Source organism: Adiantum capillus-veneris, chromosome 19 (assembly GCF_014529385.1).
Source record: "Adiantum capillus-veneris isolate H3 chromosome 19, ASM1452938v2, whole genome shotgun sequence".
NCBI lineage: Eukaryota > Viridiplantae > Streptophyta > Polypodiopsida > Polypodiales > Pteridaceae > Adiantum > Adiantum capillus-veneris.
Window position 1 is genome coordinate 140,938,805 of NC_140949.1, and position 72,089 is coordinate 141,010,893.

General features: G+C 40.5%; 3 pseudogenes; 1 reads left to right on the forward strand and 2 right to left on the reverse strand.

Moving 5' to 3' along the window:
• Positions 1–30,795: 30,795 nt before the first annotated feature.
• LOC147434976 (uncharacterized) lies at positions 30,796–31,394 on the reverse strand (annotated as a pseudogene).
• A 1,568-nt stretch (positions 31,395–32,962) lies between these two features.
• On the forward strand, positions 32,963–33,263 carry LOC147434977 (large ribosomal subunit protein P2-like; annotated as a pseudogene).
• Positions 33,264–39,731: 6,468 nt separating this feature from the next.
• Positions 39,732–58,490, reverse strand: LOC147434978 (uncharacterized; annotated as a pseudogene).
• Between the last annotated feature and the right edge of the window lie 13,599 nt (positions 58,491–72,089).

Here is a 72,089-nt window from a genome sequence, read left to right on the forward strand (position 1 = left end):
CGACACGATGGTCAGCAGCAACCAGAGATGAGGAATCTATTGAATCCAATCTCCTTGGAGTGCGACACGATGGTCAGCAGAAACCAAGGATGATGGATTTAAAAACTCGAAACCTCTCCCTGCAGTGTGACACGGTGGTCAGCAACAACCAAAGACGAGGAAGTTATTGAATCCGATCTCCTTGTAGTGCGATGCGATGGTCAGCAACAACCAAGAATGATGGATATAAAAATCCTAAACCTCTCCCTGGAGTGCGACACGATGGTCAGCAACAACCAGAGACGAGGAATCTATTGAATCCAATTTCCTTGGAGTGCGACACGATGGTCACCACCAACCAAGGACAATGCATATAAAAATCCTAAACCTCTCCCTGCAGTGCAACACGATGATCAGCAACAACCAGAGACGAGGAATCTATTGAATCCAATTTCCTTGGAGTGCGACACGATGGTCAGCAGCAACCAAGGATAATGGATTTGACAACCCTAAACCTCTCCCTGCAGTGCAACACGGTGGTCAGCAACAACCAAAGACGAGGAATCTATTTTTTTTAAATCCAATCTTCCAATAGTGCGACGCAATGGTCAGTAATAACTAGGAAGAAAAGATGCATAATAGCTAACTCCTCCCTGTAGTGCGACTTGGTGGTTAGCAACAACAACCAGGGACGGAAAGTCTAATTGTACAACCTAGGCCACTCCTTGAAGTGTGACACGTAAGTCAGCAACAGTCAAGGACGAAGCGTCTAAAGTCTAACCCCTCTTGCAGTGTGTCCTGAGGATCAACACAACCAAGGACGGGTGTCTAAACCTGCAAACTAACACTGAGGTGTGAGCAAAGCTCTACAGCAACAGCGCTAGCAAAAAACAAAATACAAATTAACACTGAGGTGCAAGCAAAGCTCCACAACAACAGTGTTAACAAATTAACTGCAAAAAAAAAACATAAAAAACATTGAAAGAAAATTTACCTGCTCTATGGCTCGCTCTGGATGTGTTGGGCTCGCTATCTATTGCTCTCTAAAGCTCTACCAACTGTCTCTATCTCTAGCAATCACTATCATAGCAGTAAATATACTTCGATCGAACTCTTTTTTATTCGGATATGCGCGTATAATACGGATATACAATATATAAATCCGTATTATACGTACATTTATAACATACGGGCATATAAATGCAACTTAGTGCATGAGCCTTCACATCCTTTACATCCCAACGAGCTTGTTCTACCATAGGCAAAACAACTCTAATAGCAGCAATCCTTGCAGCAAGACTTGCAACATTCTCAATGTCACCTACATCCTCAAAACTAGGACGTACATCAATGCCCTGCACAATATTCCAGAGGCCCTTTGACACAATAACGTGTTGCATCATATAAGCCCACATAGGGTAATTGTCCCTATCCAACCTGTCCTCAGCAGCAAACATCTTGAAGACATATGTGTTGTTGTCAGCCATGGTAAATGTTGCACTTGATGTGAAAACTGTTCAAAAATAAGAGAAACGGAGCAGGAACAACACGTGCTATATAGCACAAACCGTAGAAGACTATAAGGCACCTGTTATGCAAAAAACGGCACTGACAAAAATTCTGCACAAAATGACAAAATTGCCTGTGCAGACCTGCCTATAGTGGAAACGGAGGCCGAAATGAGCCCAAATCAGAAATCTGAGCTCTCTCAAAATATTTGTCGACCTGCGAATGCTTGTCGAACCTCACTGTGATGGAAGAAAGTGAGCAAGCGTGTGCTGGAGCAAGTGGCGACTAAGCCCAGGAGGACGTAACCTGCTCTGATACCAATTGTTGGAATTTGGGTTGCAGAGAAGCACACACAGCTTGGAGAAGACAAAGGAAGCTCAAGGCACACAATAGACAGTGTGTTACTTAGTGTGCAATGGAAAGATAGATACCCCTAGAGTGATGGGCGTATATACAATGCTCGGGGGGAAAAACCTCCTAAAGAGGGGAAAAATGCCCCGACGGTCCTAGTGTGTTCACACACATCACTACCACATGTATATGGTAACAGCTCTAAACTTACGTGAAACTTAAGTTGTGCCACAAAAAGAAGCTCTATTAAGTCAACCAAAATTTCTAGAGAAATACATTCTCCAAACTGCAAACTGATTTCTTCAGTTAACTTACATGGAGGATAGGGTGAGCTTGAGAATCTCTACTAGTACCTCAAGCTTATATGCTACGTCCCCAATCTTTTCAAGAAATTCAAAGGGACCATAGTATCCAAGACAAATTTTGTCACACTTTCCCATTTCATGGTTTTTGACTTTGTGGGAACCTTTAGGAATATGAATTCACCTTCTACAAAGGTACTTTTCTTTGTCCTTTATCAACATACATTTTAGCATGCGCATGTGCATTACAAATGCTTTTACTTTTTCTTTCAGCATGTCATTCATATCTTCAAGGAAATCCTTGACATATTGAATCTTCTCCTTCTCTAGGTCTATATCCATAGGAGGTATTAGCTGGAAACCATACATCAACATGAATGGTGTAATTCTTGTTGCTAAATGTTTGGAACTATTATAAGAAAATTCCAAAATGGGTAAGTATTCTTTCCAATTAGATTGCTTTTTAACTACACAAAAATACAGCATATACTCTAAGATTTTGTTAACCCTCTTGTTTTGACCATCAACTTGTGGATGATCCATCGTACTCATGCTCAAAGTAGTATATAGCTTTTTGAAGACTTCCCTCCAAAAATGAGGCAATCCATAAACCGAGCGAAAAAACGAGCGTGTCATTTTTTTGAGAGAAAGTAAAGAGAATGCCTTCTTACTTAAGTCACAAAAGCTAACACAATGAAGAAAGTATCAAAGGCAAACTTAATTGACACACTCAAAAAATGTATATGTTGATATGCTTAATCATTTGAACAGTTTAATCAATTAAAAAACCAAGTGACTGGGTGGAGTCATATTTCCGCATCTGCAAGCAATCCAAGATCTGTACATAAAATTTCAATGTATTTGCATTTGTAGAACTGCTGATTAAGTTGCATCAAAAAGTTTTCTATTAGACACACACTGATTGATTTCTTAAAAATCTGGTTTCCAAGTCTTCCATCATTGGTTTCGCCCATGTTTGTAATCTGCATTTCTATTCTCAACCCGTAATTATTGGCACGTATGTAACCTACTCAACAAGCGGTGCGAGTTGTGAAGATTGGTAGAAAACGGCATGGCTCCAAAGCATCATCCATCGACAAGGTAAGAGCTTTGACCATTCACGCATACGTCCACACACATTTTGTTTTTGCAAGCACGTGCAGGCAAGGTGGTTAGTGCTCCCCTATCATGCCGAGCAAGACACGGGTTCAAATCCAGAGCATAGGCATGCCACGTGATTAATCTTTTGATATGCTTAATCGTTTAGCAAGTTTAATCAATTTGAAAACTGGATGACCGAGTGAAGTTTTACCACCACGTCTGCAGGCAGTCCAAGATCTATCTCAGCCCTTTTGTTCTTTGTTGAAAACCCAGGAGGAGTCCTTTGATTAGGCTTTTCACATCATAATTTCCATCGGGACATGGCCATAATCTATATCGCATCGGCATGAGATCGTTTAAGACAGAGACCTTTGATGTCTTTGCCCCACTGTTGGAAAACGTAGAGGCTAGATTTCCTCCTTAGCAAGATGCAAACCGGGAACACTAGTCGATTTTTTAATTTTGCAAGATTTCAAAACTTTTATCTTGTATGTTTTACAAAATTTTCTTCCCTGTATCATGATTTGCAATCGGCTAATCTTTATTTTCAAGCGGCTCATGAAGGCTAAGGGCGCCTTCCCATAGATGCCCTTTGGATGCCTTTTGCCAAGATGGCCTTGCAAATAAGAATCCACTCCAATTTGCAAGCATCAGTCCCATAGGCTCCAGCGAAATTGGGTGCCTATGGTAGACGAGTACAGGTTGTTTTAGCTGTTGCGTCTCTCTCTCTCTCTCTCTCTCTCTCTCTCTCTCTCTCTCTCTCTCTCTCTCTCTCTCTCTCTCTCTCTCTCTCTCTCTCTCTCTCTCTCTCTCTCTCTAAAAAAAATTGACAGCATACATCCATTCAAAATTGAAAAAAACTTTCAATGGATGGCACACACATCATGTTATTAGCTGGCAAGCAAACACAATTTTAAACCAAAGTCTATTGACTACAAAACACTCTTGGCTAATAATTTGCATGAAACCAAATAACAAGCATATGTAAACCCTAGAAGAGACACCCAACATGATTTCCTTGCATAGCCTGATAAGATTGAGCTTAGGCATGACTACCTTCTCTCTCTCTCTCTCTCTCTCTCTCTCTCTCTCTCTCTCTCTCTCTCTCTCTCTCTCTCTCTCTCTCTCTCTCTCTCTCTCTCTCTCTCTCTCTCTCTTTCTCTCTCTCTCTTTGAAGCACAAATGGTGTCTCTTATTTAGTGTGGATGTACAATGATCTTTCTTTCTTATCTTATTGCAGTTTGCATCGTACAAAGAATGGGCATTGGGGCTTGCAGCTTGTATTGCACAAATTTGTGTGTTGTTTGTGGGAGGAAGGGGGGACGGAAAGATTTCCTTTAAAAACTCTAGAGCTTGGTTTACTTTTGGATAACCTTCTGGCTGGCGTCAATCCAACAAACATAGCCATTGTTGGGGAGGATATGCCGCTGAAAGTACTTAGTGGCGGTGCCACAGGTGGCAGCAATGAAGGTGACGAGGGTGGTAGTGTTGGTGTTGTCATCAGTGCACTGAGCGGTGCAGCTGATGCATGCAGAAGGATGTTGGGAGTCCCATCGTTGCAATAGCTCTAATGACCAACAAAATTATCAATCTGGAGGGATGAGCTACCCGGCTAGGGCATGGAAACACTCACACGATTAGTGAGCTAATCATGGCAACACGAATGGTTAACTGTATGAGGTGAGCTTCTTGGCCTATGGAGGAGCTAAGCCACAATGAAGGGCACTCTCCACATCCACTTTTCTTCACCTCTAATCAACCCAATCACACACACTAACGATGGAAAAATGCACTTAACACTAATCCTATCATGCAACACACTAATTGCAAGCACACACATATAGATCTATCGAGCACCACAAGCACACAAGCAAAAGAGGGCAATCACACAAGATTAGAGAGAGATTAACCAATAATTAGTTACGATCTATCTAATCCAAGCATCATAAGAAATCATAAGAAGCATGAGTGAGGCATAGTGAAAGAGAGTTAAGCATTGATTAGTGTTAACCAAGTCACATGAGCAAGGAGAAGCTCAAGGACTCCATAGCCACACACCTCAAGAGCTCTCACCAAAGAGTGCTCTTAACAAATGAGCTTGAGAACCCTAATTTCTTTTACACACTGCCTTATATACCTAGGGTAAAAATATGCAATGTCCGTACACCCAAGGCCTTTAGGGCTCCACCACTTACTGAATCTGCTACCTAGGCACACTAACTGACCTGTTCTTTACAGCTTGGAACTCCATCGAGCCCGTAACACATTAAAATATTACAATGGCTTGAAATAAATCATGAATTTACAATACATGACCATTTTGGGAAAATGTGGAAAGTGTGTAACTCCAATCTTCACTACTTCTTTGTATTCATCCTTGATGTGCATTCGTGCGTCTTCGGTCTTTAGCAGCTTCTGTTAACTGACGTTGACTCGGTTAACATTCCCCCCTTTCGATTTTAGTGCCCATCCTCGGGAACTGTTAAAAAGTGTCTGTGGAGGCTGGGGAAGGTTTTGATTGGTTTTTGATGGACTGATCGTCTTCATTTGCTCGTTGAATTTTTTGATGAGGTTCAATCTGTTGCAGCATCTTCATTGGTCCGAATATGTCCGATGTGAGAGATGATATTGCATTTGTCCGTTGTAATAGCATGATGAGGAGGCTTCTGTTTTTTTATGAAAAGTATATACAAAGGAAGTAGAACGATGCGGTTCGAAATTAGAGTTTAATACCTAGATGACCAAAGGGAAAAAACCTAGTGGGAAAAAAGTGCCTTTGGGATACGTGCATTATTGGAGTACTTATTAGCATGAAATATTGATAAAGTACTCAAAGAATTATTTGCTGATAGAAATAGAATTAAACAATGTGATATCCGTGGAAGTGTACTGGGCCGATGCCAATCTTCCAAGGTCAGCACCAAGCGATGTGGAGCGTTGGGCAGTCACCAAGCCTCCTATTTGCTCGGTGTTGGCTCCACTGTCGCATGTAATGATTTTAATCCCAAGGTCAGCACCAAGCGATGGGGAGAGTTGGGCAGTCCTCAAGATTTCTATTCGCCCAGTATTGACTCAACTGCTTTTTTGTAATCATATCACCATGGTCTTTATTGTCGGTTATATCAAGGTCAACACCAAGCGATAGGGAGTGTTGGATAGTCCCCAAGCTTCCTATTTGCCCCATATTGACTTCACTGTATGACATGTCTTTCCGTTATTTTTTATCATGCCCCAAGGTCTTTGCAATCGCTTGTAACGGATTTAACACCAAGGTCAACACCAAGTGATGGGGAGTGTTGGGCACTCCACAAGCTTCCCATTTGCTCAGTATCGACTTATTGAATGACTTGTCTTTCTGTTGTTGATTATCATGACATTGGTTTGCCTGTTGTAGTCCACTCAAGGTGCATAGGTGGAAGCAAAAAAGAGTGTCTAATGCATATGTCCAATAATGGGACATCTTATTTATGCATACACAGAAATGCATGGGAAACAATATGTTGTGCAAGAAAGATTTTGAGGGCTTCTTCAAAAAGATGGTGTAGCTATAAAAGCATATGTCATGGCTTTGCAAGCTGGCACCCCTTTAAGAATGGTTTTTGTTTTCGAGGATATGTGCTCTCATCTTACTGTGCACTGTGCATGAGTGTTGGACTCTACGACACTCCACCATTTGTAAGTTAATAGACTTTGACTCTTATGCTCATCTCATCCAGCATGAGCGACATGACTTAGATATGCTCAACTCTTCCAGCTTGAGCGTAAGCCTAATAACTATGACTCTTAGGATAGAGTTTAATATGACTTGAAGCTTTGGGACGAATGCTTTTCTCATTTCATGGCTCAGCAGCCCAACTCTGACTATGCCAATGAATGTTTTTTGCACCCTGGTGACTTGACTTTTTACATTCTTGTGCTTACTACAAACATTTCTTCAGGTAAAAGTAAGCTTTAATCCTTAAAAAGAGAATTAGTGAAGGACCAAGTTGGCATTGAAGGTTTCTTTTCCCATACCTGTTGTATCATCTTTGAATCTGCATTTGCATTGGTTGGGTTGTCCTTCTTTGACGATGAAGACTCCATTATCTGTTTGATTCTCCAATTAGTCATGTTGATAGGAGTCTTTGATGTTGTTGTAAGCCTCTGTTAGCTGTTGGCATCTGGCTTTTGACTAGGATCATTGGAAGAATTAGGAATCCAAATCTCTTGATGACCTTTGTATCTCCTTTGTTGACTTTGCTTCGCTCTAGGTCTTGTTGATTTCTTGAGATCTTCATGCAAGTCTGATGTAGTTGCGATTGGCTTGTGGTTGACTGGTAGCCAAATCCTTTTCCAAGAGGAACATTTTTTGAGATCCGTCTTTGTTCCGACTTTAGTATCTTTCAATGTTGTTATGTTGTATACCTACTTCTCAGGTATCATAGGATACTTTCGAGGTTGATAGCTTGTGGGTCTTCTTTCTTGGGAAGGTCTTGATATTACTTCATATGCTCTAACCTGCGGTTTTGGTACCCATATATGTCGGTTACCTCCATAGTACCCATGTTCTTTTAAGCTCCGTTGTGATGCTATCCATCCTATGTGTTTGTCTTTCTGTGTAGATTTCTTGTCTTTAATCCAAACCGGATCATTGACTTTGACTAAATTGCTCTGAACAAACACTTGCTTTACTTTCTTTTGATTTCTTGAATACTTTGGCTGCTATATATTTGCTTTTCTGGGTGTCTTCTTAGAGGTGTCAGTTGGGTCAACCATTGACTTGAAGTTTTGAAAGCCTGACTTGCTTGAAAAGCTGACCCATGAGGGTTTTTTGATGTAGAGGCATATGATATCACATCTTTTGTGCTAATCGGTGGAAGTTCCAGTTTAGCTTTACCTTTGTCTGCAAGATTTGTCTTCGATTCTTGTGACTTATGCAACTCTAAATCTAGGATTAACAGTACCTGTAAATGTTGTTGTATACCTCTTGGAAAAGAGAGTATTAGCATTGTATCTTCTTTGTAGACCTTGTGTTGATCTAACCATCAATGTCCAAGGATTACATCTGCAAGCATTCCTTTTGAAGGCTTCAGTGGAAACATTACCTGCTCTTCATGATTTTGGATGCTAAGGGTAGCAACCATTTCTTCTTGACTTGTAGCCTTACCCATGATTTCCCTGTTACCTGGCTTGCTTTGAGTAATCTCTAGAATACTCTGGATGTTGTTTGCAACCATATTGCACTTTGCTTCTTTATCCAGTAGAGCATTGCATCTGACACTTGCTCCTTTTGTACTGCTAAGAACTATATCTATTCTCATTGCTGGTTCTATTGAAAATCTTTGTTCTGCTTTTGCCATGGTTGCATCTTGATTTAACTGTTTCTCTATGGAGGGTGGTTTGAGATGTTGTTTTCCAATCTGACTTACATGATTAATTCACTTGGCAATGAGTGATTAATCTTTGGACTTCCTATTGCTTTCTTATTTTTTGCAACCTCGTTCTTCTTAACTTCTGGTTTTGGTGGCATTCTTTGCTCAATAGCTTCTGTGGTTGCTCTTTGTCATGTTTGATCTGCACTTGCTATTGCCTAATTTGCTTTAATCTCATCTAAAGTTATGTTCAATGGAGATGAATCATCTTCAATAAGCTTTGCTTGGCATTAGTCTCCACTTTAATTGTGTTTGAGGACTTTATGCTGTCGTCCGCAAGTGTCTTCATTCTTTGTTGTCTGTGATGACTCCTTCATGTTTGAATTCTATACCTCTAACATCTTCTAGGACATTGGCATTCCCATTATGATGTTGTTTGGCATATCCTTTACTGTGATCACATGGAATTAAGCTATGATGATCTGTGAACTTACTTCAATGGTAGTGGAGATGATTCCCCAGCATTCTACTCATTTGTCTCCAAATATGCTCACAAATTCAGGAGCATCTTTCAGCTGTGGTTGGCCACATCTTTTCCAAGTGCAAAAGGACATGAGGTTCTTGTCTAGCTAAAAATCTAACTTTACTTCACTTGACAACTTTTCTTCGTTTTCACCAACAATGTTACACTTGATCGTCTCATGATTTGTGTCTGAATCGACAGCTTTTGATGTGGTAGTGTCCTTTGGGTGAGCTTTATCTGCATTTTCTTTGCTTTGACCACCTCCTTCAATCGATGTTGGCTCCATTGGCTGTAATTTTGCACTTTTTGCTTGCTTATTGAGCATTGCCTTCTTGCATTTGGTAACCCTTGATCTTAATAGATCCACTGTACTTTCTGGCAGAATCTATCTCTTCGGAGGAAATTTTGGTGGTGACCTTTGTGTAGCTTTCTGGACTTTAGCTCCCATTGACTTTGACTTTTTTATCACCTGTTCTGGTAGCTTGAGACTTTGCATCATCTTCAGATAGTCTTTGACTTCAGTCTTACCATCCATAAGGGTTTGTATAAGGTCGTGATCTTGTTGATATTCATTGCCATGTACATCTTGATATGCATATGTGAGCTTGATCACATGTAATTTTTTAAACATTATTGGATTTGTCGGTTTTTGACTCTGACTTTTGGAGATCAGCTGAAACTTTTGTCCCTGATGATCTTCATAGAAGCATTTGTCTGTAGAATCTGATGGACTCTGGGTCAATTGGAAACTTCCAACAACCATATGATATTTCAATGGTTTTTGCCTTGAAGGGGTCTGTTGACTAGAGGCTCTAGGGCTTCTAACTGGTGTAGCATTTCCTGGTACAGAAGCTGAGCTTGATGGATTTACAGCTCCCCCCTTCCTAGGGTGATCACTACAGCCTGCTTCATTGTAAGAGTTCAAAATTGTTTGGCTCTAGTTTAGTCTCACCTTTTGGGACTGTGATGATACACTTTGGGTAGCACTATTGACAATTGGCATTTGTAAACCTCCTGCATAGTTTTCTATGTATCTCCTTGAAACATGACAAATTATTCCCCAGTCAAGCTGTAGATAGCATTATATTTGCCCTGATATTGTTTATCCCACGGATCACCTATGTTATGAGGTTCTGTGGTTTCAGGACCCAAGGCGTCATAGATGTTAGACTCTCTTCTATATCTACAACTGTTTTGATCAAAGTATGTGCTCATTTGGTCACAACAGCGAAGCTTGAGTTTTGATGGAGGAGAGTTTGGCTTTGAACAGATTTTTGGGTTCACTCGACTAATATCCTTCAACTCTAGAGAGGATTGTGAGGTCCCCACCCCGTCGTCTCAAACGACAGATCTGATAGTAAACCTGGTGGCCACTAGATCTACAGCGGAAGCAAACAAAGTGGTTTATGGTTCATCTAGCGAACGATCTCTCATCACAAAGTGAGTCGAGTTCGAGCCTACTAGCATCGAGATCTAGTTCCACCCCGTAGGGGAAGCGTGATTAACTTATCTAGCGATCCTAAGACCCACCTTCCAAGAGGATAGAAGTCCCGAGTACCTTTTCCCCCATGTTTCAAAGGCACGTACACTTGAGGCTTTGCCACTCTTGGGGCAATGAGTAATACTAGCGTCGATTTATAATACTATGGGGACGGAGAGTTCACGACCAATCGGGACCACCCTTCTCATAGGAATTGGCAACCCGAGCCAAGCCCCCACTTTCCACCCCATACTCACACTTCCTTCGTTACCTAATTATTACCACAATGGTTGTTCAACATATAAGTTCTTTGTTTATTTTTCCGATTCACAAGTTCTTTAATACAGCTCTTCAACCAGTATTGCAAAGCGGCACCAAGACAGTAATTCTAGTAAAAATTCACTCAAAAACTCATTCATTTAAAGTTCCAATGTTCTGGGGGTACAACATCCCTCCCCCACCGAGAGTTTACTCCTCCCGTTGTCGCCTAGTTGCCCATACAACTAGGTTGTGCACTGCTTAACCAGCAGTCATGGATATCCACTGCTTAACCAGCAGTCGTGGATTCAAGAGCCATTAACCAGGAACTCTAGCTCTTGCGAATAACTTCGCAAGCTGCCCCTTGTGATCAAGAGGGGGTTCGGACTAGATCAACATTGGAATTGGAAATGAATTAGCTGAGCTAAATTTTCCCTAGCAAACATTCTTTCCTAGCTCAAACAGTATATCCAACAATCATTCTTTCCTACTTGGAAATTAATATACATTTCAATTCAAATGTTGTGATCTCAGTTGGATTTCTCCTACATTTTTAAGGATATGTTCTTTCCTAACTTATCGGATACAATGTTAACTTAAACAAAACCTAAATTAAAAATGTGACCTACCTCCACAATTTCCTCGTCATTGCTCCGTGAGTTGGCCAGTACTTGGTCGACCATGGGAGCCTTTCCCTTCCCATTCGTGTTGCTTGTCCCATCCTCGCGGTCATGGGAGCCACCGAAACGAGTTCTCTTTACCGGGGCCATTTTATACTCACTACTTAAATTGACAACTTGGAAAAAAAAAGAGCTAATATTCGAGAGCAGAATACGACCAAAATGAAAAATTAGTTTCAATAAGCAAATCCCTTTATACGAGAGGTTTTATTACTTCAAGACATAGAGATTTCTGATAGCACCTTACTTGTTCTATGGGAATTGGCCCTAAGGTTAATTATTTGGCCTAGATAGTTAAGAATTTCAGGTTTGGCATGCTTAATCACTTCCTAATGCAAGTAGAGGTTTGCAATTTTACCGTATGCATAGGTGAGAGGGTTTTTCCCTTCCTAGTGATTAATGATGGATTAATTTCACTAATTACATCCTAATATATCAGCTAATTGATTCTAATTTAGTTTTTTAAACATTGTGTGGCAATAGAAAGCAGTTGACCATCTCTACCTCAATGCCGACTTGTTCTTAATTACAATGGTGACTAGCGGTTGATTCCTTAATCATGCATTAATCTATGATTAAGAGAGACTAACTGCTTGCATAATTACTAATTAGATTAATATTTATGCAATAGATCAATGATACGGAGAATTAGAGAGTATCCATTGAGTAATTTAGCTAGGGTTATGCACAATAGACGCGGGATTAAGAGAATATTGGAGAGAATTGCAACAAGCATGAATTGAATTGGATATTACCGAGATTAGGTTGAATTTCTCTCAAAATTCTCATGCAATGGACTCCTCGAGATGAGAAATGGGGAGCACTTTCCTCCTTAGCTCCCCAAGGTATGTGTATGTAGGAGTGTGTGTGTGTGTGTGTGTGTGTACTTAGTGTATGTGTGAGCATACATGTGTGTGTGTGTGTGTGAGAGAGAGCACACTCTTATATAGGCTCTCCCAAGCTGAAAATCGAACCATGCTACTAAATACATCTGAGGGAGTACTCACCTCATGCAAGGTAACTTAGTTACATGCTTACCAAGTGTCCAGTTAACTTAGTCTAACTAACTCTCACACTCTCTCTCAAGCATGGCAAGTCTCCCACAAGCCCCTAGAGGTGTGAGGGTGCCCCCTAGCTGCTAAAGCAAGCTCCCAGTGGCCTGGGACCTGTTCCCACACAGCCCCCGAGCCCCTGTGCTCCCCGCACAGCCTTAGGAAATTTTGACTTTAGGCTAAAACGGGCGATACGAATACTAATTTAATGTCATAAATTGCTATTCTAAGCTCTAACTAAGGTGTACATGTCCGAGTACCTCCTGCCATATTTAGCAACCCCTGGTGTTTGAAAATGCATTTTTTTCAAATTTGGGGTACGGGTGCAGTTTTTCGAGACGGTCAAAACTGACGGGTCGGGTGATCAAAAACTTACTATTTTTGAAAATTTCCACAAAAATTATTTTAATTCACTTTTGGAAGCTTTATGAGATTCTAAACATCGTGGCATCGAGAGCTTTTGAAAAACTGCTGAAAATAGTAACTTTTTCCATTATGATTGTTTCATGGTACAATGGTGTTCTTTTAGCTCGGGGTTGGAGATCTTACAAGGATGGGCTATAATAGATTCTTTCTTCTGAAATGAACCATCCTTTCGGATCTATCACTGGGCGCACTTCTATGAGTTGGTATGTGGGCCGTTCAAACATTGGTGGATCCTTTTTGTACAGTTTCCCTTTTTGGTCTACATAGTGTGCACATGAATTATGTGTAGTATACAAAGCTAACATCGTTCTGTTTGATGTGTCCCTTAGACTCGTGAATGATTGCACACTTGTGGTACTGAATGAAAAATCAGTTGCAAACCTAATAGTCTTTTCAACATTTTGTGTTCTATGGACATCTTGATCAAATTTATGCAGGAATTTGTTGTTCAAAGAATCAATTTTAAGCTTTTCAGGTGGCAGTGCATCTTTATGCTGATTTTGAATTTGCAGTGATTTTACTTTTGCCTCTAACGGTAATGTAGAACCATCTGATTGCATTAAAATCGACGAGTTAAATGCACTTACATCAAGATTCGTATTTCCAATTTGCTATGTACCTTGCTTGGCAGTTGATGTATCCCTGTTGTCTAGATTTCTTTGACAATCTTCAGAAAAATGTCCACCTTTTCATCCACAATCTGACCAATACGCCATGACAGGTGTTATTTCAACTGGCTCTGTCATGTCAAGATCTAGCTAAGAAGTTTCAGCTTCTATGCTGGCCAAGTTGTCGGCATCTTCTTTTAAAACACTAAGCATCAAGCTGTAGATTGCTCCATCTTGACCTTTGTAACGTCTTTGGCTTGGTTCTCTAATTAGACTGCTCCTATTGGTTGATCTGTTGGATCTTGCTGTAACATTTAATGGCCTAAAAACTTGTGTGTAGCGGAAATTAGCATGAACATAGTGGGCATTTCATTAGAATAGATTCCTAATGAGAATTACAAGAGTGCTTGGGTGGAGAGAGCAACAAAAAGCATAACACCTAGTTAGATAGCATGAACAATACTTTCAAAAGAGAGAGAAATTAAGCTATTGACAACAGTTGAGGACCGGATTTGCATGGAGCCGGTCCCCCCTCCAAAAGGCTATGTATTATGGTTTCTCCCATCAAGAGAGACATTGTACAATACAATTCTTTGTGTTCCTTCAAGACTAGCTAGTGCAATGAAGATGAAAGCTTCATGCACTAAGCAAAACACTTAGCAAACACAACATTAATTATCCCCGTTCTCAGACCCAAGACATCACACACCTTCAAAGATGGTGAGAGCTAGCAGGGTATGAGAGTAGATTGAGAGGAAGAAGGAGTATCTTACTAGAAAGATGTACATCTCCTCACATAATCACTCATATTAGCATAGCTTAGCTTAGTAATTAGCATGGTAGAGGAGATGAGCATGCATTGAAGCTTGGCTCTTGGTTGGATTTTCATCACAAAGCCAAGAGTTGTTGGTATATGCCTCCCTTCTCACAAGCTTGGAGTAGGTGGTAAGCTTTCCATTAAAGCTTGAGAAGGAGAGAGAGTCTTCTTTACTTCACACATGAGATTGTGTGAGTGTGTGTGTGATAATACCTTGAAAAAATCAGCCCCCTCTCTCTCTCTTGGGCGAGCCCTCTTGCTAATTGCTCTTGCTATCCTCCCATTGGACCTCCCTAGGGCTAGCCAATGACTCTTAAGCAGCATAAGTGATAGCCTTCTGACATGTGTCCCCCTTTACCCTTTTGTGAGAGCTTTAGGTAGTTTAATAATTCAACTAAACTCTCATTGGACCCCTTTGCCTCCTGGCCAATAGGAATCAGGCAAGCCATTGGGCTGCTGAATGCTCATTGGACCCCTTGGGAGACTATCCAATAGTCTTCCAGGAGACTTAATTTTCATTGGTTCTTTTTATTAAGTGTTTTTAAATTAATTAAACTAGATTTACTCTAGCCTAATTCTCATTGGTCCACCTCCAAGGCCATCCAATAGGAATTGGGTACACCTTGTGGGCATCTGGGCTACGGAGCTGACATGTGTCCCTCATTCCCTTTGTGTAAAGGGAGCTTGTGTGTGTGTGTGTGTGTGTGTGTGTGTGTGTGTGTGTGTGTGTGTGTGTGTGTGTGTGTGTGTGTGTGTGTGTGTGTGTGTGTGTGTGTGTGTGGCTTTCTCTCTCATCCCCTACATGCTAGGCTCGCCCCCTCCTATGTAGGGATGTGCAAAGACTTTTTTGGACACACACAAAGCATCCAATTCCCCTATGGTTGACCTTTGGACACAACCTTTGAATTTTGGAACCTTAGCATTTTGGAAGTCTTAATGGGCTAAACCTTAGGGTCTTTTTAGCCCATTGTTGCACATGGCTCTTTTGCAGATGGCCCCCCCTTTGGATCCCTATTTTCCCTCCTTTGGATCCCTACTGTGGCCGGTCTGCTAGCTTAACAAATATTCTAGCTTTTTCTCCCCTGGCACTTCCCCATATTAAATGATCAGTTTAACATGATAAAATCATTTAGGAGAATTAGATATTGATTATTATGAAATTACCTCTCTCTTGAAATCATAGTTGTCCTCGACTATGGTGTAGAGAAGATAAAGCATATTCATGAGTCCTTTTCTTAGCGGGTAGAGGATCCCTATGTTACCCTACGACATCATTCCACAATGGATGACTAGTCCATTTGGTGCTTGAGAGCCTGAGGCTGCCGCAAGCATGTCTTCACATTAGTCCTATCAATCTTCCATAGTAGACTGACAAGCTCTACTTGGTGTTTGGGAGACATCGTCTCCGCAAACTTGATCTAAGCATGCATACTACTTCATCTTTGTGCACAATAAAGAAAAGAGAGTCTTATAAGACAAAAACTTTGTTCATTTTTAACATTTTGTACATTTGCTTACTCTTGGGAAGCATTGTAAGCATTGACAAGATTTAAGTTATCCTTTAATTGTATGCCTTGCATCCACCTAGCATCTTCAAAAGGATAATTCTTATAAAAGAGTAGTATAAGACAAAAACTTGGTTCATTTTTAACATTTTGTACATTTGCTTACTCTTGGGAAGCATTGTAAGCATTAACAAGGTTTAGGTTATCCTTTAATTGTACGCCTTGCATCCACCTAGCATCTTCAAAAGGATAATTCTTAAACTTAATAAGATATCGTCGGATAGTCTTACCGCCTCTTAGTACCTTGTCTTCATGTCGGAGAATGGACTCGGGTTGCAGCACCTCCTCTTCGTCCTCGATCTCCAGTGGGTCTTCAATAGTTGGTTCTTGAGGTGGCTCTCCTTTGTAAGGCTTTAATAGGCTCACATGGAAAGCATTGTGTATGAGCCAATGATTGGGCAACTTGAGTTGATAGGCCATCTCATTGATTTCCCTAAGAATCTCGAAGGGACCATAGTACCTTTTGCTAGTTTAGCATAGTACTTTTGGTGTCCCGTAGGATTCTTGCCCGTCGTGTATCTTAATCGAGCCTTGGGAAACTTTAATAAGACCCAATCATTTTCTTTAAAAGCTTGGCTCTTTTGTGCTTGTCAGCAGCAGCCTTTTGGCTTTGCTGTGAGATAGAGATAGCATCCTTAATCTTTTGAAAAGATTCTTGTAGGTCTCGGCTATACTCATTTGCAGCGAAGATCTTCCCATGTACCTTAAGTAGCAAGGGACTTTTTGATCTTCCCTCAATTACCTCGAAAGGTGCTTTTCCCGTGGAAGTATGTATAGTGTTATTGTAAGCATACTCCACTAAGGGTAAGTACTTCTCCCATTGGGATCTTTGATCTACTTTCGTTACATAGGCTTTTAGTAGATCGAGAATGGTTAGGTTAGCTATTTCACTTTGGCCATCCATTTGTGGATCATAGGCCGAAGAGAAGTTTAGCCTTGTCCCTAAATTCTCAAAGAGACCCTTCCAGAAATTACCGGTCATTCTAGGATCTCTATCCGACACTATGGACATTGGCAAGCCATGGTACTTGAAAATTTGTGAAATGAAGAGGGTTGCCATTTGATGGGCTTTGATAGTCTTTTTGACAGGTATAAAATGAGCTTGTTTACTAAACCTGTCTACTATCGTCCATATTCCCGTATTCCCATGGATAGACTTAGGCAATCCAAAGATAAAATCCATGGATACGCTCTCCCCCATGGTGAATTAGGGATTGGCAAGGGTTGAAGGAATCCAAGTTGCTTCTCTCTATCAAATTTTGTCTTTTGGCATACCACACATTCAGAAACATACTCTTGTATGTTCACTTTCATGGTAGGCCAATAGAAATATGTTTCAATTCCCTTTAAGGTAGACTGAATCCCTCTATGCCCCGCATAGGGTGGAGCATGAGATTCATACATTACTTTCTCACGTAGTGAGTTAGTAACGCATAGTCTATTGCCATAGAGAAGATAACCATCTTGTAAAGTAAATGGTTCTTGTTTCTTCCCTAATGCAAGGGCTGAAATCACATCTCTAAAATCGGGATCAATAGCGTACTCATCTATCATTGAAGATAGATCATTGTGAGTTTCTATGGAAACCGCATTCAATCTCGGTCATCTTGAGAGTGCATCAGCTACTTGATTATGCTTGCCAGCAATGTGAGCAATATGAAAATGAAATTGCGAAAGGAAATTTGCCCACTCATTTGTTTGTCGGAGAGCTTGGTCTGCGTCATGAAGTACTTAAGACTTTGGTGATCCGTTCGCAGAATGAAAGGAGTCCCCAATAAATACTGCTTCCATGAGTCTAAGGCATGTAGAACTGTAAGGAGTTCCTTTTCATATATTCCTAGAGCTTGCTCAACAGGGTCGAGCCTTCGACTCTCATAGACTATGGCATGCCCTTCTTGGAGCAAAACAGCTCCAAGGCAATCACCACAAGCATCACATTGGACCTCAAATGGTTTTAAGAGATCCGGTAGTGTAAGCACAGGTTGAGAGATAAGCTTTTCTATAAGCTTTTCGAAAGCATTGTTCTCCTTAGCAGACCATGTATACCTAATGCTTTTCTTTGTTAGGTCATGTAATGGTCCCACAATTTGTGAGAACTTTTCTATGAAGCGTCTATAGTATGCACACATACCTATAAAGATTCTTAGTTCATGAAGATTCCTTGGTTTAGGCCATCCTTTTATTACCTCCAACTTTGATGGATCCATTTGGATGCCATCTTGAGAGATAATGTGACCTAAATACTGAATCTCTTGCAAGAAAAATTTGCTTTTCTTTCGATTAACATAAAGTTTATTCTCTCTTAAAACTTGAAATATTACCTGGAGGTGTTGCTTGTGTTCGTCTAATGAATTAGAGTAGATGATAATATCATCAAAGAACACTCCAGTGAAGGTTCGATGAGGCCTGAACAGCTTCTCCATCAAGCGGTTGAATGTGGCTGGTGCATTGTTCAAGCCAAAAGGCATGACAATGTATTCGTAAAGACCAAATGTGGTGCGAAATGTGGTCTTTACAATGTCTTGATCAACTATCCTTATTTGATGATAGCCACTTTTTAGGTCAATCCTACTGAAGTAGGTCTATCCTTGTGGATTATCAAATAGGTCTTCTACCCGTGGAACGGGAAACCTATATTTGATAGTGATCCTATGTAGTGCTCTATAGTCGACACACATACGATATGTGTCGTCTTTCTTTTGCACTAATAGCACAGGCGAGCAAAATGGAGATGAGCTAGGCCTAACCATGCCCTTCTCAACTAACTCATGCACTTGCCGCATAATCTCCTCTTGTTGAGCTTGAGAAACACTATAAGGAGGTTTGTTAGGCGGTGAACTTCCTGGAAGAAAATCAATTGCATGGTCATCACTACCTCGTTTAGGAAGTAGCTCACAAGGGATGTCGTCAATAAAACCATCTTGAAACCGCTTGAGAAAATTGGATAACTCTAATTCATTTTGGTTGCTTTTATTTTCTTTTGCTAAAGCATTAGGTTCGTTTTGAGAATCTTTAACAAAAATCATGTACACGGAAATAGAGCTCTTTATTGACTTGTTGAAAGCTAGTGTATGTACAATGGGGATAGTGTTACCCATTTCCTTAGCATCTATATACATGTCTTTTTCCCTAAACTTAAAGGAGATTCTCCTTTCAGGGAATTTAACATTGGCAGCCAGGCGGTCAAACCATGGTGCCCCTAGGATTACATCCTCATGCTTGAGAGGAGAGATAAAGAAGTCCTCTTTGTCCACATAGCCTTGGACATGAAGCCTCAATTTCCCAATTAAGGGAGTGACTAAAGCTTCTTGCCCCTTGAAGGCATTGTCTATGGGAAGGACATCTCCCATCTCGTGAGCTTGTATGCCTAGCTTGGTGGCCAACTCTATAGATATAAAATTGTGAGTAGAACCAGGGTCAAAGAGAATAAAAGCATCATGTTCTCTTACCTTTCCCCAAGCATGGCATAGAGGAGATCCTTTGTGGTGAGTTTGGTAAGTCTCCTCCTCTTGGATTTCAACCAACGAAGCTCTAGGAGGATCTTGGCAGTTGTTCTTTTCGGGACAAGCGTGGTACGCATGACCTTGTTTGCCGCACTTAAAACACCGGTTATCCTCACGATAACGCTCAAGCTCTTCAGGAGAGAGTTTGTTTTTACCTTTGTAAACTCCCTTCTCTTTAGCTTTGTTGGAGTTGCCCTTAGGAGACTTTTGGACATTGTCCTTCCCCTTAGGCTCGTTGGAACCCTTGTTTTCCGTGGGCTTATTATTTCTTTTAGCCCCCGTTTGGAAATTGATTCGAGAGGCCACCATAGTATGGTGTATTACCGCCGATATGGTACGTGGCCTTTGGGAGTTGACATATTCCGCCATTTCTTCGGTTAAGCCCGCACAAAATTGTTGCTTTTGCTCTACAAAATCCAACTTTTTGAAGACAGTGGCTTTGAGTTGTAGGTCCCAAAACTTGTCTACATATTTGTGGATGGATTTGTAGGGAGAGAGCTTTAAGCTTCGCCATTCGGTGAGTACTTTGTCTTTGGCATCGGTGGCCAAAAACTGCTTCATAATGGAAGCTCTTAAAGCTTTCCATGTTCGTGGAGCTTCACCGTTGGCTCGTAGGCTAGACCACCATTGCCTGGTGGACTTTTGAAAGTGCATAGCTACATGGTGTAGCTTAGAGGACTCCGTGAAGCCCTCATCTCCAAACGCCGCATCAAATTGTTGGATAAAGGCCAGGACTTTGGCCGTAGCACCAAAGGTGCCATCATAGGTAAGGAAAGAGATGCTCTTCCCTCCCTCTTTGAACTTCTTCAGCTTGGATGACCTCTTCCATGCGGCATCGGATTTCCTATGGCCTCTTTTTTTTTATGGTTCAAAGGTTGCACCATCACTTTCTTCAGAAGGTGAATAATTTGAAGAAGGTGGAGAAGAGGGTGACCTCTTTCTCACCTTTTTCTTGTCTTGATCTTCGTCGTCTTCACCATCACTTTCATAAGAGGAAGAGGATGAAGAAGATGGAGAAGAGGGTGTCCTCTTTCTCGCCTTTTTCTTCTCTTGCTTTTTATCATCCCTCTTTGAATTATGGTGTGGAGAAGGGTGCGATGGTCTTCTCCGCTTTGGTGGTGATGGAGAGCGTTTAGCCCGCCGTCTTCGTGGAGCCATCTCCACCGAGGTGGCGGGAGACTCACTTCTTTCTCGTTCCTTCAGTGGAGGCTCTTGAGTTCTCCTTTGGGAAGGAGATGCATCATCAAGAAGTAAATTCTTGAGCCCTTCATATGGATTCTCTTCTTCTTCCCGAATCGGAGAGAGACCTCTTTTGGAAGTCTCACAAGGAGGCTTCCTAGGTGTTCTCTCGTCATGGTGATGAGCTTGGAGAATCCCGTGAGCACAGAGCTGTCGTTGCACTTCACTTTGGAGAGATGGGTTGCCCATGGCTTGTTGAAGCCTAGAAACAAGATAGTTAACAAGCATCGGAGCATCATTAGTAGCTTGCTGATTAGCAACATCAAAGTTATCAACATTAATTTCACTCTCTTTACTATTGTCAGCCATTCTAACAACTTTTAGGTGTAAAATTTTTAGGTGTACTTTGGCACTTCAAGCCCTAGTTGCTACTCCTCTTTACACCTTTATAAAAAGCACTCAAGCTACTGTACACGTGGCTCACATACCATTAATTGCAAGGAATAGAAGAGAGGGTCTTTCAACACCAAAACAGCACCGGCTCCTGTCAAGCTTCTAATAGCTCAATAGTGGTTAAGCCGTAGCAAGCTCCGTAGGACTCCACTATTAAGACCATAACTCTCGACGGTGATGCCCCATTAACTTCACGAAGGCAGGCGCACTGCAAGGCTGAAAAATCCCTATTCTACTTACTCACAGGCAATTAATAATACCAACCATTTATAGCTAGCTTGAGGACCTCCCTTCTTGAGCAAGAAAAGAGAAACCTTGTGCTCTGATACCAATGTAACATTTAATGGCCTAAAAACTTGTGTGTAGCGGATATTAGCATGAACATAGTGGGCATTTCATTAGAATAGATTCCTAATGAGAATTACAAGAGTGCTTGGGTGGAGAGAGCAACAAAAAGCATAACACCTAGTTAGATAGCATGAACAATACTTTCAAAAGAGAGAGAAATTAAGCTATCGACAACAGTTGAGGACCGGATTTGCATGGAGCCGATCCCCCCTCCAAAAATCTTTATATTATGGTTTCTCCCATCAAGAGAGACATTGTACAATACAATTCTTTGTGTTCCTTCAAGACTAGCTAGTGCAATGAAGATGAAAGCTTCATGCACTAAGCAAAACACTTAGTTCCCGCAGGTTCGAAATAGTCGTCCATAGTCTCCATCCATACTTCTGCATCTCTTTCCACATTTGCCCCCTCGCCCTTAAAGAGTGGAGGTTGGGCTTGCTTAAGAAGGAGCTTCTTTTCCTGTGCCATTGAGTAGAAAGCAGCAGGCGGTGCCTACATGGGTTACACGAGATTCTTGATACGATTACTTGGATTTCAAATAGACACGAGACTTAAATAAAATTCAAGATCCCACTTTATCAAGAGACAAAGACTCAGAGACAAAAACACTTTATTGATGAAGATTTATTACAATCGAAACCCCTCAAGGTTTAGGATAACTCATGATCACTTTATTACATGGCTTTTGGAATGCTTATAAGATACGCCTAGCAGGTTGTGTTGTCAGGTTCACATGCTACTCTACTTCATTCGTGAAGTAGTTTCTATACTCATCTTTGAGTGGATAGTAAACTGTGGTGTCGAGTTGGGATAATTCTTTTGGTACTCCAAAAGTTCTAACTCTGTTTGCTGGGATTACATTAGTGACCTTCTCCAAAAGCCACTTGTTGAGGGTTTGATTGGTGCCGTCAAAGACAGTCATGTCTATACGTGCAGGCAGCAAGTAGAATATCTGCACCACCCTCAATTCCTCTCCCCAACGTATTTTCTTCAAATCGGCAGCCAGGCATCCTAGCTTCTGAGTGTTGATGTAGAAAATCCCTCCTTCATGTGTCCAATAGAGCCCCCATCCTCTATCGATGCGAGTGGAGTGCGGTGTATGAACCTTCAGCAGCATCTCCATGACATCTCGCCTAAATTGGAAAACTGGGGATCGTCGAGCTTGTTCATAAATAAGCTCAAACACTTGGAACATCTGATATTCTAGCACGGGGTCTTCCTACAACACCAATGCAAGGAATTCAGATCAGCTACCTATATACCCTTAATTCCTTTTAAATATTTAAACAATACGACTTTATTTCCGAGTCTAACCTAAGCTTAGCTCTGATACCAGGTGTGAGGTCCCCACCCCGTCGTCTCAAATGACGGATCTGATGGTAAACCTGATGGCCACTAGATCTACAACGGAAACAAACAACGTGGTTTTGGGTTCAACTAGCAGACAATCTCTCATCACCAAGTGGATCGATTTCGAGACTACTAGCATCGAGATCTAGTTCCACCTCGCAAGGGAAGCGTGTCTAATCAATTATCGGTCCTAAAACCCACCATCCAAGAGGAGAGAAGTCTCGAGTTCCTTTTTCCCCATAGCTTTCAGAGGCACGTACACTTGAGACTTCGCCGCTCTTGGGGCAATGAGTAATACTAGCATCAATTTAGAGTAGTATGGGGATGGAGAGTTCCCGACCAATCGGGACCACCCTTCTCATAGGCATTGGCAACCTGAGCCAAGCCCCCACTTTCCACCCCATACTCACACTTCCTTCGTTACCTAATTACTACCACGATGGTTGTTCAACATATAAGTTCTTTGTTTATTTTTCCGATTCACAAGTTCTTTAATACAGCCCTTCAACCAGTATTGCAAAGCAGCACCAAGACAGTAATTCTAGTAAAAATTCACTCAAAAACTCATTCATTTATAGTTCCAATGCTCTAGAGGCACAAAATCCCCCAGCCAGTGTTTACTCCACCCGTTGTCACCTACTTGCCCATACAACTAGGTTGTCCACAGCTTAACCAGCAGTCGTGGACTTCCAGCACTTAACCAGCAGTCGTGGATATCGACCACTTAACCAGCAGTCGTGGATTCAAGAGCCCTTAACCAAGAACTCTAGCTCCTGCGAATAACTTCGCGAGATGCCCCCTGTGATCAAGAGGGGGTTCGGACTAGATCAACATTGGAATTGAAAATGAACTAGCTGAGCTAAATTTTCCCTAGCAACCAATCTTTCCTACTTCAGACAGTATATTCCAAAATCATTCTTTCCTACTTGAATATAAAATATAATTAATTTAAATGCCGCGGTTTCCGTTGATTTCCAACGTGTTGGGAAATGTGTTTTTCATCCTACCTTATCGAATGCAATGTTGCTTTAACAAACTTGACCTACCTCCACAATTTCCTTGTCATTGCTCCGTGAGATGGCCGGTACTTGGTTGACCATGGAAGCTTTTCCCTTTCCATTGGTGTTGCTTGTCCTCGCCTCGCGGTCGTGGGAACCACCAAAACGAGTTCTCTTTACCGGGGCCATTTTATACTCACTACTTAATTGACAACTTGGAAAAAGAGAGCTAACATTCGAGAGTAACATACAACCATGATGACGGATTAGTTTCAATAAGCAGATCCCCTTATAGGAGAGGTTAGACTTACTTCAAGACATAGAGAATCCCGATAACACCATACTTGTTCTATGGGAATAGGCCCTAAGGTTAATTACTTGACCTAAATAATTATGAAATTCATATTTTTACTTAATCAGTTCTACTAGAGATGAAATAGACGTTCTTAATCACTTCTTAATGCAAGTAGAGAATTGCAGATTTATTGTATGCATAGATGAGAGGATTTCTCCCTTCCTAATGATTAATGATGGATTAATTTCCCCTAGTTAAATCCTAATCCATGAGCAATTGATTCTAATTTAAATATTTACACATTATGGAGTAATAGAATGCAATGGGCCTTTCCCACCCAAAGCTGACTTGATTTTTAATCACAACGGTGACTAGTGGATGATTCCTTAAACATACATTAAACTATGATTAAGAGTGACTAATTGCTTGCATGATTACTAATTAGATTAAGATTTATGCAATAGATCATGGATACGGAGAATTAGAGAGTATCTAATGAGTATTTTGACTATGATTATGCATACTAGATGCGGAATTAAGAGGATATTAGAGAGGGAATTACAACAAGCATGAATTAAATCAAAAATTACAGAGGTTACGGTTGAATTCCTCTCAAAATTCAGATGCAAGGGCCTCCTTGAAACGAGAAATGGGCAACACCTTCCCTCCTAGCTCCTCTTCCAAAGACTATGTCTGCTGCAGCACCTCCTCAAGGTGTGTGTGTGTGTGTGTGTGTGTGTGTGTGTGTGTGTGTGTGTGTGTGTGTGTGTGTGTGTGTGTGTGTGTGTGTGTGTGTAGGAGTGTGTGTGTGTGTGTGTGTGTACTTAGTGTGTGTGAGAGCATATATGTATGCTTGTGTGTGTGTGAGCATGCTCTTATATAGGCCCACAAGCTAAAAATTTTGAACTTGCCTGCTATATGCATCTGGAGGAGTACTCACTTCATGCATAGCAGCTCTAGTTGCATACTTACCAAGTGTCCCAACCTACTCAAGAGCTCACTTAGTCTCTCTCTCTCTTGCATGGAAAGTAGCCCACGAGCCCTGTGAGTGTGTGAGGGCTCCCTCTTACTGCCAAACTCAGTCTGCAGTGGCCTCGATACAGTTCCCACACAGCCCCTGAGTCCCGATGCCTCCTCGCACAACTTTAGGAAAATTTAATTTTAACCTAAGACAGGCAATACGAATCAGAATTTAATGCCAGAACTTGCTATACTAAGCTCTAATTAAGGTGTATTAACCTGGGTACCTGCCATATTTATCAGCCCTCGACGTCCGAAAATGCATTTTTTTCAAATTTAGGGTACGGGTGCAGTTTTTCGAGAAGGTCAAAACTAACGGGTGAGGTGACCAAAAACTTACTCTTTTTGGAAAATTTCCACAAAAATTATTTAAATTCACTTTTGGAAGCTTTATGACATTCTAAACATCATGGCATCGACAGATTTTGGAAAACTTCTAAAAATAGTAACTTTTTCCATTATGATTGTTTCATGGTACAATGGTGTCTTTTAGCTCGGGGTCGGAGACCTTACATTAGGCACCACACCTCATCGATGCCCAGCAGCGGGTGTTTAGGCAAAGCCAAGGCAAAATCCCCGATGCGTTAGCCATGTAGGTCATTCAACCCACGATGCACTAATCGTGTAGATGAGTCTAGCAAAAAGAAGAAGACCTAGGAAAGATCCCCGATCCAGTAAAGCCCCAAATCAACAACCCTTTAGTCTATGGCTAAGCGATGTAGGTGATCCTAGTCTTGTAGCGATGCTATCATGAGAAACATAACATGTGAGTCCAAACACAATAGCACTTTCCATATGCACAAAACAATCTTTTCCAAGCAGTTAGACTGTGCACGGTCTCTACCCTTACATATCCACCATAAACCATGTAGATCACTTCATGATCCAATCCCAAAACCATAAATCATAATCCAATCATATCACACAGGTGAGCATTGCACCCAACTGGGTGAGGCACAACCAATCCTGCATAACCACTTTAGAACATAACATGGCTGCAAAAATTTTGACAGCATAACCATATCTAGAAAAAAAACCATGAGCCACACCGGCTTCCACTATAAAATCACAACCATAATCCATAAGGAAAAATCTCAGCCTTAAACCACAAATCATAATCACATTGAACCAACTTTCACACTTGGAGTTTGACATATCTCCTGCAGTCAATCGGAGTCCATACACATATGACCCTTAATACATGAGTCTTCCATGCATAAAAAGAGTCCGATCAGCAACTAATCATGATATAAAAATCCAATTTTCACAACATCCAACCATTCAAAGTTGATGCATCACATATGCACTTCACCTCTCTAGCACATAGAGCTACTTTTGACCTAGAAAGGTGGAAAGCAATCATAACCATGCACATGAGGCATCCACATCAATCCATAAGTTTCCATACATCATATGATAACACTTCATCACCGTAAACATGATGCAAAACATCTCCGACCTTTACGTCAAACATAAACCATAGCTTCGCACGTATGCAAAACATAAATTTTGGATATTTTTGGGAGCATGCATAACATGAAAATGAAAGTATTTGACCTCAAACCAATGCATCAATCTCAGCTCCATAATATAGACTAGCACTCTATCACAGCACTTTACCCATAAGGTACTTATACAACAAACGGTCACCCAAAAACAAAGCCACTTTAATCATATCTGCATATGCGGTCCGGGTTGCCTAACTAAGAGATACCCCTCCCCAGGGGTCTATGCACAAAAATATATAATTTACACTTTTATACAATTTTCAATATACATCACAGTTACAGAAGCATTTGCAGAGGGGAGGAGTTCTTAGCGCCTGACCAAGCACGGAGTTTAGGCCATGAGCCGGACTGCATCCAGAGGTACCTAGCGACTAATGCTACTCCTGAATGTGTGTTATCAATGAAAGCATACTCAAGAAAAATATAACATTGTCGAGGGTGAATATATGTGTACACCGCATGGAGGGAAGAGAGAGAGAGAGAGAGAGAATATAGTGAGGGTGAAATAGAGTGCCTAGAGACATGAGAAGATGATAACAAAGAATCTTTAAATGCCCATCTAAATGGAACAGGTAACCATGTATTAATGTAATGACAAAATTTGGGTATACCATAACATCAAAAAGTTTACGACAAAACAACTAGCAGAGCATCGAGCCCCGTGTAGGGATCGCCCATCCAATTCCGCTCTACTATGGATAGAGAGAATTTCACTTCATCGGGAGCGAGCCAGAACACCTCCAACCTACCTGAGTCAGACATAGGCTCAGGCCGCTTCACCTCCTTCCATGAACCCGAGCTCTGAAAGGATCCCAAATACCAATAGGTGGTAGGGTATCGACACCAACCATACCAATTTAGGCACCATGACTCTTTGATGCCCAGCACCGGGTGTTTAGGCAAAGCCAAGGCAAATTCCCGGACGTGTTAGCTGTGTAGGTCATTCAACCCCCAAAGCACTAACCATGTAGATGAGCCTAACAAAAAGAAGAAGATCTAGGCAATACCCCCAATCCAGTCAATTTAGCCTAAGGCTAAGTGATGTAGGTGATCCTAGTCGTGTAGCGATGGTGCCCTAAGAAACATAACACGTGAGTCCAATCACAATAGCATTTCCCAGATGCACAAACAATTCTTTTTCAAACAGTTAGATTGTACAGGGTCTCTACCCTTACACGTCTACCATAAACCATCTTGATCACTTCATGATCCAATTCCGAAAAAACCATAAACCATAATCCAATCACATCACATGGTTGAGCACTCCACCCTTTGGGTGAGGCACGACAAATCCTGCATAACCACTTTAGAATATAATATGGTTGTAAAAATTTTGACAGCATTTTGGCATCATAACCCACTCCAGGAAAAATAAAACAGAAGCCACACCGGCTTCCACCATAAAATTTCAACCATAATCCATGAGGGAATCTCAGTCCTTAACCATAAATCATAATCACACTAGACCAACTCCCACACTTGGAGTTTGACCCATCTCCTGCAATCAATCGGAGTCTACAAGAAGTGATTCTTTCATGCATAAAAAAGAGTCAGACCAGCAATTATCATGTTATAAAAATCCAAATTTGGAAACATTCAATCATGCAAAGTTGATGCATCACATCTGCACTTCACCACTCTAGCACATAGAGCTAGTTTTGACCTAGAAAGGTGGAAAGCAGTCATAACCATACATATGAGGCATCCACATATATCCATAAGTTTCCATACATCATATGATAAAATTCCAACACCATAAACATGATGCAAAACAACTCCGACCTTTAGGTCAACGATAAACCATAACTTCACACATATGCAAAAAACAATTTTTGGACATTTTCGAAAGCATGCAAAACATGCAAATGAAAGTATTTGACCTCAAATCAATGCATGAAGTTCAGCTCTATAATATAGACTATCACTCCATCACATTACTTTGACCATATCGTACTCACACAACAAACGATTACCCTAAAAGAAAGTCATTTTATTTATATCAGTCTATGCGGTTCGGGATGTTTATGGTTATACTCCCACATAATTTTATGGCCATCTAATAATTGAAATCAACTCACCAAAACAGACCATAAAAAGTATCAAAACGGCTCGGTTAACTCACGACGTCATATGGTATCCCCCCTTGATAGCACTCCTACGCGTGTATGTAAAATCGATAATAGAGTGATTACTAACTCACATTTTCGAAGTGATAACGGAGACCTAAATTCATTTATCATCAAGTTTCATCAATATTTTCAATTGTTAAAGTGGGTTTGCCCATCCGGTGAATCTATATAGTGGTTCTCCAAGGAGCCTAGAGTCAAAATATTTGGTTGTAGTGGGCAATAAACTATTTTTTAACCATATCTCTTGGCTCGTGCGTGTTTTTCACATGACACCTAAAAGAGAAAATGTTTTAAATGATATGTTTTATCTCTGGTGTAAAGGGTTCGGGCTGATTCATAACGGTTTGTGATTTATGACCAAAATAATGTTCCTACAGTCCATGACGTGAAACAAAAAAGCGCTTTTTATGCACGCACGTGATCATAAACACATCATGTGTATAAATCAGTGTGTTAAACATGATGAAATATTCATGGAGAAACTTTGTATGTACTTAGTTGATATATACATACGCTGTATGTAGAAAACAATCATCGAGAGGATGCCTACGCAAAAAAAAAATGACATAGAGAGAGAGAGAGAGATAGAGAGAGAGAGAGAGAGAGAGAGAGAGAGAAATGATGACTATGGAGTTTATGGTTTCTCACCATGCTTTAGAATTGATTAGGGGATGTCAAAAGGCTTCTTGCTTTGCCGGAAGAGAGCGGTGATGAGAGCTACGTAGAGATATCCTCTACAAAAGTTTCTGAGTGCATATACCATGAAACGAGAGAGAAGATAATAAGCAAGTATAGAGAGAGTATCCTTCTTCTTATTATTATTGAGAGAGAAGAGATTATGGAGATGGTGATGAAGAGCTTGCACCACTCCGTATAATAGATAAGTAATTCTGACGTCAAGACAAGAGAGCTTCCGTCTCTGAGAGTGTATTTATATGTATATTCAAAGCGAAGGGAGAGAGGTCTTTATATAGGCTCTCAAGACCAAAATCACAAGCCAAGAATAGAGTGAACAAGGAGAGAAGTTCGCGCATGTTCACGGCTTTTTTTTTTTAATTAATTAATTTTTTCTTGCGGACATGGATTTCGATGCACGATGTCACTTATAGATGCATCATGAATACAATATCCTTTCTCAAACAACATACATGAATGTGTGCACTATACATAACTAACCCGGCTAGTATCACGCTTTAGGCTATCCCCTTAACCTTAAGCATTGGCTTTGATACGAGTCTTACCAAACGGCGAGCGAACATTCTCGAGCAAAGAAAAAACCGAGCTACTTTCTCACAAACATTGAGCTTTTTTTTATAAACAACATCTCATGTGACATTCTATCAACATTGCAGTCACATAATAGTTTATTTGATTTTTTTGGGCTTTTTTTTTAGTTTTTGGAGGTTTCATGCCGCTACCATGCCGACTCTCTCTCTCTCTCTCTCTCTCTCTCTCTCTCTCTCTCTCTCTCTCTCTCTCTCTCTCTCTCTCTCTCTCTCTCTCTAAAAAAATGGAGGTTTGATGCCGCTACCATGACAACCAATGTTCGAGACAAGTGTGCCTTAGCTTAGCCTTGAGCTGATTTTATCACTAGTTTCTCTCCCAAATGTTTTGGGTGAGCATTGGATGTTGAAAAATCAAAATAGATGGAGAGGGAGAAAATCCACTTGGAGAAATTATAAAAGATAGAGTTACATTGTAAAAAAAATGCCGATTAGTGGGAAAACTTTCCTAGGTTTGAATCTACCATAAAGGGAAATTTGTATGATTTTCCCTGGGAACATTGATGCCAACTCTCTAGACCAATTAAGTGGATGGGTCTACTTCCATATCAAAATAGTTCTTTGGACCAATCATGACCACTATATCAAAAATCAAGTGGATGTATCTACTTTCATACTAGAATATAAAACCTTATACCATTAGCGACGTCTCCAAAAGAAGTTAGAACTACCATGTACTCTCACCATCACCCCAAACCACCTATCCTACCATGAAGCTCTTGGATTTCTATAGTACAAAGTTGCAACAAAGTAAAAAATTCCTTATTTGCATGAGCCTAGACATGGGTTCTTTATCATCACTCCATAGCTTTGACTTGTCTTCATTCTCATGAAGATACTGCCAGGTTCCCTCTCCCGCTTCTTCAAAATAATGTTAATCCGAGTAGGCCTAACATTGAGACTACATTTCTCAGGTACAATAGCTTTACACAAACACAACACAACAAGACAATAATCACCCAGACGCTAGTTCTTGCCATCAATATCACAGACCTTCTACTCCAAGGATCTTGACTTAAAATCCACATCAACGTCAATTTTCTCCTTGGAGGCCCCTTGAAGAGAGATATCTAGATCTTTTACTTTTCAACATCGTGATCCCAACTAAAACTAGACAAGCTTTATAATGAGCTAATGATCTTTGAATTTTTGAGGTATGAAGTAATGTGGCCTTCCCTTGATATTGCGGAGACAAGGCTGCTACCATTTCTACTGTCTATATCTCAGAGGATATAAGACTCTGCACATGAGGTCACGACGACATCGCGTAGCTTGGTCAAGCAAAGCTTTGAGCTCTACCACGTTCTCTGAAATATCGGCAGCCATCGCAAGCTCCACAAGTCTCTCTCTCTCTCTCTCTCTCTCTCTCTCTCTCTCTCTCTCTCTCTCTCTCTCTCTCTCTCTCTCTCTCTCTCTCTCTCTCTCTCTCTCTCCAAAAAAAAACTATTTCAAACAGTCCGCGCCGGTGCGAACTATTTTTAGTAGTTTTTTTTCTCTCTCACACACTTTTTTCTAGACTCTTCAGGTGACTTGGTGAGTTGAGAAGCATCTCTCTCTCTCTCTCTCTCTCTCTCTCTCTCTCTCTCTCTCTCTCTCTCTCTCTCTCTCTCTCTCTCTCTCTCTCTCTCTCTCTCTCTCTCTCTCTCTCTCTCTCTCTCTCTCTCTCTCTCTCTCTCTCTCTCTCTCTCTCGCTCTCTCTCTCTCTCTCTCTCTCTCTTTGAATTTGTAATAAGTGGGCGGATTTTATTCACCAAAAAGCAAGTACAGCAGTGTAAGAGTAGGGGCAAAGCTTCAATCTCAATGGGGAGCAAAGCTAGTTGCTGACACCCTATTGCAGCTTGGTTGGTAGGGGGTCAATATCACGATATCTGGGGGGCTAATGTACTCATCATGGAGGGCGGGGATCAGCATAAGTAGGCGTTATAATATAGGACGGCATAGTTAGTCACAAGGACTATTCATTAAGGAACCGTGGCACGGTTGGTGGAGGTGTTGATCGCATAGCCGAGATTGATGCCGCATAGGCCAGGAAGGACGGACACACTGGAGCTCTTGAGCGCAGAGCCCAAAGATGCGGACAATTGCTTGATGCAGTCGCAGGCGGTGACACAATTCGCGCTCTCACCCCCTTGGTGAGGGAGTACAGTGACTTCACCCCACCGCAGCACGTCGATGTCAATGAAGGCGCTGACATGGGTCCTGTAAGGTAGCCTGCGCACGGAAATAGCTTGCTTCGCACTATCCTACACAAGATTTCTACCTCCCCTTTCTCGGCAACACTGCCCATCACCACTAGTGCCGCCACCACCCTGGAGCTGCTGCTTCTACTGCCTTCCATGATAACTCTCTAGTTTTGCTTTGCCCTCGCGAACACTATCTGGCTCATAGCACTGCCAATCTCACTTTCTCTGTGACTAGCCTCTCTCTACCAAAAACTTGAAAAAAAATATAAAAAGCTGTTGAAACCAGTCTGCGCCGGCGCAAACTTGTTTCAGCAGCTTTTTTTATTAAGTTTTTGGTAGAGAGAGAGAGAGAGGCACCCTGGTGCACTCCTCGCACAGCTCGCAGGCAATCAACGCACTCCTCGCAGTCTTACTCCTCCCACAACTCGCAGGCGATCAGCGCACTCCTTGCACAGCTCGCCTCCTCGTAGTCTTGCTCTCTCTCTCTCTCTCTCTCTCTCTCTCTCTCTCTCTCTCTCTCTCTCTCTCTCTCTCTCTCTCTCTCTCTCTCTCTCTCTCTCTCTCTCTCTCTCTCTCTCTCTCTCTCTACCAAAAAAATAAAAAAAAAGCTGCTGAAACCAGTCCACGCCGGCGCGGACTGGTTTCATCAGCTTTTTTTTTTGTTTTTTTGGTAGAGAGAGAGAGAGAGAGAGAGAGAGAGAGAGAGACCTGATGGCCTGCAAGTGGGTAGTCGCGGCTTACCTGCTCGCGCTGTCAGGGGGAAACTCCTCGCCTTCCACTGTCAACATCAAAAATATTCTTGGCTCAGTTGGTTCCGAAGCTGATGATGACAGGATAGACTTGCTGTGTAGCCGAAAACGAGAAGTTTTCTTCTGTCCGTGCACGTGGAGGTGGTGGCGTTGTTGTCAATGCAGGAGGTGGTGGTGGTGCAGGCGCAGTTGAGGACAAAGAGGAAAAGAAGGAGCCTGAAGAGGAGTCGGATGATCATACGGGATTCAATATGTTTGACTAGAGGCAATGAACCGATTTTGTAATGCTCTTTCTTTAGATGTAATAGAAGTATATTTTTAGATGGTCAAAAGAGAGAGAGAGAGAGAGAGAGAGAGAGAGAGAGAGAGAGAGAGAGAGAGAGAGAGAGAGAGAGAGAGACTTCTTGGCCCTCAAGCTACCTCCTATGGGATATGTACGCGAGCGAGAGAGAGAGATGTGATGAGCATCGGCATGGTAGGTAGAGGCGCAACCCATTATCAAGAGGATGCATGTTGGAACAAGTCCGCGCCGGCGCGGACTGGTTCTGACATGTTTCGAAAGGGCAAAGACTACTGAGAGAGCGAGCTAAATGGAGCTACAACGCGTCATGCAAATGTAAGCAGTGGCCTAGAGTTGTTATCGCCAGGCGGTTGCCCGTTGCAACGACCACGAGGTCATGAGAGACTCCGACTCGCAGTGTTCGGGAAAAATCATTTTTCCAAACATACCAATTTCCTTTCCTTGTTTATTTCAAGAGGAAATTTCAGAAAATTAGGCTATTTTTTAAAGATTTTTACACTATTCTGGGGAGGCATTTCTCCTTTGTCCCGTGCCCTCAACCAGCATTTTTGAAATTGAAAACGGCACGATATTAAGCTGAGACACATTTTTCTTGAATTGAGTTCACACACACACACACACACTATACCCACGATATGCCATTTTTGGCACGTTTCACAATGGTGGAGACACGGGAAGGGGGGTGGCCACATCCCATGCAACACAGTAGAGGATAACTTGGAAGCAGTAATATCGTGTGTCTCTCATTAATTTGTTGTCAAGTACCATGTGATGTCTCATTACTCCACATTCAACTATTGATCACTTATGTTGTTAGTCCATTTCGGCTCCATCTAGTTGCTCACTTTCTTTGACTATCTGCTCCGAAAGGCATATGGTATATGTTCCTTTTGTGTCCAAATTAAATTTGGGTTTGGCGTGATGATGACGCTGGTCACCCTTGCTCCATGGAAGCAACTCTCCTTCACAATGCATCATCACTGTCATGCATAGCTCATGCTTGAGCTCCATCTCCCCATCGCCAGCCACCCAATGCATTCTACTTCCACCCTCGTCGCTAGCATTTTGTATTCTTCGCACAATGATCGATTGCATGAGCAACGGTTTTCTATTGGACACATAGCTATCAGGTCAAGCTTTGGGTTATGATTGATATCTTCATTGGAGTGTTCATTGTGCTCATCTTTGTCGCTATGTTGGCTCAACTCCAGAAGAAAATCTAGGAAAATAGAGAAAAACCTATCTCTCTTTATTCCCATTGTAGGAATACCAGCCGGAATTCCTCAAAGAGGCCTCGGCCATCCATTTGATGGTGCACCAGTTCATATTGACAATTTTGTCAAAAAAAAAAAGTGGTGGTTCAGGCAAGTCAAAATATTGAAAAGTATGTGGAAGATTGGATAGTAGAGTAAATCATGCAATTAGTTGGGCTTCAGAGTCTCCTTTCTATGGTAGCTTGTTAGTAGAAAGGTAGCATGACTATTGGGATGACTTATCTATGCTATCATAGACAACTTCAACGAGAAAGCATGAGACCTCATAGAAGCCTATATATCGCCGCAAAAAAGAACATGCCTATTAGCCTCATAAGAAGGTCCTTTAAGTCAACCCCTAAAGACTTTGCACTGCTATAAGGTTCTAACATGCAATTCTTTTTGTTGGTCAGTATGCACATTTTTTTCCCACTTAATGCAAAGAAAGAATTTCAAGAGTAGCCAAGCTTCGGTTGATGAGGAAAGGAATTTGAAATGAGAGGGTGGGAGACCTTAGCTATCTATGGTAGCACTATTCTTTTGGGCCAAATCTTAGAGACACATTTTTGCGAGGTCCTCTCACTTTTTCAGGAGAGCATGTAGAGCTTTGGCACATAGAAATTAATATCGGAGAGCATTTTTATGCTATTTATCATGAGGTTTCTTAGTTATACAAGGTTGTTCTATCTACTTCTCCAATATAGAGCAATGTTTGTTCCAAGATCTCACCAGTATTTATCAAAGAGGATCTCCAAGACAACATCCATCATTAGATAAATCTAGTTGATAAATCCTACCATTGTATACCAACATTACCATTGCGCTTAGTCAAGCTCAAGAAATAAAGCATGTTCGTGAGCTTCCATTACATTATGATGGATATATTACTTTTGAGATGCCACCACAATGTGACAACTCAAGCATGTATGGTAAGGAACAACAATTTGATGGGAACTCTTGGACAAAATATGTGACTTGCAGTAGTGACTTATTTAAAGGTGTGGTACAGTGTAATAGGTGTTGGATAATTTCTTTTGAGTTGAGGTTTTGGGTGGTGGAATCCAACAAGCCATGATTATTTTCTTCAATATAGCTTGCACTTGCATCAATCTGTCAAGGGTGTTTCTCATATTTGCACGGAAATTAGCTTTGCTCGGTTTTCTTTGCTCGTTGATTGGAAACCCCCCTTTGATACCAGGTGAGAGATACCCCTCCCCAGGGGTCTATGCACAAAAATATACAATTTACACTTTTATACAATTTTCAACATACATCAGAGTTGCGGAAGCATTTACAGAGGGGAGGAGTTCTTAGTGTCCGACCAAGCATGGAGTTTAAGCCATGAGCCACACTACATCCAGAGGTACATAGTGACTAGTGATATCCCTGAATGGGTGTTATGAATGAAAGCGTACTCAAGAAAAATATAACATTATGGAGGGTGAATATATGTGTACACCGCGTTGCGGGAAGAGAGAGAGAGAGAGAGAGAGAGAGAGAGAGAGACAATATAGTGGAGGGTGAAATAGAGTGCATAGAGACATGAGAAGATGATAACAGAGAATCTTCAAATGCCTATCTAAATGGAACAGGCAACCATATATTAATGTAATGACAAAATTTAGGTATACCATAACATCAAAACGTCAACTAGTAGAGCATCGAACCCTATGTAGGGATCGATCGGTCCACCCATCCACTTCCTCTCTACTATGGACATAGAGAATTTTACTTCGTCGAGAGCAAGCCAGAACACCTCTCACCTACCTGAGCCAGACATAGGTTGGCCGCTTCGCCTCCCTCCATGAACCCGAGCTCTGAAAAGATCCCAAATACTAGCATGTGGTAGGGTGTCAACACCAACCATATCAATTTAGGTGCCACGCCTCTTTGATGCCCAGCACCGGTTGTTTAGACAAATCCAAGGCAAATTCCCCAATGCGTTAGTCGTGTAGGTCAGTCAACCCCCGATGCACTAACCGTGTAGATGAGCCTAACAAAAAGAAGAAGACCTACGCAACACCCCCAATCCAGCAAATCCCCAGGTCAGCGACCCTGTAGTCTAAGGCTAAGCGATGTAGGTGCTCCTAGTCATGTAGCAATGCTGCCATGAGAAACATAACATATGAGTCCAATCACAATAGCACTTCCCAGATGCACAAACAATCGTTTTCCAAACAGTTAGACTGTACAAGGTCTCTACCCTTATACATCTACCATAAACCATCTTGATCACTTCATGATCCAATCCCAAAAAAAACCATAAACCATAATCCAATCATATCACACGTGTGAGCACTCCACTCTTTGGGTGAGGCAGGACCAATCCTGCATAACCACTTTAGAACATAATATGGTTGCAAAAATTTTGGCAGTATAACCCAATCGAGACAAAAAAAAACATAACCACACCGGCTTCCACCATAAAATTTCAACCATAATCCATGAGGGAATCTCAGCCCTTAACCATAAATCATAATCACACTAGACCAACTCCCACACTTAGAGTTTGACCTATCTCCTGCCATCAATCGGAGTCTACACACATGTTACCCTTAAGAAGTGATTCTTTCATGCATAAAAAAGAGTCCGACCAGAAACTAATCATGTTAGAAAACTCCAAATTTGAAAACATTCAATCATGGAAAGTTGATGCATCACATCTGCACTTCACCACTCTAGCACATATAGCTAGTTCTGACCTAGAAAGGTGGAAAGCAGTCATAACCATACATATGAGGCATCTGCATCAATCCATGAGTTTCCATACATCAGATGATAACATTTCAACACCATAAACATGATGGAAAATAACTCCGACCTTTAGGTCAACCATAAACCATAACTTCACACATATGCAAAAAACAATTTTTTGACATTTTTGAAAGCATGCAAAACATGGAAATGAAAGTATTTGACCTCAAACCAATGCATCGAGATCAGCTCCATAATATATACTATCAATCCATCACATCACTTTGACCATATGGTACTCACACAACAAACGATAACCCTAAAAGAAAGTCACTTTATTCATATCTGCCTATGCGGTTTGGGATGTTTAACCATATACTCCCACATAAGTTTATGGCCATCTAATAAATCGAATCAACTCATCAAAACAAACCATAAAACATATCAAAACAGCTCGGTTAACTCACGATGTCATATGGTATCCCCCTTGATAGCACTCCTACGTGTATATGTAAAACCGATAATAGAGTGATTAATAACTCGCATTATCCAAGTGATAACGGAGACATAAATTCATTTATCATCAAGTTTTATCAATACTTTCAATTGGTTAAGTAGGTTTGCCCATCCGGTGAATCTATATAGTGGTTCTCTAAGGAGCCTGGAGTCAAAATATTTGGTTGTGTAGTGGACAGCAAATTGTATTTTGATGATATTTTTTAGCTCGTGCGTGTTTTTGACATGACACCTAAGAGAGAAAATGTTCTAAATGATGTGTTTCATCTCTGGTATAAAGGATTCGGTCTGTATAATAACGGTTTGCGATTTATAACCAAAACAATGTTCCTACCGTCTCTATGACAACGTGAAACAAAAAAAGGCGTTTTATGCACGCACGTGATCATAAACACATCATGTGCATAAATCAGTGTGTTAAACAGGATGAAATAATCATGGAGCAACTTTGTATGTACTTAGCTAATCCATACATGCGCTCGTATGCGAAAAACAATCACCAAGAGGGTGACTACGCAAAAAAAACAACATAGAGAGAGAGAGAGAGATGATGACTATGGAGTTTATGGTTTCTCACCGTGCTTTAGAATCAATTAGGGACTGTAGAAAGGCTTCTTGCTTTGCCCCAACACAGCGGTGATGAGAGCAATGTAGAGGTGTCCGCCACGAAAGTTTTCGGAGAGCGCGTACACCGTGAAACAAGAGAGAAGATAATAAGCAAGTAGAGAGAGAGTATCCTTCTTCTTCTTCTTGTTCTTCTCGAGAGAGAAGAGATTATGGAGATGGTGATAAAGAGCTTGCACCAGTCCGTATAATAGATAGGTATTCTAACGTAAAGGCAAGAGAGCTTCCGCCTCTGAGAGTGTATCTATATGTGTATTCAAAGTGAAGGGAGAGACGTCTTTATGTAGGCTCTCAAGGCCAAAATCACAAGCCAAGAATAGAGTGAGCAAGAAGCGACAAGTTCACGCACGTTCACAGTTTTAGTTTTTTTTTTTTTAATCTTGTGGACATGGATTTCGATGCACGATTTCCAGTCTATAAGAAGAAGCTTGGATTCTAAGAAAAGAGTTCTAAACTAAACTCATCCTCTCGTTTATTAAAAGACTCTTTCTTTCTTAAAAACAAGCCTGTGCTTTTTGGTGGTCAATTCTCCCACTTAACATTCAATTTTTACAGCAAATTGACCATCCAAGCAATATCTGGCCAACTAATGGAAACCGTAGTTAGACTATGCCACACCGTAATATCCTTACATAATTATGACTTTCCAATACTGTTAATCAAACATCTTAAGTCAAAATTTGGTGAAATACATATTGAAAGTTATTTTTCTTATTTTTAGAAGAGACCCAAAAATTGGGGATCTTACATACTCCCACACTTGAAAAATTCAAGGTGTCCTCACCTCGACATATAACAAATGAGTAAGTCTAAAACCTTCTATAGCTATATGCTAAATTTTGACTATCCTATTTCTCAATTATGATCCTGTCTTGGAAAGATTTTGGTTGCCATAATATTAAATAATGATGGAGCATTTGCAAGTCCAAATGGCACCAAAAGTTCTTCACTTTCTCCTTCATTTGTAGTAGCTGCATGGACACCAACATTTGATGGATTTTCCCCACCTCGAGCATTCTGAGTTCTACAGGCTTGGGTTCCTCCTTGAGGCTATTGATTTCATCCTGAACAAGCTGATCTATTGAATTTTCCATTTCTTGTAAAGATTGGATTCCAGGTCTGAAATTCCCTTGGTTTTGTGGTGGTCTTTGGTTTGTATTAGGTGCAGATTGTGAATCTCTAAAGTTCCTGTTAGTGTCCGTACTTCTAAAATCATTTTGTCTTGCAAGTTCTTAATTCTCTGGATCATTAAACGGACAATCCCGAGACACGTGGTCAGACACAAAACAATTGAAGCAAAGGTGATCTCTTCTTGGCCTCCTACGTAATATGGCTTCTCGAGTCTAAGGATATGAAGATCTAGACTCATCCTCTGGTCGAGGTCTTTTATTATCATTTGATAATTCGAGCTCAATCGGTTTACCCGCATCAAGAACATCTGCAAAATTTTTAAGGAGTAAGATTTGAAGTCTAGTCTTCAAAGGATTATGGAGGCCTGATATGAATCGTGGTACTTTGACTTCCTAAGTCATCCCAACTGGAGCATACTTGACAAGGGTTAGTAAATGTTGATACTATGATTACAGATCTCTGGTTCCTTGAGTACAGTCAAGAAACTCATTCATACGGTCTGAATGATAAACTTTGTTCTGATAGTTCTTCTTAAGTTGAGTCTTAAGATAATCCCAAGTTGTAGCATTAGGATCAACATTGTTTTCTGTGCAATGGTCTTTTCACCAACGCTTGGCTATTTTCTTTAGTTTGAACTTAGCAATGATAGCCTTATTCTCTGCAGATGAATGAGCTAAATCAAATTAATCATCCATGCACTCAATCCAATCCTCAAGATCCTTGCCTACATTTTTGCCTTCTCCGCTAAAGCTCCCAGGTTGTGACTTTCAAAGCATAGCGTTGATGTCACGATCAATGATAGTTGGTTGAGGTGCAATCGGGACATTGGCATTAGCAGGAACACCATTTCCTCTAGGAGGCATGATCTATTTCTGCATCATGTCAAATCCAAAATCTTATTAACAATATATTACGTTAATCTTTCCGCATTATGAGTCAAAAAGGGTGGACGGGAGGGAAACTTTAACCATAATTTTCTAAGGAATGGGAGGTCATTTACACCCCATTGAAAGACAAGATCTAGTTATGAGACGTTAGAAGTCACCCACAAGGGTTGTTACTAAAACAAACATTCAAATAAAATTCTTAATACACTTGTTGAACACTTCAATCACTTTATCATAACTCAAACAAAACACTTCTACTCAAGAAGACAAGTCAAACAAGTACCTTTAACCAATGTCACTTATAGATGCATCATGCATACAATATCCTTTCTCAAACAACATGCATGAATGTGTGCACTATGCATAATCAACCCGACTAGTATCAGGCTTCAGGCTATCCCCTTAACCTTAAGCATTGGCTCTGATACCAGGTGAGAGATACCCCTTTCTAGGGGTCTATGCACAAAAATATATAATTTACACTTTTATACAATTTTCAATATACATTAGAGTTGTGGAAGCATTTGTAGAGGGGAGGAGTTCTCAACGCCCGACCAAGCATGGAGTTTAGGCCATGAGCCTGACAGAATCCAGAGGTACCTAGCAACTAGTGTACCCCTAAATAGGTGTTATGAATGAAAGTGTACTAAAAAAATATAACATTGTGGAGGGTAAATATATGTGTACACCGCATTGCGGGAAGAGAGAGAGAGAGAGAGAGAGAGAGAGAGAGAGAGAGAGAGGGAGAGAGAATTGACATGAGAAGATGATAACAGAGAATCTTTAAATACCCATCTAAATGGAACAGGCAACCATGTATTAATGCAATGACAAAATCTGGGTATACCATAACATCAAAAAGTTTATGACAAAACAACTAACAGAGCACCGAACCCTGTGTAGAGATCGATCGGTCCACCCATCCACTTCCACTCTACTACGGACAAAGCGAATTTCAGTTCGCCAGGAGTGACCCTGAACACCTCCAACCTAGCTGAGCCAGACATAGCCTGAGGCCGCTTCGCCTCCCTCCATGAACCCAAGCTCTGAAAGGATCCGAAATACCAGTAGGTGGTAGGGTATCAACACCAACCATACTAGTTTAGGCACCACGCCTCTTTGATGCCCATCACCGGGTGTTTAAGCAAAGCCAAGGCAAAATCCCTGACGCGGTAGCCATGTAGGTCATTCAACCCACGACACACTAACCGTGTAGACCAGCCTAACAAAAAGAAGAAGACCTAGGCAGTACCCCCGATCCAGCAAAGCCCCAGGTCAGCGATCCTTTAGTCTAAGGCTAAGTGATGTAGGTGATCCTAGGCTTGTAGCGACGCTACCATGAGAAACATAACACATGAGTCCAACCACAATAGCACTTCCGAGATGCACAAACAATCCTTTTCCAAACATTTAGACTGTACAGGGTCTCTACCCTTACACGTCTACCATAAACCATCTTGATCACTTCATGATCCAATCCCAAAAAAAACCATAAACAATAATCCAATCACATCACATATGTGAGCACTCCACCCTTTGGGTGAGACACGACCAATCCTGCATAACCACTTTAGAACATAATATGGTTGCAAAAATTTCGGTAGTATAACCCAATCCAAACAAAAAAAACCATAAGTCACACCGGCTTCCACCATAAAATTTCAACCATAATCCATGAGGGAATCTCAGCCCTTAACCATAAATCATAATCACACTGGACAAACTCCCGCACTTGGAGTTTGACCCATCCCCTGCAATCAATCGGAGTCTACACACATGCGACCCTTAAGAAGTGATTCTTTCATGCATAAAAAAGAGTCCAACCAACAACTAATCATGTTATAAAACTCCAAATTTGAAAACATTAAATCATGCAAAGTTGATGCATCACATTTGCACTTCACCACTCTAGCACATACAGCTAGTTTTGACCTAGAGGGGTGGAAAGCAGTCATAACCATACATATGAGGCCATGAGTTCCCATACATCATATGATAACATTCCAACACCATAAACATGATGAAAAACAACTCCGACCTGTAGGTCAACCATAAACCATAACTTCACACATATGCAAAAAACAATTTTTTGACATTTTTGAAAGCATGCAAAACATGCAAATGAAGGTATTTGACCTCAAACAAATACATCAAGTCCAGCTCCATAATATAGACTATCACTCCATCACATCACTTTGACCATACGGTACTCACACAACAAACGGTAACCCTAAAAAAAAAGTCATTTTATTCATATCTGCCTATGCGGTTCAAGATGTTTAACCATATACTCCCACATAAGTTTATGGCCATCTAGTAATTGAAATCAACTCACCAAAACAAACCATAAAACATATCAAAATGGCTCGGTTAACTCACGGCGTCATATGGTATCCCCCCTTGATAGCACTCCTACGCGTGTAGGTAATACAGATAATAGAGTGATTAATAACTCGCATTCGCGAAGTGATAACGGAGACCTAAATTCATTTATCAGCAAGTTTCATCAATGTTGGTTAAGTGGGTTTGCCCATCCGGTGAATCTATATAGTGGTTCTCCAAGGAGCTTGGAGTCAAAATATTTGGTTGTGTAGTGGGCAGCAAATTTTTTTTTGACCATATCTCTTAGCTCATGCGTGTTTTTCACATGACACCTGAGAGAGAAAATGTTCTAAATGATGTGTTTTATCTTTGGTGTAAAGGGTTCGGGTTGATTCACAATGGTTTGTGATTTATGACCAAAACAGTGTTCCTACCGTCTCTATGACGTGATACAAAAAAATGCTTTTTATGCACGCACGTGGTCATAAACGCATCATATGCATAAACCAGCGTGTTAAACATGATGAAATAATCATGGGGCAACTTAGTATGTACTTATTTAATCCATACATGCACTTGTATGCGAGAAACAATCACTGAGAGGGTGACTAAGCAAAAAAAACGACATAGAGAGAGAGAGAGAGAGATGATGATGATGACTATGGAGTTTATGGTTTCTCACCGTGCTTTAGAATCGATTAGGGGATGTGGAAAGGCTTCTTGTGTTTCCGTAAGAGAGCGGTGATGAGAGCTATGTACAGGTATCCGCCATGAAAGTTTCCGGAGAGCGCGTACACCGTGGAACGAGAGAGAAGATAATAAGTAAGTATAGAGAGAGTATCCTGAGAGAGAGAGAGAGAGAGAGAGAGAGAGAGAGAGAGAGAGAGAGAGAGAAGAGCTTATGGAGATGGTGATAAAGAGCTTGCACCACTCCGTATAATAGATAGGTAATTCTGACGTCAAGGCAAGAGAGCTTCTGCCTTTGAGAGTGTATCTATATGTGTATTCAAAGTGAAGGGAGAGAGGTCTTTATATAGGCTCTCAAGGGCAAAATCACAAGCCAAGAATAGAGTGAGCAAGGAGAGACAAGTTCGCGCATGTTCAGGCCTTTTTTTTTTAATTACATTTTTTTTCTTGCGGACACGGATTTCAATGCATGATTTCTAGTCTCTAAGAGGAAGCTTGGCTTCCAAAAAAGAGTTCTAAACTAAACTCCTCCTCTCTTCTCTAAAAAGACTCTTTCTTTTCTAAAAACAAGTCTTTGCTTTTTGGTGGTCAACTCTCCCACTTACCATTCAATTTTTACAGCAAATTGACTATCTAAGCAGTATCTGACCAACTAATGGAAACCGTAGTTAGACTATGCCACACCATAATATCCTGACATAATTATGACTTTCCAATATTGTTAATCAAGCATCTCAAGTCAAAATTTAGTGAAATAGATATTGAAAGTTATTTTTCTTATTTTTAGAAGAGACCCAAAAATTGGGGATCTTACACTAACCATGTACCTTTACATAAGTTTATGGGTATCTAATAACTGAAATCAACTCACCAAAACAAACCATAAATCATACATAAACAGCTCGGGTAACTCACGACGTCATATGGTAGCACCCCTACATGCGTAGGTAAAACCGATTATGGAACGATTAATAACTCGCATTCTTGAGGTGATAACAGAAACTTGAATACATTTATTATCAAGTTTCTTCAAGCTTTTCAATTGGTTAAGTGGGTTTGTCCATCCGGTTAAACTATATAGTGGAATTCCAAAGAGCCTGGGGTCAAAAAATTTGGTTAAGTGCAGTGGTGGACAGCAAGCTGTTTTTTGACCATATCTCTTGGCTCGTGCATGATTTTCACATGACACCAAAGAGAGAAAATATTCTAAATGATGTGTTTTATTTCTTGTACAAAGGGTTCTGGTTGATTCATAATGGTTTGTGAGTTATGACCAAAACAGTGTTCCTACCGTCTCTATGACGTGAAACAAAAAGTGCTTTTTATGCACACACGTGATCATAAACGCATCATGTGCATAAATCATCATGTTAAACATGATGAAATAATCATGGGACAACTTCATACATACTCGGTTAATCCATACATGCACTCGTATACGAAAAAACAATCACCGAGAGGGCACTACCCAGAAAATGACATAGAGAGAGAGAGAGAGAGATGATGATGGCTATGGAGTTTAGAGCTCCTCACCATGCTTTAGAATCGATCAGGGACTGTCGAAAGGCTTCTTGCTTTTCTGCAAGAGAGTAGTGATGAGAGCTACGTAGAGGTATCCGCCATGAGAGCTTCCGGGGGAGAGAGAGAGAGAGAGAGAGAGAGAGAGAGAGAGAGAGAGAGAGAGAGATGATGATGGCTATGGAGTTTAGAGCTCCTCACCATGCTTTAGAATCGATTAGGGACTGTCGAAAGGCTTCTTGCTTTGCCGCAAGAGAGCCGTGGATGAGAGCTACGTAGAGGTATCCACCACAAGAGCTTCCGGAGAGCGCGTACACCATGAAACAAGAGAGAAGATAATAAGCAAGTAGAGAGAGAATATCCTTCTGAGAGAGAGAGAGAGAGAAGAGCTTATGGAGATGGTGATGGAGAGCTTGCACCACTCCGTATAATAGATACGTATAGCCTTGCGGTAGTAGACGCAGCAGACGACACTGAAAACTGAGCACTAACTGGAAATTTATAGGCAAGTGCAGCAGGCCAGAGTAATGTCCAAGCCAAAAACTAGCGCTAGATTTTGGGCCAAGAATAGCTCCAACTTTTTGTGCACTTTGCTAAAAACATGCCTTTGCTTTTGGTGGTCAACTTTCCCACTTACCAATCAATTTTTACAGCAAAATTGGCCAATTGAACAATATCCTGCCAAGTAATGGAACCTTAGCTAGACTATGCCACACTTTAACGTCCTGACATGATTATGACTTTCTCGTACTGCCCCGGAGTATTTACGGTACTGCTTTTTATAAAAATAATTCCCGTTTGGTCCCGTTTTTGCTTCGGGTGATCATTTTTAAATCCGCCGGAGACTAAAATTAATTTTTTTATGTTTAGGTCATCCTAAAAAGCACATTGCTTTTCAAAAACACTGAAAAGCACGGAAAGCTAAAGATAGAGCAAAAAGAAAAGAAAAAAGTAATTTTTTTTAAAATTGAACCACGTGTTTCCCTCATCCATTAGAATAAGAAAGCGGACTCGCTTTTCACTAAAAAGCACTAAAAATCATGAAAAACTAAAAATAGCGTGGAAAGCACTCAAAAAGTATATTTTTACAAAAATGAACCATAGCTTCCCCCGAACACATAGATCAAGGATCCGACCTTGCTTTTTGCAAAAAAAGCACCTAAAAGCATAAAAAGCATGAAAAAGCTAAAAATAGCATATTTTTTCAAACTTAACCAAACGTCCGTCTAACCTATTGGAACATGGAAACAGCCTTTCTTTTCACTTTAGACCCTTACAATCTTGTCAATCAAGCATCTTAAGTCAAAATTTGGCAAAATAGATATTGCAAGCTAATTTTTTGATTTTTAAAAGAGACCCAAAAATTGGGGATCTTACAAAGACGCATAGTTCTTTGTCATCATCTTCTTTGTCATCACCATCGTCATCATCCTTTGATTCCCTCACCCCCTTTGCAAGAGGATCAACCATGGGTACACTGCTCACCTATTGGTGAATCCAGCTCAACAACACTGCAAAGTCCATTATTTGCATCCAATTTCCTATGTCTATGCGTTTGCTTGGTGCAACATATAAATGCTACGGTGTAGGACACAACTTCCATTTCTTATAATTCTTATGAATTTGGTATAGTCTCGGTCCATAGCTGGTCAAAAGAAGACGTTGAGCGTTGTGGAGGTACTGCTAGAGCACTCAAAACCACTACTCGCCCGCCTGATTTGGGCAAGCCCGACACTCATCACCTCTTCGGCAACATCTATGTTTTCAAAAGAAGATAATTTATAGATAATGATTGAGATATGTAAACTTTACAATTTATAACATAGACATGGAAGCAACATGCTTCACTAGGTTCCAGTGGGGCTTTCAAACTAAGAACTCATCACTAGAATAAACCCTACATTGTTTATGACGTACATTATAAAGTTACCTCTGCTTCTCTTTAAACTTAATCTATATCCTGTATCTTTTGTATTTGTCTTGACTCTTGTTTTGTGTCTGATAGAGAGAACAAATATTCACAACAATGGACGTATTGACTGCACAAGAACGACTGCAGCTCGACAACGTTGCAAGGTCCGCTATATGTATCCAATTTCCTATGTCTATGGTGCAACACATAAATGCTATGGGGCAGGGCACGACTTCCATTTCTTATAATTTTTGGAGAGATCACAATGCCAACTCTCCACCATACTTTTGTATGGCACTTTTGCATGACGTGCACTGTATATTTAGCATTTCTACTTTGTGCCTAAGTGCAAAACGAAATGTTTAACTATTCACATTGCTTTTATGTAACTTGATTCAAACATTCTCCTCCAGTTTGTACAACTGGACGACACCTCTGCACAATCACCGGGTCATTAGTACACTTCAATTTCTCGTCTATTGACGTTTTTTGCATTTTTTGAGTTTGTCAATGCTTCCTTAACTGTTGTTTAGCCACATGTTTTTCTCACTAATGCATGCTCAATACATTTTTTGAGTTTGTCAATGCTTCCTTAACTTTTGTTTAGCCACATGTTTTTCTCACTAATGCATGCTCAATCTTGATCATTGAATCTATATATCAAATAGATAGGCATTTCTTTTCTCACAGTTTGACAATTCATGTTATGTAAATTACAATACTATGTACATGTTTACTTTACCCCTAGGTGGTTGATGTGAAACTGTGTACTTCCTTCTTTGGCAATGCATCTTATATATTGTAGTGCAACGTTCTCCTTTGCATAACCATTATGTAGCATGAGGACAACCCTTTGTCCTAGCATTTTCCTTCTCAAATATTTTTTCCATTAGGTTGTGTGATTGACATCCAAAATTCCTTGCTCCCTCCGATTGGGACAACACATAAAAATCTCTCTCTCTCTCTCTCTCTCTCTCTCTCTCTCTCTCTCTCTCTCTCTCTCTCTCTCTCTCTCTCTCTCTCTCTCTCTCAGGTTCTATGAGAAAAAAGAGAATTGACTATGCTTGATTTGGCAAATAAATATGCATGTATTTCATTTTAAAATTTCATTAATGCGGTGAAATTGGACCATTTTACAGGCATTTATAGACGTAATTAGTCATCATATACGTAATTTTTTCTTAAAAATTTATCAATGTGCTTGTACTCCATTAACTTTAGTGCTTGATGCTTGATGTCAACATGTGTATGTCTTGTTAGGTTCTATAGCGATGCCCACCAAGCAAGACTAGTTTTGTACACATATCTGTTATAGCTTTATGGAAGTCCATTTATTTTCTGGTTAAATCTTAGATTCCTTGTGTCATTTTGAGATTTAGGTCCAGGGATAAAGAGTATAGCCATTTCTAAACCTAAATATGTAACACTAAGTTTTGTGCTACAATGAGAATATCAATATAGGTGCGAGATGAACATCTTGTTTTCTTAAAGTAATAAAAATATTATATTGCTTGATGCATTGCAATCAAGCGAATACATTACAAGGTAGCTCAAGGATTGAGAGTAAGACAAACAATGCTAATTCTCTCCCATATAAAGGTGGTGTGCCCTTTCTTTAATGGTTGAAGGCAATGCCTTGCACTAGTTCTTCTGGATTATGTATGTAATGGACAGGGCCTATGAACTTTGAGAATAGCGAAATTAAGAGAATTAGAGTGAGCATTTTTGTGAGACTACTTTGAGAATATAGAGGGTGAAATTAATTACTGGTAGGAACATAATCATTATACTTAATTAACTTGGCATGAACGATACTTTTTCAAGAGAGAGAATTAGAGAACATGACAATAATTGAGGACCGGGTTTATGTGGATCTGCTCCCCCCTCCAATAGGCTTTTGTATTATAGATTTTCCCATCAAGATAGACTTGGTACAATACAATCTTTGTGTTTCTTGTGACCTAGGTGATGCAATGAAGATGGAAAGCTTCATGCATCACGAGCATAACATAAACTTTGTAAAAGCATTAACCATCCCCAGCCTCAGTCCCAAGGCCTCAAACAACTTCAAAGCTGGAGAGAGCTAGCGATAATGAGGGTAGGGAAGAGGAAGAAGAAGCATTCATAGGAGAAAGAAATAGCTCCTCACTTATCATCACTCTTCTTGCTTAGCATAGAATAATAGCATAGTAATGAAGATGAATAAGATGGTAAGTTTAAGCATTGAAGCATAGCTCTTGGTTGGATTTGCATTCCATAGCCAAGAGTGTTGGTGTAGGCTCCCAACTTCTCAACAAGTTTGGAGAAGGAGATGGAGTTGTTGCACTTTGCACTTCACACAATGTGTGTGTGTGTGTGTGTGTGTGTGTGTGTGTGTGTGTGTGAGAGAGAGAGAGAGGGGGGGAGAGAGAGAGAGAGAGAGAGAGAGAGAGAGAGAGAGAGAGAGTATACCCCGCAAGATAGTCCCCCTCCTTGCTTTGGCTGACCCCCTCTTCTAGCTCTTGGTGGAAGCTCATTGGACCCCTTCAAGCCTGGACAATCACATACAAAGTGCATATCAAGCAAGCATGCTTGCCTTGGGACAAGTGTCCCCCTTTCCCCTTTGAGAGAGAGAACTTGATAAATACATACACAATTAATTAAATTAGCTAATTTATTATTGGACCCCTTAAGAGACCAACCAATAGTCTTTAGGCACCTTATGAGGGAAACATGGAGAGGAACTTGACATGTGTTCATGTTGCTTCATTAGGCAAGGCTTAACTTGTGTGAGAATGTGTGTGTTGTCTCTCTAGCTCCTACAATGAGGATTCCCCCCCCCCCCCCTTGAGTAGGGATCATGTTGACTTTTGGGAACATCTTGATTCCCTTAAGCACCTTAGTCATGGAGCACCTTAGAACCTTAGTCATTAAGCACTTCAAGCACCTTAGTCAACAAGCATGACAAGCACCATTTAGTCAGCAACAAGCACGACAAGCACCTCAAGCTTGGACGGGTTCCCACCTCAAGCACAGTCCTAGCTTGCCTAAGGTCAAAGGACTTTTAACACTAACCTTTGGAGGTCTTTAATGAAGCTAACCCTAAGGTCTTTAAGATCCATTAGATAGCCTTGCTCTTTAACATACCGTCTCTCATTTTGGCCCCATGTTGATATAGATCCGTAAGCACATGTCTATATTCTAACCTTTGTTCTCATTTATTTTTCCATATTAAATGATCAATTTCATACAAGAAAATCATTTGGATTTTTTAGATATTAGATTTTATGACATTGCCTCTCTCTTGACATCATAGTCATCCTCGACTATGAGGTAGAAGAGATAAAGTATTAGTCATTAGTCAATGTTTCTTAGTGGGTAGAGGATCCTTTTTTACTCTGCGACATCATTCCAAGATGGAAGACTAATCCATTTGGTGCTTGGAATACATAGCTGTCGTAAACATGTCTTCTCTTTAGTCCATTTCATTCTCCCAAAGTAAGTGATAAATTCCACTTGGTGTTTGAGAGACGTCATCATCACAAACATGATTCTAAGCATGCATACTACTTAAATTTGTGCACAATAAAAAGATAATTAGTCTTATAAGACAAAAACATTGGTCATTTAAAAGCCTAACATGTACATTTGCTTACTCTAATGTAGCATTGTAAGCATTAACAAGGTTCATACTATCCTTAAGATGTATTCCTTGCATCCATCTAGCATCTTCAAAAGGATAATTTTTGAACTTAATAAGATATCAGCGGATAATCTTACCATGGCGGATTACCTTGTCTTCATGCCAAAGGACAGCTTCGGGTTGTAGCACCTCTTCTTGGTCTTCCATTTTTGGGGGCTCTTCAATAATTGAATCACTTGGTGGCTCTCCTTTGTAGGGCTTAAATAGGCTCATATGAAAAGCATTGTGTATGTGCCAATGGTTGGGAAACTTGAGTTGATAAGCTGCATTGTGTGTATGTTAAAGCTTCAATTACAAAATAATCATGAAAACACTCTTTTATTTTTATTAATACAAAGTGATCAAGAGAGAAAGAATGTCTCTTTTCTTTTTCAATCAATGATAGGTAGATAAATAAGGCGAGAGAGCCTATCCATGCCATTAACATAGTCCCCTACAATGCACATACACATGATGCATCAAATATGTCCAATACCTAACACAACACATAGGTGAACAAAGAGTTAGGTAAGCAGGCATCTTCAAGGCCAATTACTTCAAAGTATTGCTAGACAAATTTCAAATGGCACCTTATAAAGTTTCGCGTATTCCTTTGTAATGAACAATGTTATATGTGAAGATCCCCTTTTGCGAGAGAGAGAGAGAGAGAGAGAGAGAGAGATGAACTCATGCATTAGCTTTTTTGGCTAATTGAACAACAAAATCTTAGAAATTATGACTAAAATATTATGTGATATGCAAGCCTTCACATCCTCATAAATTATACACCATGTACACCACGGTTATACATCCCAATTATAGATCCTACAACAATTAAGCTATACTACGAGGAAAAGAATGTATCACCTCTAAGCCAACCAATGAGCATTAAATAATGACCAACTCAATGGAACAATATAGCAACTTAAAGCAGCCAACAATTACTTTATGTTTCAAAAGGGTTATAAGGATAAACACATTGATGTGGGTGGATTTTCATTGGATTGTCTTCTTAGAGGGTTTAGATGTCATCTCCTCTATTTTTCTATATGAGATGTTGATATTTAGTTATTATAGATGCCTTATCGTCGCTTTGGAGAATGATCTTAATTAATAATGAAGCATCTAAGAATATATTCGATAATATTTCATCGATGCATAGAGAATGCTTGCACATGTTTCCACCGAGGGAAAATATGAGGGAGGAGAGTATCACAGACTTAAACCTAGCTTCTAATTAGCCATAGCAATGCACGGGTCACATACTATTATATATGAAACAACTTAAAATTTTCAAGGAAGGAGAGATCCTCTATGTGTCACATTCTGCTTCATTTCAAAAAGAACCTTAAAAAAATTTAATCAAATTGCAAAAGTGAAGGGTAACTACTAGGACGGTAGAAAGTAAAAAGACTTATGAGGAGTCTTGGCAATAAAAAGTCAAAAAGACCTTAGTACTCTATCTAAATTTATAATACTTAAGCCTATGGTTGTTGCGAGGCCATTTTACTCCAGCCCTTAATTTCAAGACTGACCAATAACTACTTTCAATTTTGAAAATCATTTGAAGAGTGGCTTTTCTTTACATTTTGAAGACCATAAAGAATTTTTCTCCATGTTTTGCTTGTAGGGTTAAGGTGGATAGGTTTGTGTGCCATTCATGGCATAAGCATGCTTGGAAAGGTTAGTGTAGAGCTTGAGAGAGAAACTATTGCACAATACAATATATAGTATACTTGCAAAATGATAGACCTACATTGTATTGAGAAGAATGTGCCTATATATAGGCTTATACAAAAGAGACATCCTTTTGACACATGGGTATAAGATGTGGTTCCTATGCACAAATACAAGTGATTGTTCTTTACACAAAGGTTATGAGAGGTTCTTCACATGGCTTGACACATGAGGTGGAAGGGGTTGTTCACACAAGAGATGCAACAAGACCTCGCATCCCAACAATCCTCCCCTATGCGGGTTTTGGTTGCATATCACTCACACAATAATCCTTCCCTCAAAACACGCTAGGGTGAGGCACACAATTCACAAGCCTCCCCTTGAAGACAAAGTTGCCTCCCCTAAACGCAAAGGGTGTAGGCATACAAAACATCAGGGTGTAGGCACACACAAGCCTCTCCTGACACAAAACATCAGGGTGTAGGCACACACAACCTTCCCCTGACACAAATAGAGGGTAAGGTATAATTGAGATAATACTTAGAACATGTCGTTTCTTGTTTGCTGGAGGATTTTCGTCCCCCACCCGCATACTTCAGAACTTGTTGTAATGTCATCCTTGTTCTACCACATTGTGATGATGTTGTTGTTGATATTTTGATCCAATGAATAATGCAAAGGAAGAAATAATGCACATATGTGTACAATGGAGGAAAAAACCATCTAGGAAAAAGCCCTCCAATTATTTAATTTTATGCAGAAGGACTTTGAAATTATGCTGAATATGTTGGGGAATGTTTCCCAGTTTTCCTTCTTTCGTTTTGATGTTGTGAGCGTCGTCAATATCTTGTGTCGACGTTGTGTTTATCATTTTCATGTTGATGTTGATCTTTGTTCATCATGTTGTATTCGTTGGTCCCTCTTGAGATGAAGCCGTCTTGGCTAATGATGTAATACACATGTACATAGCAAATGTGGTACTCATATGGTGTGTGCTCATGTTGACAAGTGATCTTACCGGATACTTGGCATATAGGCAATGTCTAAACTCGTTCACAAAAGCGTGCATAGATGCCAAAACATGGTTATCTATATACATTACAATGAGACATGTGTCGTGCTTGGTGTCAATTTTGTGAAGCTTCCTCATGAGATAAACATGTGTTTGTATGTTCTTCACCACATGGAAGAGTAATCCACATGAAAAATCCACTTGTGGAGGGCAATGTTAATTTTTGTTATTTTTTATTTTGTGTGAGAATGGTGCCTTCTTGAGCTTTGCTACAGTGTGGGAAAGGGTTCCTAAGTGGTAAATATTGGTAGTTGCTACCGAATGAGAAAGTGGCCTTAACTTTTGAGACTCTGAATATAGACAAAGCACCTCAAACTTTGGTAGGTAGGCATAGAGAAGCCGTAAGAAGCCAGTGAAGGGTGCTATGTTGCGTTATAGTCAGTAAGCACAAGTCAAGAGGCCGGGTGAGTGGGGGCATGTGGTGGTGCAGCAAAACTGGCTGTGGGTGAGGATGATGAGGAGCCGAGGATGAGCCATGCTGAGCCTATAGTATGGAGCCTGATTTACCCCTTGTAATTTTATGTGTTAAAAACACACATTTGTAAGGCCCCCATTATGAGAAGAAGCCATCGTGCGTGAAGAAAAATAACTCGCCGAAAAATAAATCACTCGTCGGAAACCAAAACTTTCACGCCCAGTCTCGAGCCTAAAGTCGGAATATTCCTTTTTTGTCGGAATATTATGGCCAACACAAGCGGTCAGAAAGTGGTCAGAAAATGACTAGTGGGTTGGCCGGTTGGCCGGTGGCCGAATTCAAAAAACGGACTTGTCTTCTCAAGGGCGGCCACACCTGGGCGGATTGGAGGGTCCAATTTGGACTTATCTACACAAGGGCGGCTACACATGGCTGCCTCTCATGAGAGAGGGAAGCCCTTTTGGCCTATAAAAGGAAGCCAATTCTACACACATTTCATAGTGTGAAGTTGATGCAACAAGGTGGGTGTGAAGTGGTGAGAGTGAAGCAAGGCCGAAGCTCCAAAAGGGTATAATCCCTTTGTAACCTACTTCTTGTTTTGAAGTACTAAAGCCATTGAGTGGCTGCTTTCCCTTGAACGTAGCCCACATTAGGTGAACCACGTATATTGTGTGTACTCTCTCTCTCTCTCTCTCTCTCTCTCTCTCTCTCTCTCTCTCTATTCTCTATAATCTCTTGTACGTGAAATCTATCTCTCTCCATTAAGTAATCTACTCAAATATCTATTTAGCTACATCATATTTCCTAACAATTGTTATCAGAGCAAGGTTTGCTCGTAGCTAAAGTATCTCAAGGAGAGGATTCCTTGAATTGAGTGGGAGTTATGGCGGAGGAAGGGAAGCTCAAGATTGAGAAGTTCAACGGCAAAAACTACCAACATTAGAAGATGCAGATTGAAGACTATCTCTACCAAAAGGACCTCTATTTGCCACTAGGCGGTCTTGCGAAGAATCCCCCAACAATGGCAGATGAATGATAGATTGTCCTTGATCAAAAGGCACTGGGAACCATCCGGTTAAGCTTGGTGTCAACGGTGGCTTTCAATGTTTCGTAGATGAAGACCACGGAGGGCTTGATGAAGTCACTTGACAAATTCTATGAGAAATGTAACATTTAATGGCCTAGTATATTGTGTGTAGCGGAAAATAGCATGAACATAGTGAGCATTTCATTAGAATAGATTCCTAATGAGATTAACAAGAGTTCTTGGGTGGAGAAAGCAACAAAAAGCATAACACCTAGTTAGATAGCATGAACAATACTTCAAAAGAGAGATAAATTAAGCAATTGACAACATTTGAGGACCGGATTTGCATGGAGCTGGTCCCCCCTCCAAAAGGCTTTGTATTATGGTTTCTCCCATCAAGAAAGACATTTTACAATACAATTTCTTGTGTTCCTTCAATACTAGCTAGTGCAATGAAGATGGAAACTTCATGCACTACGCAAAACACTTATCAAACACAACACAATTCCCTCACAGTCTCAAACCCAAGACCTCGCACACCTTCGAAGATGGTGAGAGCTAACGGGGTATGAGAGTAGATTGAGAGGAAGAAGGAGTATTCTTACGAGAAAGATGTACATCTTCTCACATAATCACTCATATTAGCATAGCTTAGCTTAGTAATTATCATGGTAGAGGAGATGAGAATGCATTGAAGCTTGGCTCTTGGTTGGATCTGCCTCCTACCCAATAGGAATCAGGCAAGCCATTGGGCTCCTGAGTGCTCATTGGTCCCTTGGGAGATTGTCCAAGAGTCTTCTAGAGAGCTTAATTCTTATTGGTTCTTTTATTAAGTGTTTTTAAATTGATTAAACTAGATTTACTCTAGCCTAATTCTCATTGGTCCACCTCCAAGGCCATCCAATAGGAATTGGGTACACCTTCTGGGCATCTTGGCTAGGGAGCTGACATGTGTCCCTCATTCCCTTTGTGTAAAGGGAGCTTGTGTGTGTGTGTGTGTGTGTGAGAGAGAGAGAGAGAGAGAGAGTTTCTCTCTCATCCCCTACTTGCAAGGCTCACCCCCTCCTATGTAGGGATTGACAAAGACTTTTGGGACACACACAAAGCATCCAATTCCCCCAATATTTGACCTTTAGACACAGCCTTTGAATTTTGGAACCTTAGCATTTTGGAAGTCTTAATGGGCTGAACCTTAGGGTCTTTTAAGCCCATTGTTGCACATTGCTCTTTTGTAGATGGCCCCCCCTTTGGATCCCTATTTTCCCTCCTTTGGATCCCTATTGTGGCCGATCTGCTAGCTTAACCAATATTCTAGCTTTTTCTCCCCTAGCACTTCCCCATATTAAATGATCAGTTTAACATGAGAAAATCATTTAGGAGAATTGGATATTGATTATTATGAAATTACCTCTCTCTTGAAATCATAGTCGTCCTTGACTATGGGGTAGAGAAGAGAAAGCATATTCACTAGTCCTTTTCTTAGCGGGTAGAGGATCCCTATGTTACCCTACGACATCATTCCACAATGGATGACTAGTCCATTTGGCGCTTGAGAGCCTGAGGCTACCGCAAACATGTCTGCACATTAGTCCTATCATCTTCCATAGTAGAGTGACAAGCTCTACTTGGTGTTTGAGAGACGCCGTCTCTGCAAACTTGATCTAAGCATGCATACTACTTCATTTTTGTGCACAAAAAGGAAAAAGAGAGTCTTATAAGACAAAAACTTTGTTCATTTTTAACATTTGTACATTTTCTTACTCTAGGGAAGCATTGTAAGCATTGACAAGGTTTAGGTTATCCTTTAATTGTATGCCTTGCATCCATCTAGCATCTTCAAAAGGATAATTCTTAAACTTAATAAGATATCGTCGGATAGTATTACCACCTCTTAGTACCTTGTCTTCATGTCGGAGAATGGACTCGGGCTGCAGCACTCGGGCTTTAGTAGGCTCACATGGAAAGCATTTTGTATGAGCCAATGGTTGGGAAACATGAGTTGATAGGCCATCTCATTGATTGGCCTAAGAATCTGGAAGGGACCATAGTACCTTTTTGCTAACTTAGCATAGTACTTTTGGTGTCCCATAGGATTCTTGCCCGTCGTGTGCCTTAATCGAACCTTGGGAAATTTGAGTAAGACCCAATCATTTTCTTTAAAGCCTTGGGCTCTTCTGTGCTTGTCAGCAGCAGCCTTTTGCCTTTGTTGTGAGATAGAGATAGCATCCTTAATCTTTTGGAAAGATTCTTGTAGGTCTCGGCTATACTCATCTGCAGAGCAAAGATCTTCTCGTGTACCTTAAGTAGCAAGGGACTTTTTGATCTTCCCTCAATTACCTCAAAAGGTGCTTTTCCCTTGGAAGTATGTACAGTGTTATTGTAGGCATACTCCACTAAGGGTAAGTACTTCTCCCAGTGGGATCTTTGATCTACTTCCGTTACATAGGCTTTTAGTAGATCAAGAGTTGTTAGGTTAGCTATTTCACTTTGGCCATCCGTTTGCGGGTGATAGGCCGAAGAGAAGTTTAGCCTTGTTTCTAAATTCTCAAAGAGACCCTTCCAGAAATTACTGGTCATTCTAGGATCTCTATCCGACACTATGGAAATTGGCAAGCCATGGTACTTGGAGGTTTGTGATATAAAGAGGGTTGTGATATAAAGAGGGTTGCCATTTGATGGGCTTTGATAGTCTTTTTGACAGGTATAAAATGAGCTTGTTTGCTGAACGTGTCTACTATCGTCCATATTCTCGTATTCCCATGGATAGACTTAGGCAATCCAAAGATAAAATCCATGGATATGCTCTCCCATGGTGAACTAGGTATTGGCAAAGGTTGAAGCAATTCAGGTTGCCTTCCTCTATCAAACTTTGTCTTTTGGCATACCACACATTTAGAAACATACTCTTGTATGTTTGCTTTCATCGTAGGCCAATAGAAATATGTTTCAATCAATTTTAGGGTAGACTGAATCCCTCTATGTCCCGCATAAGGAGGAGCATGAGATTCATACATTACTTTTTCATGCAGTGAGTTAGTAACACATAGTCTATAGCCCTCATCTCCAAACGCCGCATCAAATTGTTGGATAAAGGCCAAGACTTTGTCCGTAGCACCAAAAGTGCCATCATAGGTAAGGAAAGAGATGCTCTTCCCTCCCTGTTTGAATTTCTTGAGCTTGGACGACCTCTTCCACGCAGCATAGATTTCCTATGGCCTCTTCTTTTTGATGGTTCAAAGGTTACATCATCACTTTCTTCACAAGATGAAGAATTTGAGGAAGACGGAGAAGAGGGTGACCTCTTTCTCGCCTTTTTCTTGCCTTGATCTTCATTGTCTTGACCATCACTTTCATTAGAGGAAGAGGATGAAGAAGATGGAGAAGAGGGTGTCCTCTTTCTTGCCTTTTTCTTCTCTTGCTTTTTGTCATCCCTCTTTGAAGTATGGTGTGGACAAGTATGCGATGGTCTTCTCTGTTTTGGAGGTGATGGAGAGCGTTTAGCCCACCGTCTTCGTGGAGCCATCTCCGCTGATGTGGCGGGAGACTCACTTCTTTCTCGTTCCTCCAGCGGAGGCTCTTGAGTTCTCCTTTGAGAAGGAGATGCGTCATCAAGGAGCAAACTTTTCAGCCCTTCATAGGGATCCTCTTCTTCTTCCCGAATCAAAGAGAGACCTCTTTTGGAAGTCTTGCAAGGAAGCTTCCTAGGTGTTCTTTGGTCATGGTGGGGAACTTGGAGAGTCCCATGAGCACGAAGCTACCGTTGCACTTCACGTTGAAGGGATGGATTACCCATGGCTTATTGAAGCCTAGAAACAAGATAGTTACCGAGCATCAGGGCATCATTAGTAGCTTGCTCATTAGCAAAATCAAAGTTATCAACATTAATTTCACTCTCTTTACTATTGTCATCCATTCTAACAACTTTTAGGTGTAAAATTTTTAGGTACTTCAAGCCCTAGTTGCTACTCATCTTTAGCCCTTTAGAAAAAGCACTCAAGCTATTGTACCTGTGGCTCGAATACCATTAATTGCAAGGAATAGAAGAGAGGGTCGTTCAACACCAAAACAGCACCGGCTCTTGTCAAGCTTCTAATAGCTCAATAGCGGTTAAGCCGTAGGCAAGCCCCGTAGGACTCCACTATTAAGACCATAGCTCTCGACAGTGATTCCCAGTTAACTGCACAAAGGCAGGCGCACTGCACGGCTGAAAATTCCCTATTCTACTTACTCACATGCAATGAATAGTACCAACCATTTATAGCTAGCTTGAGGACCTCCCTTCTTGAGCAAGAAAACAGAAACCTTATGCTCTGATACCAATGTAACATTCAATGGCCTAGTAAATTGTGTGTAACGGAAAATAGCATGAACATAGTGAGCATTTAAAATCAAATCGATGAAGCTTTGATGCAGCTTTAGATGTAGTATACAACGAGAGACGACTCTTTGATGGATACGATCCAGAGGGCTACCTAGAGCGCTATGAGCATAGAAACAGAGGGGGCGAGACGAGCTCGCACTAGGCAATTGAAAGGGCGACCAACCTCGCCGATGAAGCGCAGATGCTCAAGACCCTCTAGCGAAGTGATTTGGTCTGCGTGCCGGTGAATTTAGGGCTGCTTTGCGATTCATCTGCCACGTCACCAGGGATTCATTCCCATTAGCGACATCACTAATGGGATGGCGAATTTTTAGGAGGGAGGGTTTTTTTTTCGCTCACAGACAGAGGCGAAGGCGCTCTCTCTCTCTCTCTCTCTCATCCTCCATGAGCATAGAAGCAAGGATGATTTCTCTCGCTCTCAGCTACTACAAGGCATCAAAGGCAGTAAGGAAGGAGGAACAAGTGTTTTGGGGAAGGTGAGAGAAGAAGAAAGCTCTAAGGAAGATCGGAGAGGAAAGCTCTCTCGTACTCGGCTAGCAAAACAAAGCGAAGCTCTCTTTCTCGGCCCTTAAGAAACCTTTCGATCTCTTTCTCTCTCTCTTTATCTCTCTTTGTCGGCACATGAGGTGAAGCAAGGAAGGAGGAGGAAAAGGGAGTCGGAGCTTGGGAAAGGAGCTCGGCAAGAGTCAGAGCTTGGCTTGGCAAAGGTAAAGAGCAAAAGTAACAAAGGAAAGCAAGTTGAGATGTCATAATCGGCAAGCAAGGGATAGGGGTACAAAGGAAAAGCGCAGTCTCTCTCTCTCGTGCTTGAGAAGGAGAGGATCTCGGATTTGTTGCATGAAGGTGGCATGAGCTGGGAAGAGGGAAAAACAAGGCAGGCCAGGCAAGTGTAGTGGCCAAGCAAGGTCAAAGCTTCGGACAACAATTGAAGAGCAGAATTAAAGCTTGCAGAATCCAAGGGTAGTTGAAGCAAATAAAACGACAGGAAAAAATTTCCTTCATGGTCATCGGTCTAAAGATTAATTAATAGTCTTATTAAGCCCTGGTGTCGTTAACGACCCGGTTAATTTATTAAGGCAGCTTAAACTCCTATTTATCAATTCATCCAAGTGTTGGTGCTACTAATAGCCCTCCTTGGCTACCGATTACATTGTACTCAGAGTTTGAATCGATTAATTGAAGACTGCGGTAATTGCCAAAGCCATATGCATCTGTTTTTCTTGTTCTCTCTCACACCTCCCACAGCCAGAGGCCCCGGCTCACATAGCGAACACTTGTCCCCCGACAGCGCCCGACGTGCATTAAGTCTAGGTCTACATGTGACACATGCTCTATATCTGCTTGTTTGAAGTCCTACATGTATACACATGACAATAGATAAGCTTGAGAAAAACCAACATTTACAGTGTTTGAGTTTGAGTGTAAATCACTTGAGCATTCTGTTAATCTGGGATAGTCATGCATGGTCCACATTAGAATGCCTCTAATCAAAGCATTTCGTCGACCTGTGTGTCGGCTCATATCTACCACTTCTATGCCAATCCACAATTGTTCATTAGGAGAAATATGGACTTTGCATGGGCCTTGTAAGGAATCCTAATTTTTAGGGATTAAGGCTAATGTTGTGTAGGGTTAAGGGGACAAGGGCATTCAAGAAGCTAGTTTTGAGTAGACTTTTCTAGCCTTTTTTTAAGACACATGTAGGATGTGAACCTAAAAGGTCACTTTCTCTCTCTAGCTTTTGGAAAGTGAAGGGAGTAAAGGGGTGTGGCCACATTAGCAAAAACGTGGGTCACTAAGAGCCAAAATTTGACTTTTTTTCAAAAAAGTTATTTTTACTTATTTTTTACTTAAAACTCCCTCCCAACATATATACACATCAAAAAATCATTTTTTGACATTTTTTTAAACCTACAAACACTAAAAGTCCACTTTTTCAAAAAAAAAATCCCAAAAAAAAAAACCCTTTGTTCTCTCCTCCTCCTTCCTCCTCTCTCCCTCTCCTCTCCCTCCCTACCCCCTTCTCTCCTCCTCCTCCCCTCTCTCTCCCTCTCTCCCCCTGCCCCCTTCTCTCCTCCCATGTTCCTCCCTCTCCCTCCCCCCTCTTTCTTTTCATTCTTTGCTTCCTCACGCAACAGCTACCATGGTGCTCACGGACATCACAAATCGTATGCCTCCACCACCATGTACTCCGCACAACAAAAGTGTACATATTGCTTGTCTGCGGTGTTTGCACCGAAGGCCGCACGTGAGGGTGAGCAGAGGTCATCCCAAGATCGTCATACTGTCGGTGAGACGAATGTGTATGGTTCTTCAATATCTTGGGAGGGGAGAAGTAGGCTTGTTAGGCTATTGCAATTGGTTGTGTATGGGTGCAGGTGCTTCTTTGCATTCGTGGATGCACGAATGTCAAGCTCTTCAGCTCAAAACAGTGGCATTACAAGAAACAGTGGGTGCAGGTTAGAGAGGTCAAGTGTCATCACTTTTCCTTTAAAACAGCCTTCTTTGTTACATCTTGCAGGTAGGTGCTTCAAATCCATCCTTATTAGAGGTGGGTAATCTCATCCTAATGTATATTTTAGGATTTTTTATTCCTAGTTGGATGGAAATACTTGCAAATTTGCACAACATATACTTAACAAGTGTCTTTATTATATAACTTAAAAATGTTGAATTCATACATTTTTTTTTTTGAAGAACATGTCTCTAATGCGTCATGATACAAGGTGACCTCTTACTATGCTAGTTAAGTGGCGTTGTTTGCAAGAATGGCTCAAGGAACTCACATAACATAAAGCTTTTACGGTGGCACAAAGCTCTCCTCAAGCAATGTGGCTCCCACTACACCAAAAATCACTATGCTAACATGGAGAGATCCCTAGTAGGACAATACAACAGCTTTTCATCAGCAGCACACCCTTTCCTAACATGAGGGCACCCCCACCAGAGATATTTTTATATGATAGGTCACCCCATGAGCATACCATGTCATGGAATGGATGTAAGAACTATGACTGCCTACCCCTTGGAAGTTGTTCACGAATGTATGTTTATCAAAGTTAATGAGAAGAAGTTTGGACTTTTTTGTTTCTTGATGTGTAAGAGCACTCTTGGTCTACCATATTTTAGATTGTTTGATAAGTTAAATAAGATTTGTAGTCATTTAAAGTGTCAATTTTAATTTTTTTTGGTAAGATTGTACATGAGAAGACATGATAAAGTACAAGAGATCTTGATGGAATAAACCTCGATGAGATTCCCACCATGCACTTGTGACACCATACCTCTCCTTGATCTTTGACTTCTATCGTTGTGGGGAGTCCAAGGGGGGGCTATTTTCAAATTTTTAGCATAACTTTTTTTTTAAGGAAATTTTGGTTATTCTAAAGTTTATACATAGTCTAGGAGTTCATTCTGATTGTTTTTCTTCAGTTTCAAATTTTGACCGAGTGCACTCCTTGGAAGCCACTTTTGAAGGTGTTAGGGCGAGATTTTGGGAAATTTTTGTATGTAGGAAATACAGTCCTTAACACAATAAAAAACAATGGTTCTTTGAGTATTTTCGGATTCCATGGTTTTAATGCTCGTTGGAGCCCGTAGATTAAGAAAAAAGTAAAAAATGTATGTTTTACATAATTTTTAAATAAATTGTCAACTTGCACATTGATTTTTGGAGAATGCGAGCAAGATATGATTTTTTCTCATCACATGATGGTCGAAGAATGCGATGAGATAAACAAATTCATGTGAGACAAGCCTAGACAGATTCGGAGCCGATTGAAATCTAGAAGCTGTTGAAAACAACCGAAAAGTTCAACACTTCAGAAAAAAAACTTTTAACACTTGAATCATGGTCATGCATCAAAAATATGCTCACACGGTGAAGAAGGTGCTTCAAAGCTATGGAAATCAGTATAAAATGCAAGCAATAGCGTTGGAGGCTATTCAAGAAGTTGTAGAGGCTCACATCATTTCAGATGACTTTGCAATGACAAAATGATTAAGAGTTGTGTCTATTGTCTCCATAGTGATTTGGCTTTTCGGTTTATCCATGTGTTTTAAGTTAAGTGGTTCTGGCCATGAAGAGTTAAATTTAAATCAAATATTAACATTTTTGCCATCCTAAGGGGCAAACAAAGCTAGAAAATGCAAAAAAAAGGGTGGCCACAAGGGCGCGCAGATGGCCCATCCAGCAGTTTTGGATGGCTCATCTGCGCGCCCTTGTGGCCACCCTTTTTTTTTTGCATTTTCTAGCTTTGTTTGCCCCTTAGGATAGCAAAAATGTTAATTGCTGATGAAACCAGATGTTTATGTAGCATGAGACTAGATTTTTATATTGTCCAATGTGATTTGGCCTTTTGGTGCAGGGAACTAGTAAGTTGAGTTGAAGGAAGGCATAATGTGCTTGAAAAGTTAAATTTTACATTCATCTCACCTTTTCCAAGGTCCTGGAGTGCAACAATAGCCTAATTATGCAAAAAAAAAGGGTGGCCACAAGGGCGCGCAGATGGCCCATCCAACAGTTTTGGATGGCTCACCTGCGCGCCCTTGTGGCCACCCTTTTTTTTTGCATTATATGGTCTTGTCTGCCCCTTATAATAGCAAGAATGTTAATATTTGATGAAACTAGATGTTTATGCAGCATGAGACTAGATTTTTATACTGTCCAATGTGATTTGCCCTTTTGGTGCAGGGAACTAGTAAGTTGAGTTGAAGGAAGGCATAATGTGCTTGAAAAGTTCAATTTTAGGTTCATCTCATCTTTTCCAGGGTCCTGGAGTATAGCAATAGCCTAATTATGCAAAAAAGGGGTGGCCACAAGGACCCACATATCGCCCATCCAGCAGTTTTGGATGGCTCACTACGCGCCCTTGTGGCCACCCCTTTTTTTGCATATTATGGCCTTGTCTGCACCCCAAGATACCAATTTTTTTTTAGATTAACTGAAAGAAAATCTTTATGCAACATGACAGTACAAATTCCACTTCTTTTCACTCAGATGTAATTAGAGCTCCCCCCCCCCCCCCCCTTCTTTGTGTTCAAAGGTCCGGAGCATTCACTATGTAAAATTTTCCTATATCACGTGCGTTCACTAGAATGGATTAAAAGTACCCCTTATAGGCCTTATCTACACATGTTTATACAACTTTACAAGAATATAAAATCCCTTCTGTTGAACACATGGGCTATGTTACATATACTTTAGTGAACTCCCCATGTCAACGGTCTCATAAATCCTGTGCACTAAACATTAAACACTAGAAATCGACCAAACAAGGAGCCAATTTTTACTTCCTTGTGTCCACCTAGTGTTCTTGGGAATGTTTTGGTTAAGCCATTTCTTTGTTATTTGAAACCACATGTGACCCCTATTGTTATAGTATCCAACCAAAGGTTTCTTGATTGGAAGTTTACATAGGCTCGAGTGATACATATCTTCTATGTTAACAATGCATGTATCTATAATTTATGTTTAGACTTTCTCTATCCAAATGAGCTACATGGTAAAAATAAAATCCGGAATTTAACAATTAAGTTCACAAGGTGATGGCTATTGGTATCATCTTTAGCAATACCAAAGAAATAGCTACCAATAGCTAATGAATAGGGATATTTAAGAAGATTTCATACCAAAAACTTGTCAACACTACTCAAAAAGTTGGAAACTCAAAGGCTTTACAATATATGTATGATGAAACAAGATTCAATAATAAGTCACCCCTATACATAGACACCTCCATCTCAAGTGATCATTTCTCTAATCAAGCTTGGCATATGCACAGTATGGAAGCAATAACATGTTGGAAAGCAAGAGTTTAGCTTTCTTAACTTGTGAAACATTGCTAATGATATATATTCAACATCCCCAAATGAGGACATCTTGACAAAGTTTATGATCCACTTTAATAAGAGTAACCATTAATGATTAAACTGAAATCAAAATATTGCTTGAATTTCTTCAAGGTGGAGTGATTAAGACTTGCGACTTGAATCATCGTACATGCAAATCAAAATATCCATAAAAGTAAACAATATTTCTTAGATTTGTATGAAACTTCAGTAATCTAAATTAAATACTCTCACTCAATGCGACACCATTTAACAAAAAAACATATTTATATTGCATTTATAGAGGAATCCAGCCTCATGAAAAATAATTACAAATGGAGACAATGTTGTTGTTGTTAGGCTTCTCTTACAAGTATTTGTCTTCCTCATCTAGAGATTCATATACACTTGAGTATTTGTGTGTCTATGACACTAGGAAAGATAGTAGTACTATATGGATGGCTTCTATGAGAGCTCTTAGAGAGTCCCTATTGGTTCAAAATTCTAAAAAACACCTACTATTCTTATCAAAATCTTTTAACATGGTAGTGAAAGGTTCCTCAAGGAACAAAAATAGAGTGATTTCCATCTCTGCACATGGTTGCTTGCTCATGTCCTCCTAAAACAAGTTGAATCTGTAAGTAAACAAAAGATTATGTGAGCACAAAGTTATAAAGTACAAAATGATATCATTCCAATTATCTAATGACAATTATACGAAGAATAAATTACAAGAAAAATCTTTGACGACTCTCCATAGATAACACAACTTACTTACATTGTGAGACTCAAATCACATGTTACACAACTATAGATGGCGCACCAAAGCCATCAACAAAATAGCACCACCCAGTGTTATGAGGTGTGAAGCCTAAACACTGAAAGCCATAAAGAGGTTAATTCTCTCCAGCATGATAAACTTAAATATGGAGATGATGTTAAGCTCTGAATGTAAGCTACAAGGGTAGTTTTCTTACCATTCTATCTTTATGTTGGAGATGAACCCTTGCAATGCCCACGCGATATTCACACCTCCTATTGTTGTGGTATACAACTCATGTGAGCTCATACTTTTTCCACCTTCGGGAGTAGAGGTTTCCATGTAGTGTGAGTGAATGAAAGTAGAAGGAGTAGAATCTTGTTTCATGTTGTAATGGAGGTGAGTGAAGGGAGAGGAGCTAGCTTGGTGTGAAACTATGTGGCGGGCAAGGGGAAGAGATGGAGGAGGAGCTTGCTTGGTGCTACAATGGAGGTGGGAGAAAGCTAGCAGAGAGATAATGATGGACTATAGGGGGTGCATGTGGTTGTTGCAACAATGGAGAGCTTGGAAAAGGGTTTGTAGAGAGAGAAAAATACTTTTTAGCTATAGAATAGCTTTGAAAAGACTTTGGAGGGTGAAAATGATGTTTTGATTTTTTTTTATAAAAAAATCAATTTTTTGGATTTTTTAGTGCACGTTTTTAACTTTTGAAGGTCAAAAATACTTTTTTGACCATGAAATAGGTTTGGGGACCTTTTAAGGAGGGAAAACTTGAAATTTGAAATTTTTAGTGTATTTTTAAATCCGGGCCAAAAAGTGGGGGAAAAAATGTCAAAGTGGTCCCCCCCCCCCCTCTTTCCCCTAGCCACCTCCCTTACCTTCTCACTAGGTAAGAGGCAATTAAGAGATGTAAGGCTACCTTGTCCCCCTACTTTTTTGAGGATATAGAGTGTGTCCACCACCCTCTTCCTATTGGTTGACCTCTAATTAACCTTCATCCCAAAGGGCCCTTAGAGGGTTCATATTTTTCCTAATGTGTAGCTCTTCCAATAGTGGACAAAGATACACATCCATATTCTTCACTTTATATTGTCCCGGCGCAATCAAGCTTAGCCACATGTGCCCCTTCTTGGTAGTCAACCAAGGGGGAATGTTGTAGTTGACCATGACAACAATAGGCCATACACTGTAAGATGTTGATATGATCTCTAACCAAATGGATTTACACCATCCATAGCCAGGCCTAGGCGCAAATTTCGAGCTTCCCTGGCAAAATCCGGCCATGTTTCGTCTAATGTTTCCACGCTGCGCAATCTGCAGGAATCCGTAGCACACCATTCGAAGATTTATTCTCCTCATGCCATGATGTTAGGGTGGTCATGGACTTACATTGAAGAAATGCTTGATGCAAGGAAGCAGAGGAAAATGTCGCAAAACCTTTTGTGGAATTTTTGTTCCATGGAGATCTACTCGATATCTCTCAGAATCACATTTCGGACACTTCTCCATGTCTATGTATTCCCCTCTGAAAAGAACGCAGTCGTTAGGACAAGCGTGAATCGAATTATAATCCATCCCCAAGTTTCGCAAGATCTTTCTTGCTTCCTCTCTGGAATCTGGCATCACATTATCAGCCTGGCAGTATGTGCTCTTTGAGCAATCTACACAGCGAAAAATGTGATACACTTGTGTAAGTAATCTATCAGATCATTATACATCTAGAGTTTTTTATTAAAGTAAACACATTGTAATATATCACCTGAAAAAGCGTTGTGATGCTAGTGTCACTCCATCCAAACTTTTCTTGCATGTTGAGAAGAACCAGAAGCACCTTCAATCTAGACACACGTGCTCCATCATACAGTGGGGTATCGGCTTCACTTTTCATATCATCATAGATAAGCCTTTCTGAATCCATGATCGTCTCGATCATTTCATCGATATCGGGCTCAAACATTGCCTCATTGGGAATGTGGTGTGCATGATCATTCTCCGAGCTGTCAGAGGCTACATCTTGTGGCCTCACGTATGCTGTTTGACCAAAGTGCCTACAAACACGTCTATTGGGTTGCAAGATTGTTGCATGTTGGCCAACGTCAGAGTCCGACGAGTTGCTACAAAGAAATGTGTCTTGCTCGTCGCACAACATGCTTGCATTAATTACAAGGACATAAGATGCTTGTTGAGAGTAGGTGCTTCGGTTGGACGGCCCCACATCCTCGTCACTACTCATAATGAAGGTGAAAACATTATAACCTCGATATAAATTTAATATTCTATTGGCATCTTCCGTTCTCTCTCTCTCTCTCTCTCTCTCTCTCTCTCTCTCTCTCTCTCTCTCTCTCTCTCTCTCTCTCTCTCTCTCTCTCTCTCTCTCTCTCTCTCTCTCTCTATTCACACTGTAAACTATCTCACATTCTCTAATCATGTCCAATCCCCACACACCTCAGTCTAGAGGTGCACGGAGACCAGAACCACTAGGTTATAATCTTGTCTTTATTAGTCAATGCCTATATTTGTGGGTACGAGAAATCTACACACCCACGTCTACATGATAGTGCATGTAGTGGACAAAACCCCTTTTCTTCTCTAGTTGTAGCAATTCACAGCATCTTAACATCTCTTCACAACAGATCTTTGTTCGAGGGATTACTTAGCACATTACATGTTGGCCTCCAATCTGAGTATCATGCCGTTGAAAGCTTTCCAACTTAAGGTCCCGTAGAGAGGAAGAGAGGGATCACCGTTCGCCTAACTCTAATTTTTTAACCGTAATCCCGAAGGTAGACTTTAATATAAAAACTAAATCCAAAATCTAATCTTAAATCTAACCTAATTGAACACGTGATGATTCACCGCTAATTGAATATGGTCAGTGTGTGGGTTAATAGGTGTCAGATTCTGATGGGAATATACATATTGTTGTGTAACTAGTGTTTGCTCTTTGGGCAAAGCGCGCCTTCATTGACATGCACTAAAATCTAACTTAAATCTAATATAATTTTAAATCAAACATAAATCTAGATCTAATCTAATCTTAAACTCAAAATAAACCTAAATCTAATCTAATCTTAAATTTAACTTAAACATAAATGTAATCTAACTTAAATCTAAATTTAATCTAGTTAATCTTAAATCTTGTCTTAATCTTAAATCTAAATCTAATCTAATCTTAAACTCAACATAAACATAAATCTATTCCAATCTTAAATCCTAACCCTAAATGTAATCTAACTTAAATCTAACATAGCTAGCTAATCTTAAATCTAACATAATCTTAATCTAGCATAAATCTAAATCTAACTTAATCTTAAACTCAACATAAACATAAATCTAAATGTAATCTAACCTAATCTTAAATCTAATTTAAATCTTAACATAATCTCTCTCTTTGTTTTCTCCCCTTACCTCTCTCTTTTGTCTTCTCGCCCTCTCTCTCTCTTTGGTTTTTTATTCTCTCTCTCTCTCTCTTTCTCTTTGTTTTCTCCTCTCTCTCTCTCTCTCTCTCTCTCAATGTGTGTGTGTATGCATTCTTTGTTTATGCATGTGCTCTCTCCCTCTCTCTCTCTCTCTCTCATTCTGACAATAGCTAACAATAGAAAAGAGAGTGAAATTAATGTTGACAGCTTTGATTTTTCTAATGAGCAGGCTACCAATGATTCCCCTATGCTTGTTAACTACCTTGTTTCTAGGCTTCAACAAGCCATGGGCAATCCATCCCTCCAAACTGAAGTGCAACCGCAGCTTCGTACTCATGGGATTCTCCAAGCTCCTCATCATGATGAGAGAGTACCTAGGAAGCCTCCTTGTGAGACTTCCAAAAGAGGCCTCTCTCTGATTCGGGAAGAAGAAGAGGATGTGTACGAAGGGCTCAAAAATTTACTTCTTGACGACACATCTCCTTCTCAAAGGAGAACTCAAAAGTCCCTGCCAAAAAAATGAGAAAGAAGTGAGTCTCCTGCCACCTTGGCGGAGATGACTCCACGAAGACGGCGGGCAAAACGCTCTCCATCGCCTCATAAACGGAGAAGACCATCGCACACCTCTCCACACCATAATTCAAAGAGGGATGATAAAAAACAAGAGAAGAAAAAGTCAAGAAAGAGGTCACCCTCTTCTCCATTATCTTCATCCTCTTTCTCTTATGAAGAAAGTGATGGTGCAGACAAGGAGGAACAAGGCAAGAAAAGGGCGAGAAAGAGGTCCCCCTCTTCTCCATCTTCCTCAAATTCTTCATCTTCTGAAGAAAGCGATGGTGCAACAACTTTTGAACCATCAAAAATAAGAGGCCATAGGAACGCATGGAAGAGATCGTCAAAGCTTAAGATACGCCATGTAGATATGCATTTTTAAAAGACTGCCAGACAATGGTGGTCTAGCATACGGGAAAACGGTGAAGCTCCACAACCATGGAAAGCTTTAGGAGCTTCCATTATGAATCAATTTTTGGCCACTGATGCCAAAGACAAAGTACTCACTTGAAGCAACCTCCCTACAAATCCATTCACAAATATGTAGACAAGTTTTGGGACTTACATCTTAAAGCCACTATCGTCAAAAAGATGGATTTTAGAGAGCAAAAACAACAATTTTGTGCAGGCTTAACTAAAGAATTGTAGAGTATGTTAACTCCCAAAAGCCATACACCATATCTGCAATTATACACCATACCATGGTGGCTTCACGAATCAATTTCCAAACAAGGGCTAAGAGAAATTCTAAGCCCACGAAAAACAAGGGTTCTAATGAGCCTAAGGGGAAGGACAATGTCCAAAAGTATCCTAAGGGCAATTCCAATAACAACAAAGCTAAGGAGAAGGGAGTTTACAAAGGCAAAACTAAACTCTCTCCTAAAGAGCTTGAGCGTTATTGCAAGGATAATTGTTGTTTCAAATGCAGCGAGCAAGGGCATGCGCACCGCGCTTGCCCCCAAAAGAACACCCGTCATGAGCCTCCTAGAGCTACCTTGGTCAAAATCCAAGAAGAGGAAGCTCACCACAAAGGATCTACTCTATGCCATGCTTGGGGAAAGGTAAGAGAACATGATGCTTTTATTCTCTTTGACCCCGGTTCTACTCATAGTTTCATATCCACAAAGTTGGCCACCAAGCTAGGTATCCAAGCTTATGAGATGGGAGATGTCCTATCCGCTAATGGTGCTTTCAAGGGGCAAGAAGCTTCAATCACTCCCTTAATTGGGAAATTGAGGCTTCATGTCCAAAGCTATGTGGACAAGGACGACTTCTTTATCTCTCCTCTCAAGCATGAGGATGTAATCCTAGGGGCACCATGGTTTGATCGCATGGCTGCCAATGTTAAATTCCCTTAAAGAAAAATCTACTTTATGTTTAGGGAAAAAGATATGTACATAGATGCCAAAGAGATGGGTAACACCATACCCATTGTACATACACAAGCTTTCAATAAGTCAATAAAGAGCTCTATCTCCATGTACATGATTTTTGTTAAAGATTCTCAAAATGAGCCTAATGCTTTAGCAAAAGAAAATATAAAATAATCACAAGGAACTAGAGTTATCCAATCCTCTCAAGGGATTTCAAGATGTCTTTATTGATGACATCCCTTGTGAACTACCTCCTAAACGATGCAATGATGTCCATGCAATTGAACTTCTTCCAAGAAGTTCACCACCTAATAAACCTCCTTATAGAGTTTCTCAAGCTCAACAAGAGGAGATTATGTGGCAAGTGCATGAGTTAGTTGAGAAGGGCATCATTAGGCCTAGCTCATCTCCATTTTGTTCACCTATGCTATGAGTGCAAAAAAAGGACGGCACATTCTTCCAAGAAGTTTACCACCTAATAAACCTCCTTATAGAGTTTCTCAAGCTCAGCAAGAGGAGATTATGTGGCAAGTGCATGAGTTAGTTGAGAAGGGCATCGTTAGGCCTAGCTCATCTCCATTTTGTTCACCTGTGCTATGAGTGCAAAAAAAAGACGGCACATATCGTATGTGTGTCGACTATAGAGCAGTAAATAGGATCACTATCAAAAACAGGTTTCCCGTTCCACGATAGAAGACCTATTTGATTAGCTACAAGGGTCGACCTACTTTAGTAGAATTGACCTAAAAAGTGGCTACCATCAAATAAGGATAGTTGATCAAGACATTGTAAAGACCGCATTTTGCACTACATTTGGTCTTTACGAATACATTGTCATGCCTTTTGGTTTGACCAATGCACCAGCCACATTCAACCGCTTGATGGAGAAGCTTATTCGGCCTCACCGAACCTTTACAGGAGTGTTCTTTGATGATATCATCATCTACTCTAATTCACTAGACGAACACAAGCAACACCTCCACGTAATATTTTAAGTCCTAAGAGAGAATAAACTTTATGTTAATCGAAACAAAAGTGAGTTTTTCTTACAAGAGATTCATTATTTAGGTCACATTAT